The sequence below is a fragment of the Lolium perenne genome, chromosome 2, assembly GCF_019359855.2.
Source record: "Lolium perenne isolate Kyuss_39 chromosome 2, Kyuss_2.0, whole genome shotgun sequence".
NCBI classification, from domain to species: domain Eukaryota; kingdom Viridiplantae; phylum Streptophyta; class Magnoliopsida; order Poales; family Poaceae; genus Lolium; species Lolium perenne.
In genome coordinates, this window is record NC_067245.2 from 254568187 (window position 1) to 254640275 (window position 72089).

At 44.6% G+C, this 72089-nt stretch overlaps 2 protein-coding genes and 1 pseudogene across 3 annotated transcripts; all 3 read left to right on the top strand.

The window, feature by feature from the left end:
- The first annotated feature begins 24375 nt into the window (after window positions 1–24375).
- Window positions 24376–27367, top strand: LOC127335645 (protein RETICULATA, chloroplastic-like). 2 transcript variants are annotated; one of them, XM_071826637.1, is made up of 8 exons: window positions 24376–24881; window positions 24956–25054; window positions 25172–25392; window positions 25625–25694; window positions 25823–25902; window positions 26158–26222; window positions 26547–26742; window positions 27124–27367. In XM_071826637.1, exons 1-7 carry the CDS (start codon window positions 24420–24422, stop codon window positions 26738–26740), a joined length of 1191 nt encoding a protein of 396 aa, XP_071682738.1. In that variant the 5' UTR covers window positions 24376–24419; the 3' UTR covers window positions 26741–26742; window positions 27124–27367. The 2 variants fall into 2 exon arrangements, with proteins under 2 accessions (XP_071682738.1, XP_071682737.1); XM_071826636.1 differs by having other exon boundaries at window positions 27137–27367.
- Window positions 27368–27484: 117 nt separating this feature from the next.
- Window positions 27485–31725, top strand: LOC139830049 (wall-associated receptor kinase 4-like; annotated as a pseudogene).
- A 23451-nt stretch (window positions 31726–55176) lies between these two features.
- On the top strand, window positions 55177–56570 carry LOC139835312 (uncharacterized). The gene is made up of 2 exons (XM_071825186.1): window positions 55177–55618; window positions 56174–56570. The coding sequence occupies exons 1-2, from the start codon at window positions 55361–55363 to the stop codon at window positions 56546–56548; spliced, it is 633 nt and encodes a 210-aa protein (XP_071681287.1). The 5' UTR covers window positions 55177–55360; the 3' UTR covers window positions 56549–56570.
- Window positions 56571–72089: the final 15519 nt, after the last annotated feature.

A 72089-nucleotide genomic window follows, 5' to 3' on the forward strand; every position in this document is an offset into this window, starting at 1 on the left:
CGGCCGCATCATCGAGTTCGGCAGCCACCGCGTCTACCTCGGCACCGTCCCCGTGCGCCAGCGCCTCTCGCCGGTGCTGGTGGCACCGGACCCGCCAAGATGGCTTTGTGCTGGCCGCGCTGCCGGCAGCGTTGAGGTAATGATGACCGGTGTGGCTGGTGCAGGAAAGGAGGTTGCGGCTGAAGGTGCCGGTCGCGCGGTTTCGACCCGTGCGGCTAAGCCACCGCTGGAGCGTGGCGCAGGCGCAGCGGGAGCATCATCCGCGCCACCGGAAACACCGCTCCAGGCGGCGATGAACGTCCTCGCCACCCCCATCGCGCAGAACATCGACCCGGCAGCGGCTCAAGCGGAGCTGGAGGCGCAGCGCCAGAAGATGCTGGAGAGCGGCAAGGACATCGTCAGGGCGCAGCGCGAGCTGAACCTAACCGTACGTGAGTATAACGCTGCCCATGGCTTTGCTTCTGTTAGCGCGCATGCTGCTAGGATGCCGGAAAACCGGCTAAAAGCTCGCAACCTAGATCAAGATTTGCGCAAAGAGATTTTTGCCGGCAAGAGCGCCTCGCATCTGTTAGCATCGTGGAAAAGCCTAAGTATAGCAGCCCGGATAAAACTATAAAAGCTGCTAAGGCTGCAGTAGAGCTATGTGAGTCGCTTTCCGGAGAGGCTTTGGTAAAGCAGCAAGAGCGCGTCAGAGAGCTGCTGGAAACCATAGAGCAGCAAAACGCGAAGCGGCTGGCTAAGCTGAACAAGGCAGCGGCCTCAAAATCTGCGCGTTCGACAAAGAATGCCGGTAGCAAATCCCATGGGCAGGCTTCGTCCCCCCATCCGGATAGAAGGAGAGAAAAAGAAGTGAATGCGCAGCAGATGACTGTGTACGATCCGGTTCTTGCCGGAAAGCAACAAGCCGGGCAACATGATGCCGGTAGAAAAAGCCAAGGGGCAGAGCGAGGCTACGCCAGAGGCTATGCCGGAAACAATCATGCCGGTAGATATGAGACCGGGCAAAACTATCGAGCTGCAAGGGCAGCGCATTTACGAGGAGGAAATGGATCCCCCAAGGTACCGGCAGGCAAGGGCCGCGGTACCGGAATGTTACGATGAAGCCGATTCCACCAGACCGGCAGCATACCGGAACCCGTTGGGAGAACGCTTGGGAGAGAGATACTTACCGGAACGGGATGCGAGGCACCGTCTGGATAGAGTGTACTTGTCAGAAATGATCGAGGAGGAAGGTCCTCCAGGTCCAAAGTGTTTTGGCCCAAGGATCATGAAAGAAAAACCACCAGTTCGCAACTTTATGCTGCCCCGTGACACAAAAACGTATGACGGCACCACAAAGCCGGAAGATTGGCTCGCGGATTACGTGACCGCGGTATACGTTGCAGGCGGTGGAGGAACCGTAGCAGGAGGAGGAAACCGGCGTTGGGCCGTAAGGATCATACCATCGTTTTTGGTTGGACCGGCAAGAATCTGGCTAAACAACTTGCCGGCAGGAAGCATAAATGGCTGGCTGGATTTTGAGGAGGCCTTTGTGAGCAATTTCAGCAGCACCTATCAGAGGCCAAACAGGCCGCAGCAACTTGCTCTGTGTGTGCAGCGTCCGAACGAAACAGACCGGGATTATCTAGCCCGGTGGAACACCACAAGGAACTCTTGTGAAGGGGTAATCGAGGCACAAGCCATTGCTTGGTTTAGCGGTGGATGCAGAAGAGGTTCACCGTTGTGGCAAAAGTTGCAGCGCAACATGCCGACAACGTTGGCAGAAATGATACGTGTGGCGGATAGCTATGCGTTGGGAGACCCAACGCAACCGGCAGTGCAACCGGAGCCGGAACAGCTGCGCCACGAACAACACCGGGACAACCGGAATAACAAAAGAAGGGAAGATTTTCTGGATCGAAGGTACGGTCCGCAGCAAGTTGCTGCTGTGCAGGAAAATTTCGAGGCCAGCGACAGCCAGAGGCAAAAAACCGGATCGCAGCCATGGGCAGGTCCTAAGAAACAATGGGTGGAAAAGAAACCTTGGGTCCAGAAGAAGAACTGGCAAGAACCCGCAAAATACACCATGGAAGCTGCCATGGATCAACCTTGCCGGTGGCACACGCCGAATCCGGCACATCCGTCAAACCATCTGACAAAGGATTGTACCTGGACCAAGTACTTGATGCAAAAAGGAACAGTGAAAGATGCGCGGCCACCGCAAGACATGCCGCAGCAGCAACAACAGCTACCGCCACCACCACCACTTACCGGGGCAAACGCGTTACCGGTGCAGCCAAACCGGCAGCAGTACCAGCAAGTTAACCGGGTGGAGCAAAATGATAACCAGCCACCTCCACCGGCACCTTTAGGCCGGAATGTTTACGAAGATCCGCATCTGTGCTGTGTTGTCTTTGTCACTGAGCCAACAGACCGGCAAAGTGTACACCGGCGCTCCATGGAGGTCAATGCTGTGATGCCGGCAGTTCCCAAGTACATGATGTGGTCCAATCAGGAAATTACCTGGTCATCCAAGGATCACCCGAAGATCATGCCAAATCCGGGTGGATATGCTCTTGTTGTGGACCCGATCATGAAAGGGCCGCAAACTCGAGTGAAGTTCAGCAAGGTGCTGATAGACAATGGCAGTAGCATCAACATCATGTACAAGCACACCATGCAAACGCTAGGCATAACAGAAAACATGCTTCAACCAACGCGCACAACGTTCCATGGGATCGTTCCTGGCTTGTCCTGTGCCCCGATAGGAAAAGTTCGGGTGGACGTGGCATTTGGAGGACGTGACAATTGCCGGGTGGAAAATCTGGAGTTTGAGGTGGTGGATCTAGACAGTCCCTACCATGCATTGCTGGGGAGACCGGCATTGGCAGCCTTCATGGCCACCACTCATACGGCTTACCTCAAGATGAAGATGCCGGCACCTCGTGGGCCATTGACTGTGGTGGGAAACTATAAGATCTCACTGGAAACAAAGATTCGCCGGATCAAACCTAGCAGAATCGCTGGTGATCACGGAGGAAAAGAAAAGAATGCAGACAGCTGTTGCGCTGGCTCAATCCTCGCAAATGAGCTTAGCAGCAATGAGTGAAAACATGGGCACACCGGCATTCAAGCCAACCAATGAAACAAAGAACATTGTGCTGGATCCAGCTTACCCAGAGCGCACCGTTCGTATCGGTGCCGGCCTTGACCAAGCATAGGAAAGCGCGCTCGCCTTCCTCCGTGAGAATCGGAATATCTTTGCCTGGTCAACTGATGATTTGGTAGGTGTTCCGAGGGAGCTGGCTGAGCACTCTCTAAACGTCCGGAAAGATGCCAAGCCGGTGCGGCAACCACTGCGCCGGTTCGCTGAAGACAGAAGAAAGATCATAGGAGAAGAGGTAACCAAGCTGCTTGTTGCCGGATTCATTGTGGAGGTCACGCACACAGAGTGGCTGGCCAATCCGGTAATGGTTGAAAAGAAGAAAGATGAGAACCTGGAGGCAAAAGCTCCGAAGGTGTGGCGTATGTGCATCGACTACACCAACCTGAACAAGGCTTGCCCAAGAGATCCTTTTCCTTTGCCACGAATCGATCAAGTGATTGATTCAACTGCTGGGTGTGAGTTGTTGTCCTTCCTGGATGCTTATTCCGGTTTCCACCAGATTCCCTTGAAAAAGGAAGATCAAATAAAAACTGCGTTCATTACCCCGCACGGGGCTTATTGCTATGTCACTATGCCTTTTGGGTTGCGCAACGCTGGTGCAACGTACCAGCGCTGTATGCAAAAATGCTTGTTTGATCAAATTGGAAAAAATGTGCAAGTCTATGTGGATGACATCGTGATAAAAACTAAGGTAAAGAACACTTTAATCGATGACATCCGGCAAACATTCGATAACCTAAGGCGGTTCCGGATGAAACTCAATCCGGCAAAATGCACCTTTGGTGTCCCTGCCGGCAAGCTGCTCGGTTTCCTAGTATCAAGCCGGGGCATAGAGGTTAATCCGGTAAAGATCCGGGCAATAGAAAGAATGGCTATCCCTCGAGAGTTAAAAGATGTGCAGAAGTTTACCGGAAGCTTGGCATCGCTAAGCCGGTTTGTAAGCAGGTTGGGAGAAAAAGCTCTGCCACTCTATGCTCTCATGAAAAAATCCGACACGTTCGTCTGGACCCCTCAGGCAGACGCAGCGTTTAAAGAGCTAAAAACAATGCTAGCCACAGCACCTATACTGGCTTCACCTCTAGAAAGAGAGCCTATGCTGTTATACATAGCAGCAACAAACCGGGTTGTGAGTGTAGTGGTTGTAGTTGAAAGAGAAGAGGAAGAAAAAACCGTCCAGAGGCCGGTATACTACTTGAGCGAGGTGCTCTCCTCTCAAAACAAAACTACCCTCACTTCGAGAAAATGACTTATGGCGTGTACATGGCCGCCACCAAGCTCAAGCACTACTTTGAGGAGCACCCCATGAAAGTGGTGAGCGAAGCACCAATTTCCGACATCATGTGCAACAAAGATGCAGCCGTCGGATTGCGAAATGGGCAATCCAGATATCACCGTACGTACCGGTATATGAAAGAAGAGATGCCATAAAATCACAGGCTTTGGCTGATTTCCTTGTTGATTGGGCGGAGATGCGGACAAGCCGCCAGATCAGAGGATAGAATACTGGAAGATGCACTTTGATGGATCCAAGCTCAAGGAAGGTCTAGGTGCCGGTGTGGTGCTCACTTCCCCAAAAGGAGATCACCTCCGGTATGTTTTACAAGTGCATTTCAGGGCATCAAACAATGTCGCTGAATATGAAGCTTTGATCCATGGGCTTAAGGTCGCAAAAGAAATCGGTGCGCACCGGATCATTTGCTATGGAGATTCAGACCTTGTGGTACAAAGTTGTTCCGGAGATTGGGATGCAAAAGATGCCAACATGGCCTCGTACCGGTTTCACGTGCAAAAGATTGCCGGATTCTTCGAAGGATGTGAGTTTCACCATGTGCCGCGAGCAGAAAATGAGGCCGCGGATGCTTTGTCCAAGCTGGGCTCATCTAGGCAAGGAATCCCTCCCGGAATAGCTTTGGCTCACCTAAGAGTGCCATCGATCAAACCGAGCCCGGAGTCAGAATCAATTTTTGTACCAGAGTCACACGTAGTACCCATGGATATCGATGAAGGGAACCCGGGGACTGCTCCGGCAAGCTCGGGACCGCTCCGGTAGGCTCGGGACTGCTGTACCCATACCGGAAGAAACGATGCTGGTAGATAGCATGGAGATAGATGCACCGGTGTTTTTGGTTAGAGAAATACCATCATGGGTTAAACCTATTAAGGAATTCCTGATCAGCGGCACCTTGCCGGCTGACGAAAATGAATCAAGGAGGATACAAAGAAGGTCCAAAGCTTACACATTCATCAATGGTGAGGTGTACAAGAGAAGCGTTACCGGTGTCCTTCAAAGATGTGTGGAACCGGAGGAAGGAAAAGAAATGCTTGAGGAAATTCACCAAGGAGAATGTGGGCATCATGCTTCATCAAGGGCTTTGGTAGCAAAAGTTTTCCGGCATGGGTTCTATTGGCCCACTGCTTTGGAGAACGCTGAGGATTTGGTAAGAAAATGCAACGGCTGCCAGAGGTACGCCAAGCAAAACCATACCCCAGCATCGGTTTTAAAAACAATACCGCTAACATGGCCATTTGCTGTTTGGTGCCTGGACATGGTTGGCCCATTCAAAATCGCAAGAAGCAAAGCATGACTCACATCTTGGTCATGGTGGATAAGTTCACCAAATGGCTAGAAGTAAAACCTATCGCAAAGTGTGATGGGCATACAAATGTGAAATTCCTAAAAGATGTCATTTTGCGGTATGGATACCCGCACAAGATCATCACCGATAATGGAACCAACTTTGCTCAAGGTGAGTTCAAAAGGTTCGTGAAGACAACAACATCCTACTGGATTTGTGCTCAGTGGCACACCCACAAGGCAATGGCCAAGTGGAAAGAATGAATGCTTTGGTGCTTTCCGGTATCAAGCCTAGACTCATTGATGCGGTGGAAAAGTCACCGGGATGTTGGCTCGATGAGCTACCATCAGTACTGTGGAGTATAAGAACAACCCCAAACCGGTCTACCGGATACACTCCTTTCTTCATGGTCTATGGAGCAGAAGCGGTGATACCAACCGATATCATTCATGATTCACCAAGGGTACAGCTCTATACCGAGCAGGAGGTAAAATAGGCCAGAGAAAACGATGTGGACTTGCTAGAAGAAGCAAGAGAGCTGGCTTTGGCAAGAACAGCCATTTACCAAAGAAACCTAAGACGCTATCATAACCGGAAGGTTAACCCGAGAGTTTTCCGGGAAGGAGATCTTGTACTTCGCCTGGTGCAGCGCACTGAAGGCCGGCATAAGCTCTTGCCACCATGGGAAGGTCCCTTCATTGTAAGCAAGGTGCTTCACAATGATGCATACTACTTGATCGATGCACAGGAGTGGAAGAAAGGAAAGGCGGACAGGTCCGGAGAGGAGAGCAAGCGTCCATGGAACGTAGCTCTGTTGCGCCCTTTCTACTCTTGAAGTGGTGGTGTAAGAAGTTCCTTTTTGTACCTTATATGCTATGAATAAAAGATGCCGGAACCTTGAATGAATCTCGGGGACTACCCCAACTTAAGTTGCATGTAACTTGTTTATTTTTTCAAGTTTACCGGTTGCTTATTGAGTGTTTTTTCTTTCCGGTTTAGTAGTGTGCTAAATCCTACCGGAGTCTTCGACTGCTGCTGTCCGCAAACCGGCTTCATGGCAAGCAAGATAAACCGGTAGGAGATAAGCACATGAACTGCGAAAAGGGAGAGCAGGAAAGAACAATCCGGAAAGTTTAACTAACCCCGGTTAAACCGGTTTTTTGCAAAATTTCAAAGTTATTTCTAAGTTCAAGAAGATGCTTGTTTGGTGAAAGAACCTTGTGCTCATACGCCAAAGAACGCCCAGAGAAGGCAGGCAGAGCCAAGGCAAAAGAACCAAGTATGCATCAAATTGGATGCGGAAGCAATTGAGAAATCTTTGCAGCAAGGTGATAAAATCAAAACCAAAAGCAAATTATGCTAAGGCAAACTCATAAATACTTAGCTACCGGTATAACCTACCGGCAGGAAATGTTGTAGCACAACCACAGGCAAACTTAAGTCTTACATCATAAGCCCCGGCATTCCGGGGCAGAATTTAACAGATATTGTCTTAGAGCAACAGGACCAACAGATATAATGAGCAAACACTTCAAAGGAAATCATCATGCAGCAGGGGCTTCCGGAGGAGCAGCACCGGCATCAGCGTCATCCAGAAGCTCTTCTTCGGCTTCATCCTCCTCCTCGTCGAGATAGTCCGTGACGCCAGGAGGGGGAGGGATGAAGGTGCGCATGTCGGCATACTCCGCGATGCGGTACGCGCGATCCTGCCGCTTGGCGGAGAGGATCGGGTCCAGATCCGTTTCTGCGCCTTCGCGCACACCGGTAAGGGCGTCCAGATTGAGCTCCGGGTACCAGGAGCAGGCGACGCGGAGGGCGGAGTCCGCGCCAGCGCGGGCAGCAGAGCACTGCCACTCGCGGATCCTCTTGCCGGCACCTTTCAGACGGTCGCTGATGAGAGAGAAGGTGTCCGGCACCACCTCGCCAGGCCACAAAGTCCTGTATAGCTGGGTAGCTACATCAGGGATGTCCGAAAGATTGCGGTCTATGCAGCGCATATGGGACACCCGCGCGTTAAGCGCGACTGCATGGTCCTTGGGCGTCCATGGCACGGTAAGATCCGCTTGGCCCTTGTCCTTGCGCTGCGCGTCGACCTTCTTGACGGCATACCTCTGCGAGTCCGGAAAGAGGCCTGTGCAAAGAAAGAAAAAGCTTAAGAAAAAGAGACCGGAAGAAAAAGAGACCGGAAGAAAAAGAGACCGGAGAGAAAAGAATCCGGAAGAAGAGAGACCGGACGGAAAGATAGCGGAAAGAAAAATGGGGTTGAAGGAAAAAAGGCCCGTATGCAGTAGTCAAAGTGTAAAAGAAAACAACTTACGGAGGGCAAGAGTGTCGGTCTGCAGGATCAGCTGATCGCACTCCTTGTGCCCCTCCTCCAGCCGCGCGGCCTTCTCCTCGGCACCCTTCCGGCCTTGGCCATCTCCTTCAGCTCTGCCCGCAACACCACGGTGGCATTGCAAGCATCCTCCGTGAGCCTCGTCCAACTTGGCCGCTGCGGTCACTTCAGCGGCTTTGAGGACCTTGGCGTGGTCAAGCCCCAGCCTGAATCAGGGGCCCGAGACTTGAGCTCCTGGTAGCTGGTCTTGAGGGTGTTCAGCTCCTCCTGGTGCTGCCGGCTGAGCTCATCCTTCTCCCCTGTAACCGGAAAAATGAATGTTAGCAAGGTTACACTGGTAAAAATGAAAAGAAACCAAGTTCAAAGGAAGGAAAAATAATACGTTGGGCCTCGGCGAGCTGCTCTTTCAGAGCATCGATGGAAGCTTCCGGGATCATCGTTGAACAGAAATTGTGAATATCACAAGGAAAAAAGGCTTCCGGTAGCAAAGATGCCGGTGGAACAAAACTTACCTTGGCACTTGTCATGTGCCTCAGCGAGCTCCCGGTGCTCCCACAAAAGCTCCTCGAAAAGGGCCTTCCGAGTGTCAGCGGTGACCTGTTCAAGAAAAAGAAGAAATGAGTTAAGTTTTGCGCTAAGAACAAAGTTCTTAACCCGAAACTCGGGATCGCAGTGCGGTTTTGCGCGTTTCTAAGGTAAATTGTGTGTTAAGAAGAAGAGGTTTAACCCGAAACTCGGGATCGGGCAAAGCGGTTTCACGCTAAAATCTTAAGTTAAGTTTTGCGCTAAGAGCTGCGCTCTCACCACAAAACTCGGGGACTGGGAAGATAGACAAGAGAGAAACCGGCACGAACTAAGGAAAAGATAAGGCAGAACCGGAAACAAAGAAACCGGCAAAGGTTGAAAGTTAGTAGAACGTACCGTTAGATTGTTCGTGGAGTCATACCACGCGCTGTCAAGCTCTTTTACGGCAGCCCGGAGCCGCATGAAGTGCTCCTCAGAGCTCCGATCCCCGACAGATCAGGTGCCGGCAGCCGATCCTTGCCCATGCCGCGGGTCGCCGGAGTGATGTCCGCGGCGTTCCACTTTTGGGCATACGGCAGAGGTGCCCCAGTCCCGGCCTTGGCGCCGGAACTCCGTAATGCGGCCAAGGAGGCCGGTGGCCTTCATGCCGGCGCTTTGGCAGCCTTGGAGACGTGCAGCACCAAGGGCTGCTGGCCGCCCGAAGGGGCGCCGGAGGCCGTCGCCTTCCCCTTGATGAGCTTGGAGGGCTTGGGCGGCGGCGCGGTAGAAGAGGCCCCGGAAGTCTTGGCCGGCGGCGCGCCAGAGCGGCCTTGGAGGGCTGGGCGCGAGGAGCCTCGTGCGGAGGCATGAGGATGGTGCGTGGAGAAGGGGGAGCGCTAGGAGCGTCACCCGTCTTGGAGCCTTCCGGCGCGGAAGATTCCGGCGCGGAAGTTGTCTTTTCGAGGACGGGAGGAGCAAAAGGCTCCGCCCGCCCGGCAGCTTCTTCTTCTCCGGCGCCGGTGTTGCCGGGCGCCGGTGTCTTGGTGTTCGGGAGGAAGGAAAGATCCTCCTCCGTGCGGTGATCCGACGGTGAAGGGGCCGCACGCCCGACTTGTTGTGCCCCCGAAAGGGAGGCAGAGGTGTTGCCGGCACCAGATGGTGCCGGGCTTGAACGAGGAGGAGGGGTTGAGGTCCTGGCGGATCCCTCAGAGCCCGATGGCCTTGGACCAAGCTTGAGAGCGGGGCTGAGAAAAAGAGAAAAGACAAGTGGTTGAGAAAAAGCAACCGGAAAAGGAACTTAGCAAAAAAGGAGGCAAGCCGGAAAATGAAATTACCCGGAAGCGGTTGGCATCGCTTTGCGCCCGTAGCGGCGCACGCCCACTTCTTTCTCCCCCACGGGCTCCGTCCGGAAGCGCTTGGAGGGAGGAGCATGGCTGGAGCCGGCAGTAGATGCCGGCTGCTTGTTCTTCTGGCCCTGGGCCATGAGTTTGTCCACAAACTCAATGCCGGCCTCGGCGCGTAGGGGCGGCACGCGCTCGTGGATCTGTGAGTTGAATATGGCTAAGAAGCAATTCGCAAGAAAGCGATAATGGCAAAGTATAAGAAGCCGGAAAAGAAAATACCTCGAGCACAACCAGCTCCTCGGGGTTTCCGGTGGGCTCCGGCGGGTCCCGGCCAAGGCGCGCAGCCGGGGTCTTCCCCATCTTCAGGTCCTTCCAAAAGATGTAGGGATCCGGGTCGAAGGAGTCAAAGGCACGCTTCCGGAGAGGTCCTCGCGGCTCTGCCTGGATAGAGGGGAAGCGGTCCCTGGCCTGAAACAAGGTAAAAAAGAAGGTTAGCAAAAGCAGAAACTTACCGGCAAAGACAACCCCAAGTTGCGCAATCTCTTACTTCTTGGGTCGGACGGTTAGAGGAACTGAGGGGAAGGAGGCCCCATTCCCAAGTAAAAGGCATAGCAGTTTGACAAATTTGCTTAGCCTTGAGAACAACATCTTTCTTGCTGAGAGCACGGCCGGTGATCTTGGTAGGATCGCCTGGGCCATACATCTCGCTCATCCTATGTGCGCGGCGCTTAAGAGGAAGCACCCGGCGCGATATGAAAGTCCGGATGACATCGTCGGAACAGATGTTGGTCTCCTTCTTCAAAGAGGCCAAGAAGCGCACTACCCGATTGGTTTCGGCATGTTCTGTCCTCGGGTTGTAGCTCCAGTTGGCTCTGCTGGGGGGCCCCTCTTGGTATGGAGGAAGATTGATGCGATCGGCGCGGCCGGTGTTCTTCACGTAGAAGAAAGTTCCTTGCCAGGTGCGGCAAGACTCGAGGCCGGTAAACTTAAGAAAAGTGCTCCCTTGGCGGGAGCCGACGATGCAGGAGCCGCACTGCACGGGCGGCTTGGGCTTAGGAATTTCCTTGCCCTGGACGGAGTTGATCCGCAAGTTGAAGAAGCGGGCAAACGTCTCACAAGTGGGACGAATGCCGATGTAAGCCTCCATGAAGGTGGCATAACAAGAGAGATAGAAAATGGCGTTGCCAGGAAGGTGGTGAGGTTGGAGTTCGTAGAAATCTAGGAACTCCCGGAAAAAAGTAGAGGCAGGAAGGCCGAAGCCACGCTCGAAGTGAGCAAGAAAAACAACAAACTCGTCGTCTTCCGGATCCGGTTCGATCTCGTCATCCGGAATCCGACAGGAAACTCCTTCCGGAATCCTTCGAGACCGGTACAGCCAATCAATCTCGAACTCTGTAACGTTGGAGCCCATCCAGGCTCCGCGAGTGGGTGGGGAAGGCTCCTCGCCGGAAGATTGGCTGGAACTGCTAGAGGCTTGGCCAGAGCTGCTGGCCTCTTGACTACCGGAAGCTTGGCTAAAGCTACCGGATTCTAGGTTGCCGCCGGACTCTTGGGGGTTACCGGATTCCTGCTGGCTGCCGGAATCGGTTTCCATTGGATCTGAGGCCGTAGATTCACCGGGAGAAGGTCTACGGCGCTTAAGAGAAAGGGAAGAAGAGGATGCGGAGGAGGTTTCCTCGTCGGACATCGCGAGGGAAGGTGGAGAAACAGAAATCCCAGACTCGAACCCTGCGTGAAGATCTACGAGTAAGAGGAAAACCAAAGAAAAAGGAGCAAATAAGAACACCAAAGGCTCAAGATCTGGAAAGCAAGCGAACGGCGAGTAAAGAGAAATTAGTACCAACCTTGAGCGGCGCGGTCGCTGGGGAAAGAGTTTGCTGGCAGAGAAGCGGGTCTACGGCCGCCGGCGAGCACCGTCGACGGCGAGACGGAGAAGCTCGCGAAGAAGCACAAATGCGGCGGACGCGAAGAAGTTGCTGCCGAAGATCTCCGCACAGCGAAGTCCGGCGGCGGCACGGCGTGAGTTCGCCGGGCACCGGAGCTCGAACGAGCGACGGCGGACGGAGAACGGCGGAGGCGCAAAGGCGTGGAGCTCTGTGCGCGGAGGAGAAGAATGCGAAGAAGATGAAGAGGAACGGGCAGTTGCGTTTATATAAGAGAGAGAAAGTGAGCGTGGAACCGCTGGGCCGCGGCGGTTCGCCTCACGGCCCGCGACGGTTCGCGCCTTGGGCCACCACGTGGCGGAGGAATACACGCGCGAAAACAGAGGCCACACGGAGGCGCACGCGGGATCCCGAAGAGGTAGTGGGATCCGCTGCGGTGCATTAAATGCGTGCGCGGGAGTCGAAACGATGTGACAGCGGACACTGGCGCGTCAGTTACAGTGCGCATGTCACTGACAGGCGCGGGGCCCGATATATTCTCGACTTCGCCGAGGAAGGAGTAAAGACACATGGTGCCGGAAAAAAGAGGTGCCGGAACAAGCCTTGCAAAGAGAAGAAAAGGAACAAGGGTAAAGGTGCCGGAACTAAGCTCAAAAGATGAGTGACTAAACCGGTATCTTAAAAAGATGAAAACCTGGCATGGTCTGTAGGAAAGAATCCTCCAGACTATACCAGCTTCGGGGACTAATGTTGGGGGGATAACCCCCGGTATGCCAAAGGCATGCCAAACCGGATGGTTTGAGCCATCAAGATACCGGTTTAATGTTCTTACCGGAAGCCTAGTAGGAATCCGGGAGAGCAAGGCTAAGCCGGTATCCCCAAAGGGGTATGCCGGAACCCGGTATAGAAGATACCGGAAAGGAGAGCCTGTCGGCAGGTCTGGTCAAAGATTCTCTTCAGAGCAAGAAGACAAGGATGAGCCAAGCAAAGTAACTTTATTCAGAGCCCTGGCGCCAAAGAGAGAGGTGACGTCCAAAGAAGCCGGAGGACATCAGCAGCCCTGATAAAAGAAGGCCCCGGTGTCATCTATGATTAAAGTAGCTTTGTACAGTAGCCTGTTAAAGTAGCTTTGTACAGTAACTCTGTAAAGTAGTTTTGTCCAGTCAAAGATGCCATTAGGGTTTCTTGCAGTGTAAGCCACCCTCTCCCCTATATAAGGAGAGGGGGCAGCCCTTCTTCACGGGCAAGCAAGTATGTACGCGCGTGTGTAGGAAGGCAGAGCCTGTAACTTGTGAATCAATGAAAATGGTGATCTAGAGGGAGTTCTTCCTTGTGTCTTTCTTCTTCAACCTCTGGCCTTGGCCAAGTTCTTGAGGAAACCATCCGGAATCTCTTCCCACCTGATCGCAAACCCTCCCCCGAATCCTCTTGCGTCCATTCGGCCCCAATCTAAGCCATCCTATGGCATCTGCTCGTTCACCACGACGACACGGGGGCACTTCCCCGTCCCGGCGGCGTGCCGGAACAGAGACTCCTGTCCCCCAGATCTTGCTTCGCGATGGCGGCGGCTCTGGAAGGTTTCTCGTACCGTGACTTTTCCGTCAATCCGTGTCGATGTTTTAGGTCAGGAGGCATCTTATAGGCGAAGAGGCGGAGTCGGAGGGGCCACGGGGCCTCCTCACACTAGGGGGGCGCGCCCCCCTAGCCCGCGCCGCCCACACGTGTGGGGCCCCCAGGGCTCCCCTCTGGTCCCCCTTTGACTTTCTGGAAGGTTCCGGGAAAAATAAGATGTTGGGTCTTCGTTTCGTCGAATTCCGAGAATATTGCCCGAACAGCCTTTCTGGAACCAAAAACAACAGAAAACAGCAACTGGCCCTTCGGCATCTCGTCAATAGGTTAGTTCCGGAAAACGCATCAAAACGATATAAAGTGTGAACAAAACATGTAGGTATTGTCATAAAACAAGCATGGAACATCAGAAATTATAAATACGTTGGAGACGTATCAAGCATCCCCAAGCTTAGTTCCTACTCGTCCTCGAGTAGGTAAACGATAAAAAGAATAATTTCTGTAGTGACATGCTACTTACATAATCTTGATCATACTATTGTAAAGCATATGAGATGAATGCAGCGATTCGAAGCAATGATGAAGACAATGAGTAAACAAATGAATCATATAGCAAAGACTTTTCATGAATAATACTTCCAAGACAAGCATCAATATGACTTGCATAGGAGTTACTCATAAAGCAATAGATTAAAAGTACAAGGCATTGAAGCAACACAAAGGATGATTAAGTTTCAGCAATTGCTTTCAACTTGTAACATGTATATCTCATGGATAGTTGTCAACATAAAGCAATATAACAAGTGCAATAGGTAAACATGTAAGAATCAGTGCACAGTTGACACAAGTGTTTGCTTCTAAGATAGAAGGAATAGGTAAACTGACTCAACAATAAAGTAGAAGAATGGCCCTTCGCAGAGGGCAGCATGGATTACTATTTTTGTGCTAGAGCTTTTATTTTGAAAACATAGAAGCAATTTTGTCAACGGTAGTAATAAAGCATATGCGTTATGTATAAGATATCCTATAAGTTGCAAGCCTCATGCATAGATTACCAATAGTGCTCGCACCTTGTCCTAATTAGCTTGGATTAACATGGATTATCATTGCATACATATGTTTCAACCAAGTGTCACAAAGGGGTACCTCTATGCCGCCTGTACAGAGGTCTAAGGAGAAAGTTCGCATTGGATTTCTCGCTTTTGATTATTCTCAACTTAGACATCCATACCGGGACAACATAGACAACAGATAATGGACTCCTCTTTTAATGCTTAAGCATTCAACAACAGATAATATTCTCATAAGAGATTGAGGATTTGTGTCCAAACTGAAACTTCCACCATGATTCATGGCTTTAGTTAGCGGCCCAATGTTCTTCTCTAACAATATGCATACTCAAACCATTTGATCATGAAAATCGCCCTTACTTGAGACAAGACGAACATGCATAGCAACTCACATGATATTCAACAAAGGTAAAAGTTGATGGCGTCCCCAGAAACATGGTTACCGCTCAACAAGCAACTTATTAAGAAATAAGATACATCAGTACATATTCTTAACCACAATAGTTTTTAAGGCTATTTTCCCATGAGCTATGTATTGTAAAGGAAAAGAATAGAATTTTAAAGGTAGCACTCAAGTAATTTACTTTGGAATGGCAGAGAAATACCATGTAGTAGGTAGGTATGGTGGACACAAATGGCATGGTTTTTGGCTCAAGGATTTGGATGCACGAGAAGAATTCCTCTCAATACAAGGCTAGGCCAGCAAGGTTGTTTGAAGCAAACTCAAGTATAAACCGGTGCAGCAAGACTCACATATGAACATATTGTAAGTATTATAAGACTTTACATCGTCTCCTTGTTGTTCAAACACCTTAACCAGAAAATATCTAGACTTAGAGAGACCAATCATGCAAACCAAATTTTAACAAGCTCTATGTAGTTCTTCATTAATGGGTACAAAGTACATGATGCAAGAGCTTAAACATGATCCATATGAGCACAACAATTGCCAAGTATTAAATTATTCAAGACATTATACCAATTACCACATGCAGCATTTTTTGTTTCCAACCATATAGCAATTAATGAAGCGGTTTTCAACTCCGTCATGAACATTAAAGATAGAACTAAGAACACCAGTGTTCATATGAACAAGCGGAGTGTGTCTCTCTCCCACACAAGCATGAATTTATTCAGAGAAGGAAAATAACAAAACAAAAATAAAAACAAACAGACGCTCCAAGTAAAGTACATACGATGTGACCGAATAAAAATATAGTTTCAAGAGAGGAAACCTGATAAATTGTTGATGAAGAAGGGGATGCCTTGGGCATCCCCAAGCTTAGATGCTTGAGTCTTCTTGAAATTTGCAGGGATGAACCACGGGTGCATCCCCAAGCTTAGACTTTTCACTCTTCTTGATCATAGTATATCATCCTCCTCTCTTGACCCTTGAAAACTTCCTCCACACCAAACTTAAAACAAACTCATTAGAGGGTTACTGCATAATCAAAAATTCACATGTTCAGAGGTGACACAATCATTCTTAACACTTCTGGACATTGCCCAAAGCTACTGGAAGTCAATGGAACAAAGAAATCCATCCAACACAGCAAAAGAGGCAATGCAAAATAAAAGGCAGAATCTATCAAAACAGAACAGTCCGTAAAGACGAATTTTTTAGAGGCACTGTACTTGCTCAGATGAAAATGCTCAAATTGAATGAAAGTTGCGTACATATCTGAGGATCACGCACGTAAATTGGCAGATTTTTTCCGAGTTACCTACAGAGAACCCTGCCCAAATTCGTGACAGCAAGAAATCTCCCCGGCAGCGGCGCCAGAAAAAGTGCTTGATAACGCGTGAAGCACACGTCCGTTGGGAACCCAAGAGGAAGGTGTGATGCGTACAACAGCAAGTTTTCCCTCAGTAAGAAACCAAGGTTATCGAACCAGTAGGAGATGAAGGCCACGTGAAGGTTGTTGGTGGAGGAGTGTAGTGCGGCGCAACACTAGGGATTCTGGCGCCAACGTGGAACCTGCACAACACAATCAAAATACTTTTCCCAAACTTAACAGTGAGGTTGTCAATCTCACCGGCTTGCTGTAAACAAATGATTAAACGTATGGTGTGGAGAATGATGTTTGCTTGTGAAGAACAACAGAGAACAGAGTTCGCACCCCTTCTAGTATTAAGTTGCAAACAACAGACAATTGCATTAAGTACTGTGCGTAATGTAATCAACACAAATATCCTTAGACAAAGCATTGATGTTTTATCCCTAGTGGCAACAGCACATCCACAACCTTAGAACTTTCTATCACTGTCCCAGATTCAATGGAGGCATGAACCCACTATCGAGCATAAATACTCCCTCTTGGAGTCACAAGTATCAACTTGGCCAGAGCCTCTACTAGCAACGGAGAGCATGCAAGAACATAAACAACACATATATGATAGATTGATAATCAACTTGACATAGTATTCAATATTCATCAGATCCCAACAAACACAACATGTAGCATTACAAATAGATGATCTTGATCATGATAGGCAGCTCACAAGATCTAAACATGATAGCACAAGAGGAGAAGACAACCATCTAGCTACTGCTATGGACCCATAGTCCAAGGATGAAGTACTCACACATCAGTCCGGAGGCGGGCATGGTGATGTAGAGCCCTCCGGTGATGATTCCCCTCTCCGGCAGGGTGCCGGAGGCGATCTCCTGAATCCCCCGAGATGGGATTGGCGGCGGCGGCATCTCTGGAACTTTTTCCGTATCGTGGCTCTCGGTAATAGGGTTTTCGCGACAAATAGTTTAAGTAGGCGGAAGGGCAGAGTCGGGGGGCGCTCGAGGGGCCCACACCATAGGCGACGCGGGCCCCATGCTGTCCGCGTCGCCCTATGGTGTCGCCACCTCGTGGCCCCACTTCGTATCTCCTTCGGTCTTCTGGAAGCTCCGTGGAAAAATAAGACCCTGGGCGTTCGTTTCGTCCAATTCCGAGAATATTTCATGTGTAGGATTTCTGAAACCAAAAACAACACAAAACAGGAACTGGCGCTTCGGCATCTCGTTAATAGGTTAGTGCTGGAAAATGCATATAAATGATGTAAAGTGCATGTAAAACATGTGAGTATTGTCATAAAACTAGCATGGAACATAAGAAATTATAGATACGTTTGAGACGTATCAGTCCACTATAAAATATATCAAGTAGGTCATGCTTTTCCAAATCATGTCCAGGCCGAGCTCTGATAAGAGAGCAAAATCTTGCCCAAGCTTCAGGCAATTTCTCTCCATCTTCCTGGTCAAAACTATAAATTTTCTGCAAAGCAATATGTTGAGCACTAGCAGGAAAGTATTTCCGAAAGAAAACATCAAGCAAACCACTTGGACTATCAATAGAATCAGGAGGCAAACTATTATACCAAGTTTTAGCATCATCCTTTAATGAGAAAGGAAAAAATTTAGCAACAAAATAAGTACGCATCTTAATATCATCAGAAAACAAGCTACTCAAAGTAGAAAGCTCATTCATGTGCTCTACAGCGCTTTCTTTTTCAGTACCACAAAAAGGTTTTTTCTCAACAATAGATATATGAGATAAATCAAGAGAAAATTCATACTCCTTATCCTTAATGTTTATAGGAGATGTGGCAAATTTAGGATCATGAGACAATTTATATCTAACAGCACGTTGTGCAAGAAGCTTTTTAATATTACTTGCATCAGTAGTATCATTGCATTTATTAATAAAGTCATCATCAAGTTCCACATAATCTTCATCAAGATCATCACTAGAGTGTTCAACAGACTCAGGTGAATTAACAGGTGTAACAATATTTTCATTAGGAATTTCAGTATTTTCAATTTGTCTAGACCTAGCAATTGTAGCATCTAGAAAAGGACCTAATGAACCATTATCATCAAGCACAGTAGAAGCATCATCAAAATTATCAGAGGAATTTTCAGTTTCAACAGAAGTACCAATACGTGAAGCTTGTGTTGGTGAAACAAGTTGACTTATCATAGATGGTGAATCAAGAGCAGCAGAGGTACTCAGAGTTGTACCTTTCTTGTAGTGGATGGTAATATGGCTACTTTGGTATCGCGAGGTTTACCCATGATGGAGAATTTGTAGCGAACAATATCAATTCAGGTGAACTTGCAAATAAAGCTATGCTCCCCGGCAACGGCGCCAGAAAATAGTCTTGATGACCCTCAAGTATAGGGGATCGCAACAGTCTTCGAGGGAAGTAAAACCCAATTTATTGATTCGACACAAGGGGAGCCAAAGAATATTTGTAAGCCTTAACAGCGGAGTTGTCAATTCAGCTGCACCTGGAAACAGACTTGCTCGCAAGAGTTTATCAAGAGTAACAGCTTTTATAGCAGTAGCAGTAGTGAAATATCAGCAGCAGTGTAACAAAGACAGCAGTAGTGATTATAGTAAACAACAGGATTAAAATACTGTAGGCACAGGGATGGATGAACGGGCGCTGCATGGATAAGAGAACTCATGTAACAATCAAGGCAGGGCATTTGCAGATAGTAATAAAACAGTATCCAAATACTAAACAACCATAGGCATGTGTTCCATATATAGTCGTACGTGCTCGCAATGAGAAACTTGCACAACATCTTCTGTCCTACCAGCCGGTGGCAGCCGGTCCTCTAGGGAATCTACTGGTAATTAAGGTACTCCTTTTAATAGAGCACCGGAGCAAAGCATTAACACTCCGTGAACACATGTGATCCTCATATCACCGCCTTCCCCTCCGGTTGTCCCAATTTCTGTCACTTTGGGGCCTCGGGTTCCGGACAGCAATATGTGTATACAACTTGCAGGTAAGATCATAAAGCAATGAATATCATCATGAATTGATAACATGTTCAGATCTGAGATCATGGCACTCGGGCCCTAGTGACAAGCATTAAGCATAACAAGTTGCAACAATATCATAAAAGTACCAATAACGGATACTAGGCACTATGCCCTAACAATCTTATGACTATTACATGATCAATCTCATCCAATCCCTACCATCCCCTTCAGCCTACAGCGGGGGAATTACTCACACATGGATGGGGAAAGTATGGCTGGTTGATGGAGAGACGTCGGTGGTGATGATGGCGATGATCTCCTCCAATTCCCCGTCCCGGCGGAGTGCCAGAACGGAGTTTCTGGTCCCGAGACGGAGTTTCGCGATGGCGGCGGAGTTCTGGATGTCTTCTGGCAATTTCGTCTAACCCCCGTGCGTTTTTAGGTCGAAACCCTTAAGTAGTCGAAAGGGGGGGCGTCGGAGGCTGGTCGAGGCGCCGCCACCATAGGCCGGCGCGGCCCAGGGGCCCACCGTGCCGCCTTGTGGGGTGGGCGCCTCGTGGCCCCCCTCCTTCTGGTCTTCTGGCTCCGTCCATCTTTTGTGAAAATAGGCTCATTGGAATTAATCCCGGGGATTTTCCTGAAAGTTGAGTTTCTGCACAAAAACAAGACACCAGGGCAATTCTGCTGAAAACAGCGTTAGTCTGTGTTAGTTGTATCCAAAATACACAAATTAGAGGCAAAACAATAGCAAAAATGTTCGGGAAAGTAGATACGTTTTGGACGTATCAGCCGCGACGGAAGTTTTCGTGGATGGAGGATTGGGTATTTAGATTTTTCCCGATCAGACTAATAAATAGGCAGAAGGGCGAGGTCGGTGGGCGCCTGAGGGGCCCACACCACCCCTAGGCGCGGCCATGGGCTGGGCCGCACCTAAGCCAGGTGTGGCCGCCTCGTGGCTCGGCTCCGTCTCTCCTCTCGACTCCGTCTTCGCTACAGTAAAATAGGAACTTTGGCTTTTGTTTCGTCTAATTCCGAGAATATTTCCTGTACAGATTTTCTGAAATACAAAACAGTAGAAAATAGGGAACTGGCACTGTGACATCTTGTCAATAGGTTAGTTCCAGAAAATGCATAAAAGTGCAACAAAGTGTAAACAAAACATATGGAAATTGGTGTAAAACAAGCATGGAACATAAAAAATTATAGATACGTTTGCAACGTATCACTCTCCTCTCACAAACTCTTTGGGGCCATATATAGAATGATTTTTAGGTCGAAATACGTCGGCGGGCGAAAAACTCACGTGATTTGGACGATCGATGACCGAAAGAGTGTAGGTGGCGCGCCCTACATGTTTGGGCGCGCCACCTGGTCTCTTTTGGGCCATCCAGGTGTGCTTCCAGGTTCCAGGGTGCTTCTCCCGATGAAAAAATAACGCTCAAAAATCTCAGGTCAATTTGACTCGGTATAGGTCTCTAAAAGTGAAAATACACAAAATAGGGTTTTCCTGTTCCGCAGAGTTATAAACAAAATAAATGAGATCATTGGTAAATACCCACAAATCAATGTAAACACATGGTATTATCATTAAATACCCACAATATGTATCTATTTTACATGCATCAACATGTCGAATTAGGATTATACCAACCTTCAATAAGACCAGGTACCATCTGAACGAGTTCAGTGTACGGAACAGACAACGGAATCCAAAAAAATCAATCTCAAACACTCTAGGCTTAGAGTCATCATCGAGATGGAATTTTGTAATTTGAAGAATAGATTTAAGGTCCTTGACCAGAAACCGTTCCACACTTATGAGGTCCATGTCAAGCTGGCTCTTGCTTGGTACATTCTTCGCAAGTGAATCTTAGGTTTGGGCGAAGATGAGATATTCCTAGCAACTGTTGTGCCTGATGAATTTGAGTCAAGCCATGGCTAGAGCAAAGCGATAAAAGAACAAGATGATGTAGTGGGAAAACGCAATGTGACATGACAGAGGTAACGCCACCATCTGTGAAGAAGAATGTGAAGAAATCCCCCTTGACCCCCCTTTGGTGAACTCCACTTTGATTACCACTAGACTGTGATGATTAGCTGTCATTCATAGTAGCTAGAGATAGCTGAATTGATGAACTTCTAGCATGCTTGCGCATGGTGGTGGTGGTGTATGGTAAGGTCACAAGTAGAGAGAAGAGGTGACCGCTATCGTTGTCTGGATAGTACCAAATTGCTAACGTGTTTGGAATTTTGGCCTAGTATAGGCCTAGCCAATTTAACTTAGTCCACAATTTCTGAAAATTTCAAAGGCCTAGTTAGCCCATTCATGCATGTCAAGATGTGGGACAAAAGTTTAGTCTCATATTGCTAGTTTAGAGATAGTTGGACATCTTTATAAGGGGTTGTTATAGTTGTTTTATGAGCATTAGAATAAGACAACTACACGCGTGCTCCTCCGCCCGCTTCGCCTCATCACGACGCGCGCGACAGCTTGTGGGAATAAGATGAGCCAATGTCCATATTTTTTGCCACACACGACTGGAAAGCTGAAATGCTTTTGCTATAGTGAAAAATGAATACCAATGTTGCTCGGCTTCGGCCGCCACCTGTTTGGTCCACCTCCTAACTTCTCACTTCCTCTTTTGTGGTTGTCTCTTCGCCTCCCTCTTGTGTGCCTATAACATAGTGTTTACTCATCTCCAAAGACACACCACAATACCAAAACACCACAACCTTCTTTTGGGTCCAGAGCTTTGCGATGATTAAGGTCTTTCCCATCCCGTCTTGCGGTGTGTACCGCGAGTCGAGACATTAGGACTCCGAAATCTTGGTTGCACGGGGCAAAAGCGATAAGGCCGGTTTTTGGGAGCACTTATGCACGATTACTGACTTCATCACGTAAGTAGACGACTTCTTTCCCAATGTCGATTTCTTCCTCAACGTCAGTAGACTACGACGACATGGGTGACAACACCGACAACGCGAATGTGTCTTCTTCCATTGTCATGTATGTTATCTTATTTCTTCTAGTCGAGATCATGCTGCAATTTCTTGTTTCAGCATCATGCTTATAATTGTTTTTTAATCAAAATATGTGTTAGATGGCATGTCGAGTTTGTTTTCTATGGGTGGTATTATTAGAGATCATTTGGCTGCTGTGATCTGTTCCATGTCAGATCAACTAATGTCATGTGGTGATGCCGACAAAGCTGAGGCAAAAGATCTTTTAAACTGCTTGTTACACTGTGTAAAACAAGGCATACATCCTACATATGTTGAAACTGACTGTGCATGTGTGTACTCAGCCATCAAAGTTGAGTGTCAGAATTTCTCAAATCTATGTTTCGTATGCAGGGATATCGATCAGATTAGAAGGAATGTATTCTATTTTCTACATCTTTAGCTAAAAGAGATACTTTAGCACATGCATTGGCGAAAATTTATGTTTATGCTTGACCAGATCAGCTGCTCTGTCTGAAACGATTGTAACTAGATCTTGCATGAATGAAAACTCTTTTAATGGCAAAAGCGGAAATTCAATTCGGCTCCCGGGTGTATATGGATGACAATACTATAATTAACGTACTAATTGTGTGGATGAACAATATAGGTTTACTAGAAGATGGCACAAGATAGTTTGTTGCCCCTCACAAATGTTAAGGGTAAAGACGATGCTTCTGACCTTTTCATTTCATTTGAGTGGTAGAAAAACCGTACTATTAAGAGGGGCTCCAACGCAAAAGCCTTCTAAAAAATTGAGGAGATCACCATCTCTAAACCCGACAGCTACTCCCATGGCAGTACCGGGTAGCCAACGGTAGTACCACTGTCTCCCAAGAGCGGCACTATTGGTGCCTACCACCAGGAACGCTAGTACCAGTCTCGTTAATACCGCTTCTTCCAAGGAGCGCCACTAGCAGGCCGAGCAAATATCGGGCTACAACTGGCCAGGGTCCTCCAACCACTACTTTTAAGCAGTATATGAGGGGTACCACTCTAGATGCATAGAGAATTATTTTTCAAGGTTCGCCTCAAAAATAATAATTGGTACTACCGGTGGTAACCTCAGCATTACCGCACACAATGCTTGAAGTAAGAAACAGACAATGGCTATATGTGGACCGCGGTTGTGCCACTCCCCAAGCGATACTTCCTATTAGTGAAGTGGTTGTGTGTAAAAGTTGAAAAAGGAGGGCCATGTAAACATAAAGGCTTCTTCCCCAAGAAGACCCCTTTCACTCTCTACTCTCCATTAATACCCGAGCTTCAAATCCCTAGATCTCTCTTGCTAGCCACTTAATCTCCTCAATTTTCTAGGATTTGGGAGATAAGACCTAAATCTACAACTCCACCAAATTAGTTGATTCACCTTTCACTTCCTAGTGGATCTTATTCACTCTTGGTTGTTTGGGCACCCTAGATGGAAGAGATCACTGTGAAGCTAAATCACTGTGGTATAAAGCTTCATGTTGGTTTTAAGAGCATTTAATTGAGTTGTCGAGAATGTCCCAACATTGTTTATAGATGCTTGGTTGCCACCTTCAAGGGTGCCGCTTAGTGGATGATGAAATCTTGCATTGTGCGAGGGCACAAGTAGAATAAGGCGGTCCTTTGTGGCGCTTGATGGGCTTTGTGCAAGCTACAACGCCAAGCATGATGTCCTCTATGCGATCATGCACCGGAGATGATGCACCACATGAGTGCCCCTTCTCTCACTAGGTCTAGCACGGGGCCCTCTCCAAGCTGCGACTAACCTAACACCCATCCAAGAACGACGTGATGTTGGCCGACCGGTGGCACACTACTAGGCAAAGCACACCAAAGCCAATGCCGCAAGCTTTGCGTCTACAACCCTGGCCATCCCTTGGACGGGTTGAAAGCATGCAATGAATGCGTCTTCTATAAAGCTCATCCCTAGATCAGTGCCTTCACTGCTTGGTCGACAGGATCAAAGACAAGGCCACCCGCCGGAGCCCTAGGCCTCCGAGCCATCCTCGCGCTGATATGGGGTGCCACACTAACTTCATGTTGTTTGCCCTATAAAATGTATAAACCGCTTCTTAGGAGGATTGTACCCCCTTCCCTCCATCGCATCAAAAGTTAACTTTGTAAGAGAGTATTACCAAACCCTAGTTTTTTAACTTTGGCAAACAGAAAACCATAGCAACGATCCATCGGTCGAAACTAAAAGGGGAAAAGAGAAACTTAAACCCTTGCGACCACTCATGGCCTTCTCTGCTTCCCCTTCCCTCTCCTCCCTCGCTTCCTCCACCGCCGCCATCGCCGCCGCCGCCGCCACCCCCTCCCCTTCCCGCTGCCCCACTTCCAACCCCTTTCCCGATCCAAAACCTCTGCACCTTTCCGTCAAACTATTCTCCCCGCTCCCCAAGCTTCCTCGGCTCTCCTGCCCTGGGCCGCAAGCCCCCCGCGCCGCCACCGGCGATGGATCGGGTGCCGGGAACCACGGCAACGGCTCAGGTAGAAACGGCGGAAAGGATGGAGGTGGCGACGATGACGACGGCAGCGGCGAAGATTACGAGGAGGCCGAGTTCGGGCCGCTGCTCGGCTTCAGCGAGGTGCTGCGCCTCGCCGCGGCCCGCGGCGTCGCGCTCCCGGGCGACATGATGGAGGCGGCCAAGGACGTCGGCATACGGCAAGTCCTATTGCTCCGGTACTTCGATCTGCAGGTATACCGAGTTGAACAGAGTTTTTACTGAAGGACTTAAGCCGGCGGTTTCCTCACCCCTTTCAATCTGCGCAGGCCGGACCGTGGCCAATCAGCGCGATGATCCGGGCCTTCTCAGCGCTCCGCAACAGAATGCTTGCTGATCCTTCGTTCCTCTTCAAAGTTGGCACCGAGGTGTGTTCGATTGATCGATGACTGTTTTTCTTATCAGAACTCAGAGCTGGTATTTTTTTTATATAAATGTTTTAGTCCTAATGTTATTTCTAAGTTGGGGGTTTGGATTGAGTGCAGGTTGTGATTGACTCGTGCTGTGCAACGCTTGCGGAGGTGCAGAAGAGGGGGGAGGATTTCTGGTCAGAGTTCGAGTTGTATGCTGCTGATATTTTGATTGGGGTGGTTGTCGATATCGCACTCGTTGGGATGCTGGCTCCATATGTGAGATTCGGAAAGGCTTCTTCTTCAACAGGGCTGTTTGGAAGATTCAGCCGCATGGCTGGAGCTTTGCCAAGCAGGTCAAATTATACAACATTTCTCCATAAGTTGCCTCTAGAGATTGATAGATAATATTAGAACTGAAGTCAATAGGTTACTGGTTCGTAGTGTCACTCCTCATGACCATCAGACTTGGTCCAAGCAATCAATTTAAATGGATTATGGACATGCTGCTATTCAGTAGTAGTATCTATTTTGAATATGAAATATCATCGAGTCTGACACTCTGCCTTCATGTCTGTTGACCTGCAGTGTATTTGAAGCTGAAAGGCCAGGCTGCAGATTTACAGTTCAGCAAAGAATCGGAACATACTTTTATAAGGTAGCAAATGTTGCTTCATCGGAAGTATTCACTCTGGTTTTGAAGCATGATTATCTAATATTATGTTTCGAATTGCTGGAGCATCATTAATTCATTATGCTGTTTGAACTGGGTTGTTTGTGTTCCAGGGTGTTTTGTATGGCTCAGTTGGATTTGTCTGTGGTATAATTGGCCAGGGAATATGTAATATGATAATGACTGCAAAGAGGTAATTCTTATGTCTGTGCTTTTGACACATGTGATGTACAGTTTAATTTTCCAAATATAGTCAAACGATGCATAATCATTTTTTTTCTCATTTTTATTTTGGCTATCTTCTATTATGCTACCCTTTTCTATAGAAGTTATGTTATAGGTTTCTTTGTTGTTTGTTTGCATCCCAGTATTGTTAATAAATAGTATTCTCACATTATGTTTCTCCTATCTGATTTACTTCATGTTGCTTGCTTCTATTCATTTTCAGGAGTGTTAAGAAATCAGATGAAGATATCCCTGTTCCGCCACTTATTAAAAGTGCTGCTCTTTGGGGTACGTGTATTATGTGTTTCATTTTACCACTTCTGTTGCTTGGTCTTAGATACATTCTGAGTATAGCAAGCAGCAAGGACGAGTCAAACATTCATATGTAAATACGTTAATGTTTAATGGTTTGAGTTTTGCTTAGCTTCGACCAATTTTCTCGTGAACATTCATCTAACTATTTCAAAGTAGATAATCTCTGCCATTGGAAACATAAATTGTTCTAGTGTTATCATTTATGTTATCATTGAGCTTCCTATTCATGCCCCAAGCTATTACTAGCAAATAACATTTGTGCGTTTCATTCAACTGACAAGCAATACTGGTATGTAGGTGTATTTCTTGCTGTATCATCTAATACACGCTATCAGATCATCAATGGTCTGGAGCGAGTAGTTGAGGCATCACCAGTTGCAAAGGGTGTCCCCCCTGTTGCTATGGCTTTCACTGTTGGTGTTCGTTTTGCCAACAACATCTATGGTGGCATGCAGTTTATCGATTGGGCCCGATGGAGTGGTGTTCAGTAATGGTGAGTGATCTTGTTTCAGTTGTTCATCTTGCCATATTCTGGCCAGTAGTACTAGGTCATGACATTGATTGTCAGATAAGGGACTATGTCCTGAAACTCATATTGAAAGCTTAAAGCCAAGATAATATAGAGCTGTGGAAATATTTAATAGCGGTCCAGCCTCCTCACTGCACCTAATTGTAAATGACAAATGAAAAATATTTTAATAGCAGTCCAGCCTACTCACTGCACCTAATTGTAAATGACAAATGGACAATCAATTGTGTACACCTATTCAGCTACATCAGATTAGGTCCTGCCATTTTCTTGCATAGCTTGGAAGGCTGACTCATAGATATCTTGTACTATCAAATAATTGTTGATTTCTTTTTAATACCGCAGACTATTTTTTTAGGTGGAATTCAAGCAAGAGATCGTGATGGAGCTTCGTTTTTGTTTTTCACCTTTGCTGAGAGGCAGTAGCAGCTGCAGCCCTCTGGAAGTTGTGAAACTCTGATCGCTTGGAGAAAGGTTGGGATACATGAGCGAATCTGATTTCAGTTACTCATGTACGTTTATATTGAGACATTCAGTTTGTCGACTGCATCATTAATTTATCACATGAGTAATGAGTAATGTGACTTCACTGCCCCAGTTCCCCCCGATGTTTTCTTTCTGTTTATGTGTTCCGTGTGGGCTGAATTTAGCCAAATTGGATGCTAAAATAACGTTGAAAGTTGAAACATGATGCACATGGATCATCAAGCCTCACAAATTGCCATTATAATTTTGGCCAGATGGCATAGGTATAGTGGATGGCAATCCAGTCAGTCCAAATTGTCGGCTAACAGAACCCGATTGGCGACTGGGCAATGCCAAGGGAAGTCCATCTGCTGAAAGGGACAGGACTACTACGTGTTATCCCGTACTACACCTAAATGGTACGTCGTCTAATGAAGTCCTATAGCTTGACAAATCACAAATGACGACGTCTTGCACTGCAATTGCGACACTATTGCTAGACGACCCAATTTGAACACGCAATGGCTACACTCGTATGCTATAACCGCGCGAAACAGAGGCGAGGCGTGATGGTCCTGATCATGGCGGCTCTGTTGTCGATGGTGGTGACCCTTCTAGCCGCACCAGCTGCGGCGGCAGCCGATTGCCGGACGAGCTGCGGGCTGAACGATTTCTCCTACCCCTTCGGCATAGGCCCTGGGTGCTCCCTGCAGGGGTTCAATCTCACCTGCGACGCCAAGAAGCGCCTCCTGCTCGGCAGCCCGAACGTCACGGTGGATTACACAATCTTGTCGAGCGGCTCCGTCTCTGCGCTCGCCGTCTATGTCGCGCGCACGGTGCAGATGGGATCCGGCGCCGGCACCTTCTCCACCTCGTGGGAAGGCCCCGGCACACCCTTCGCCATCTCCGGCGCGGCAAACTTGTCGCTGTTTGTCCTCGGCTGCGGCGTCACGGCCACCCTGCTCGACCGTGGCGGCACGGGAGCTGTGGTAGGCAACTGCTCCGTGGTCTGCGCCGGCGATGAGGTCATGCGGAAGCTGCCGGATGGGCTCTGCGTCGGCCTGGGTTGCTGCCGCATCGACCTGAGCGTACACCTCCGGGCGTTCACCCTCAACATATCGCGCGCCGGCGACGGTGTCAGCCGGGACAAACTGAGCTTCTTAGTCGCTGGCCGGGACAAGTACACGTTCAGGCCCAGCGATCTGGAGCATGACATTGATGTGGAGATGGTTCCTCCAGCTCGGCTGGATTGGGCCATCCCCGACCAGCCAGACTGCGGGCGTGCCATGGACGACAGGGTGACGTATGCCTGTGTCAGTAACCAGAGTGAGTGCCGGAACTCGCCGATCGGAGGCTACACCTGCCACTGCTCCAGAGGCTTCTCCGGCAATCCCTATGTCGTCGATGGCTGTACACCAGACCAAGGTAATCCCCTCCATCTCTGTACCGACAAGTGAATAACAATTTATAGATATTTCGTGTACAAATTTGGCACGATCATTTTTCTATCCAACAACAGTTTACGGCTCCAGCCAACCCAAGGACAATTGCCCGACCATGTGCGGGAACGTGAGCGTTCCATTCCCCTTCGGCACAGAGCTGGGCTGCTTCGCAAGGATCAATCTTTACCTGACATGCAACCCAGGGTCTTCTCCTGCCATCCTCCAAATGACCGAGCACTTGGTAGTCACTGACATTTCTATCAACGAAGGCGTCTTGAGGATTCAGAAGCTGTCCGATCCAGGTGATTTCCTAGGAGACCGGAGCACCAAGCTCTACTCATTCTCTGAGGAATCTGGCATGTTGAAGTGGGCTGTTGATAACTCCACGTGCAAGGAGGCGATGCTGAACAAGAACGAGTACAGATGCGTCAGCGCTCGTAGCGATTGCGTAGATGTCACCGACGACAGAACAAGTAATCATATGGGCTACAGGTGCAAATGCTCTTCCGGTTTCCAAGGAAATCCTTACCTCCAAGATGGATGTACAGGCAAGTTCTTGGTATATGTGTACTTAATGATTCGCAAGAAGTATACTCTGTTTCCTTTCTCATGGACTTGGTGCAATTTGCAGATATCAACGAGTGCTTGCAACCAGATATATACACTTGCAATGGCATCTGTCAGAATAGCCTGGGAAGTTTTACTTGCTCTAGATGTCCGCATGGAACAGATTTTGACAGAACTGCAAGGAAATGCAAAACATCCGACGTTATCTTAGGTACGACACTTTGAGATAATTCAGGTTGTTGCGGTTTGCTAGTTCATCTGGGTCCCCTTTTTAAGTAGAGGGTTGCTAACACGGTAGAACAAATGCCAATTTGATGCAGGTGTTACCATTGGATTAAGCTCTGGCGCAGGAGTTCTATTTCTTGCCGCGATTGTGGTCATTATCATCCATAGATGGAAGAAAGATGCCCAAAAACAGCTCAGGAGGAGGTACTTCCGTAAGAACAAAGGCATCCTCCTTGAACAACTCTTCTCTTCTGACTCAAGTGCTAGTGACAGCACCAAGATATTCTCCCTGGAAGAGCTAGAGAAGGCAACCAATAACTTCAACCTCTCACGTGCGGTTGGCCGCGGCGGCCACGGGACAGTGTACAAGGGCATCCTGACGGACCAGCGCGTCGTCGCAATCAAGAGGGCAGAGCTCGTGGCAAGCAGCGAGATCGACCAGTTCATCAACGAGGTTGCCATCCTATCACAGATCAACCACCGGAATGTGGTAAAGCTCCATGGATGCTGCCTGGAAGCCGAGGTCCCCCTGCTTGTGTACGAGTTTATCTCCAACGGCACTCTTTACGACATGTTGCACTGCGAGCAAGATGGTGATCTGTTACCGCTGCCTTGGGAGGAGCGCCTAAGGATCGCCTCTGAGATCGCCGGAGCACTCACGTACCTGCACTCTGCAGCTTCGGTCTCAATCCTTCATAGAGACATCAAGTCCATGAATGTACTCCTGAACGACAGCCACATGGCAAAGGTTGCAGACTTCGGTGCGTCGAGGTCAATAGCGATTGACCAGACACATTTGGTCACCGCCGTGCAGGGTACCTTCGGCTACTTGGATCCTGAGTACTACCACACGGGCATATTAACTGAGAAGAGTGATGTTTACAGTTTCGGGGTTATACTTGTTGAGTTGCTGATGAGAAAGAAGCCCCTCATTGAGAACGAGCATGGTGAGAAGCAAAACCTGTCGAATTATTTCCTCTGGGCTATGGGGGAGACGCCCCTGAAGGAGATTGTGGATGATCATGCTCTGGAGGAAGGAAATAAGGAGGTGATCAAACACATGGCTAGCTTAGCGAGAGAGTTGCCTGAATCTGAGGCGACATCACAGGCCTAGCATGAAGGACGTGGAGATGAGGCTGCAGTCTCTGAGGGCACAGAAGGTTGCTCCGAGAAAGGATGATGTGGTTCGGCATCCTTACGGTAGAGAAGGAAGGTATGATGGGCTTCAAGGCGATGTTCCATTGGCTGGTCAAGATGGCACACGCCAGTACAGTCTAGAGCAAGAGTTCGGGTCGTCCTTGAGCATACCGCGATAAGTTTTGGGGGTATTTGTAGCCATTTTTCGATAAGTTATAGTTCTTGTGTCTCAAAATATAAAGTTAAATCCTACTACCTTTAACCAAAAATTAGGAAAAAATATCCATATTTACAATATTAAATGGATAATTTGAAATATATACTTTATAGTAAATCTATTGATATTGATTTAGTATTGTAGATGTTTATATTTTCTGTCTAAATTTGGTCAAAGTTAGACGTTAACTTTTAACTAGGCGCTTTATATTTTAAAACGGTGGGAGTATTAATTTAAAAAACCACAGCTAGAGGAGAGAACCACACCTCACAAATTAATGAGAAAGACAAACGTCAACAAATTAAAGCTGTTGGAGACAGAGTACCGATCTGAATACCAAACTGCCATCCGTGTGGGAAAGATCTCTTTAAATACTCGTTCCAACTAAGGATCACACTTTTTTTAACAGAGGGAGGCGCCAGAGACGCTAAATTTTCATTCAGCTCCAATACAATTTACAGCGCGCATTACAAATCCCTGAAGAGATTTTTTTTGAAGAGCTAGAGCTATAGGGAAATTGTCTTGATGAGCTGAACTAGAGCTGATAAAGATAGGTACATTATTTGATTGCCTGATGTGCACAATTGTGAGCAACTCTATTAATATCTCTTTTGATATAATAGACCTGTGTTTGCAGCTCCCTGGAAGCCTGTTTGTAATTTGCTATGTGCTCCCTATAAGCTTGAGGATCTGTAGTTTTTACTGCTGCAACTGATTTTGATAAAGTGAGATTGTCTATGAGGAAAGTAACCTGAATGGTTTGCAAACGGTCTGCCATAGTCGCTTCCAAGAGTAGAGCCAGGGCTTCAGCATGCAATGGCGACGAGGCCTTGGCTGTTGAGGCTTGAATAAGAATTGTTGCCCTCAGCTGGCTTTACTGAATCTGGCAATAAACTCCAAGTGCGCTCTTCCTAAAATCTGGAACATTTTTCTGTCTTCCATGCCGCGTCCGAAAATATTTTGTTCCCCTTTATTGCCAGATCTATCTTGATCGTTTCCCCCTGCTTGATCATCACAGATTGAGCTTCATCTTCACATGCATTGCTTGAAGTCCTGCTTTGGTTGGCGCAAGGGAAGAGAATTGCATCGAGCCATCAACTTGCGACCTGTTTGGCAAAACCTACAATACATTCACCATCTCCATGTTCTGATTAATAGCATTTGCCATATGATGGACCTGTTTTGGGTGGCTTTCTTTTCTATTAAATAAACAATCATTCCTCGTTTTCCAATTGGACCACATAAAAGTCAAGATGTTTCGAAGATTGGCATAAGGATGGTTCATGTTTAGCATTTTTAGAATCCGTTGAATGAGAGAATTAGTGTTAGCAATAAGCATATCAGATCTTATATGCCATGGCTCAGCGAACCAAGCAGCTCGAGCAAAGCTGCAAGTGAAGAACATATGTGTTTCGTTCTCCTCCACTCTGCACCTGCAGCAAAGTTTGCTAATATGTTGGCTGCACTTACCTGCCCTTGTACCAGTTGGCATCGCCTTTCGCAGTATTCTCCACCCAAATGCTTGGACTCTCGGAGTTATTTGCTTATTCTTCCAAATTTGGAGTAGAATATACTTAGTGGAAGGGTGTACCTATTGTGGTTTTGGCTCTCCTTGGTCCTGCAAATTTTGAACGCAAGCACAATATGCATTTTTTTAATTGCATTTTCCTGTAGGCGTTAGTTTCCAACGCAAAAAATCATCATCTTGTGAGCATATGATTGGAGTATTTTGATAATGGTATCCATGGGAGCTTGGAAGAGAGAGTCAATGAGATGGTGGTTCCAGGTTTGTTGGTTTGGATTCCAAAGGTCTTTCACTTGGGTTGGGTAAGTGTAGTTACCGGGATGTACAATTAAAGTATCATAGACGTGAGCCTAGTCGTTGAACCAAGGAGTGCTCCACACAGAGATAAAAAGGAATGATACTTTAGAATTGGAAGGGTTTTGACAATGGAGGCCCATAAATCAGTTTGGGAGTGTTTGAATTTGGGCACCAAATGGAAGAGTCGGGAAAATATTTGGATTTCAACACAACATGGAGGAAATCACGTGACTGATTTGCAATTATCCAAGCCGCCATCAGAATGAGACCTTGTTTCATTGCTTGCAAATTTCTGATTCGCAGACCTCGTTCATTTCTTGGTGAATCAAATATCTTTCCAAGCTCTCAAGACTCCTCAAATTCGTTTCCTCCCTAATCTCCGTCCACCAAAAGTTTCTAGTGAATGTTGTAAGTTCTGTAATAAATTTTTTTGGTGAACAATATATTAGACATGTAATAGACAGGGATATAAGAGAAAAGAAATTTTATAATCTCTAGTCTAGCAAGATGTGAGAGTTGGTCAGCCTTGCAAGTTGAGAGTTTGGATTTAAATTTATCAAAAAAAAAGTTGTAATCAACTTTTCTGTCTTTACCAGGAATAATGAGTGGATGTTCAAGATGAATGAAATTATTATCATTGTCCGGGACATGTAAACTTTGCTTGATGGTCTGGCAAGTTCTTACCGAGACGTGCTTGCTGAATATAATTCCAAATTTCCTCCAGTTTGGTGCTTGCCCGGATTGGAGGCAGAATTCATGCAATATTTGCTTCCTTCTCAAGGCTTGTTGTTCCGTAGCCTAGCAAGGACCTTATGGCATCGACGTATACATGAATCTGTAATGGGAAATATTTCTCTCTTGTAAAACACAATATAATTTCTGCATATCCAAATAGCCCAATATAAGATCATCGTCCACACTAGGATATGGGAATAAAGTTCTAATGGAAACCTCAGAAGTCATAATCAAGCACCAAACGAACATGCCAATAAGAGGTGGGTACAAATTGGAAACTACCGGGACAATAGACCATACTTTTTGAGCAAATTTAAACGAAATAGTGGACTATGATAGTGCAGCCGATGTATTTTGTTGCTACTTTGAAAATTATGATTTGCAAGGTTGCCTCTTGTCAATATTAATTATGTACAAAGGCACCACACAAAAATCTTAATCTTGAGAGGGACTTTTAGCTTCCACAATTTCTTATTATTCATGAGAGTGTGTCAGATTCTGTAGATTTAGGTCTCACGAGGGTAGGTTTAGAACTTTTGTAGTTGCATTCATGCATCTGAAAATGTGGGATTTTTAAACTTTAATTTAAAAGAGCAAAGTGATTGAGGTTTGACTTGATGATCTATGGTTAGTTCAGCAAGCAAAGTGCTATGAACTTCAACATGACATTAGGTAATGTTAATGAATGATTTATGCACCTCTTCTTCAAATGTGATTTCCGTCAATGTTTCTGGTGGGGTTTAAAGGCCTTAAAGGAATGGAACACGGATATGGGTAGTATGGATATGCTGCTAGATGGTATTAATGCTGTAAAGAGATAGTATTATTTTGATGGCCTTAGGTAATCATCAGAATAGGCATTATTTTGATGGCCAAGACATTAGGTATCTAGAAAGAGATTTTTGAAGGAAGACTTTAATTTAGATATGCATACAAGGCTAAGCCTAGTTTGTAAGAAGGCATGCAACAATGGCTATTTTGTAAACATCTATGTGCGACAAGTGCGCTATGACGAGGTGGGTGGCAGAGGAGGAGGAGTGCGCACGAATACTGCTACGTTGAAGATTTTTTTGCATAGAGACTTAGATGAAAGAAAATAGAGTTATTCCCCGCCCCCTCAAACATTCATAGTTTATCCTCCCCTAGCCACGGCACTGATTTCTTTAACGTGCATTTTATGTTTACTACCATGATACATGAGAGGTGCACAATATATATGAAAAATGTCCTAAACACATGTTTTTGGCTAATCCATAGTTGGTAAAACAAATTTTTTGGTCATGCAATAAAACCATGGTTCTAACGAATATATCCAAATATTACTAGTGGTTCTATACAAGAAAATATGCATCTATGTTAGTCATAAAACTAATCTAATGTTCTACCCATTTTATCCGTGTATTCTAACTTTGAGCTCTTATACCACTTTAACTGTCGCGTCTCGAAACCGACCCCGAGCGGGACAGTAGCCGCACGCGTATAGACTAGGAAGTCTATATACATGGAAGGCTTAGAAAAGCAGGCATAAATCATTATAGTGCCCGAGATCGGAAATTTAATTCGACTTCCGGGTGTGTATGCTCCCTCTAACCAATTTTTTTTCTTCAAAATATCTAAAATATCTGACAAAAAATTCTACATGTACATCTCCACAGTATAAGTGTTGGAGATATGCCCAAGAGGCAATAATAAAGTAGTTATTATATATCTTTGTGTTTATGATAAATGTTTATATACCATGCTATAATTGTATTAACCGAAACATTAATACATGTGTGTTATGTAAACAACAAGGAGTCCCTAGTAAGCCTCTTGTATAACTAGCTTGTTGATTTATAGATGATCATAATTTCATGATCATGAACATTGGATGTTATTAATAACAAGGTTATGTCATTATGTGAATGATGTAATGGACACACCCAATTAAGCGTAGCATAAGATCAAGTTATTAAGTTATTTGCTATAAGCTTTCGATACATAGTTACCTAGTCCTTTCGACCATGAGATCATGTAAATCACTTATACCGTAAGGGTACTGTGGTGACCCAGCGTACCACTGCATGGTGTAGTACACAAGTCGTTGACATAACACAAGTGAAACACCGTTCCACTCATATTACATCTCTCAGAGTGGTACAACAGAAACATATGCGAGTCCAAGGTATGTCTATAGAAGTACACATGAACTGTTTACATAAGATCAACACAACCTCCTACTTTACAGTGAGGTAAAACTTCAAATAAAGCTCCAGAAGAACGACTCGTAGTCTATCTTATTGCTAACTCAAGTTCAAGAGCTACTTGGCTTGCTATAGAAATCTAGCTACTTAGGTGCTAGGATTAGGGAAAGATTCCCTTCTATCACTAGTCTAGGTTTCCATTATAGCTGATGCAGAAGTTGACTCCATTGACTTCTTTGATTGGATTCTTCATCTTGTTGCAGTTGACTCCTCTATCTTCGAGTTCCACGGTAGTTTCTCCTTCGGTGCCTTGATCTAAGAAGGGGGTTCAAATGGGATAGAATGAGTACGAGCGTACTCAACAAGTTCATATTAGGAAATATGTGTATCATGCACTAGCTACAGCCATAGACCAGAAAGTCATAGGCCAATGCAAGTTTTTGTAATCATTTCTTCAAAAGGTTTATTTTATTCTGAAAACTATGCCCGTCAGTCTTCACAGGTTGACTAGAACTTCGTGGAGTTCCTTTCCTGCCGCGTTCGCAGTTCCCTTCCCGGAACAGGGAGTGACAGTCACAATTCTTGATACCCTCTGCAGAGGTGCGTTACTTTACCCCACAAGAGATCTTAACTTTGTTGCCGGCCGAGAGTATGTCCTCGTCCACACTTCCTTTGGTGTGAGGCCCAGTATAAGAACCAAGCCAATCACTGCCTTCTCCGCGACCCTGCAAACCCACCCTTTTGTCCAACCGTACACCTCCAGTAGACTTCTCCCGATAATACGGCTTTACTCATGGTGTACTCCGGACAATCCATCATAGATCGTAGAGCCATCATCACTAATGGATGGGGATTTAAAAGGCTATCCCAACCTACGGCAGTGCCTCCAACACCCCGCCGGCTCTACCAATCCGTTGGCGTGCAGAAGGGAAAAGATACAGCTGACTTCCCCAGAGCAATTATAGATCTTATGGATAACGCGATATGTACGGCGCTAGAATCACTGGACGGCATTGGTAATTAATCCTAGGGTGATATAACCCATGCAATGGAACCTCCACCATATCAACAGATACCATGGTTCCATTGCCCACCACAGTCATATTCATAATTGTAAAATAATACTTTGCTTTTCAATGCATGAGTGATAAGTATAGTACTTTGCATATAGTTTGATACAAATAATCAAATGACATGAGCAAGCGATGAACTTGCCTTTCTTGACTGCAAGATTATGCAGGCAAAAGCTTCAATACGTGAGAACTCCAAATGCTGAAATACCATCATCGTCCGGTAAGGACAATGTTTAAAGAGCTGGCAAAGATGCTATAATGCATAGTATGAGATGCAATCATCCCAAGCGTAACCTAACCTCGATGATTTAGGATGTATGAGTTGTAAAGATTTCTTTAGGGTTGGTTGCACTTTTAGAATGGTTCTCAAACAAGGTTCTTATTAGGGTTTGGTTATATTCGCATCATAACCAAGTGATATTAGACATCATAACAATCATACACATACAGAATAGTGATGGAACAATATGTAAAGAACAATTGTCAATTTTAAGTTCTACAGAACATGGTTGATGATTACTTATACTATACTTCAAAAGAATAACTTTTGAAGAACATGTTGTTTAAGAATTAAGAAGTATTTCAAATAAGAATTATGGCTTCTATGGTTTGATTGACATTTGTACTTCAAAAGAATAACTTTTGAAGAACAGGTTAAATAAGAATATGAACTACTATGCATAGGAGCTATGTAACTCTAGGGTTTACTATTGAGTTCATTTAGTTGCACTAATAGGAACTAGTTGGTTCTTAACTTGGAATGGTTTCTATATAGCAAGTATTGGTAGGTTTATTGCTATGGTTTCTCATATACATCATATCAAAGGATGGTTATTTAAGATGGTTCCATAGGTTTGCTATTAAGTTTACTATGGCTTCACATTTGCTTTACTAAATAATCTCTAATGGTTTATAAGCTAAGTGGCTTATCATTTCCTAAGTAGGGTTTAGTGGACTAGGAGCATCTGATGTGTATTACTACATAAGGTTGATACTAGGGTTCATTATTATAGTTCTACTAGGGTTGGATGATTGAGGTTGATCTTAATGGTATGGTATATAAGAGTGGTCATCAATGGTACTAATCCAATTAACAAGTTAGGGTTTATACCTAAGTGATCTTAGTGAATCATATAGGTTTTTAATTAAGAATAGGAACATGAAATGATAATCTTATGTGACTTGGTCCTATGCTAGTGGATCCTAAGCATGCATTCAATTGTGGCTTATTAGGGTTCTATATGTCAAGTGAATCTCACATGATCACATGTGACACATAATTAGGGTTTTAGAGTTGCTTCTAAGTTGGTATGATCACATGAAATAATGGGATTAAGGTTTTACTCAAATTGAAACTAGAGTTTCTAAATTATAGTACAACTCCTAAAATGATGATTGGTAATAAAGTTGTGGTTACTAATTACTTTGAATCAAAATCAATAATGGTTTAACATTTTATTAATCTCCTCAAGATTTAATAATTAGAGTAGCTCCTATTTTGGTTTAATTAAGAATCAGGGTTTAATAATTGTTATTAGGTTTTAAAATAATTAACTTGTTACTCAAATATGTTTAAGTAAACAATTGTTGGGCTACCAAAATAATATTGACTTTTAATATTTTCTTGAGTTATTACTATTTAAAGAAAATGGTAAATGGTAATTTGCAAATTAGGGTTTATGAATTACCACTAATAATTAAGTTAATGCAAATATGATAAATAAAATTAATCTTAACATTTTACTTAGTTACTGAATAGTTAAAATTTAATTTCGAAATTTCACTAATTTTTGATTTCAAATTGTATCTTAAATAATTGAAATGACATAATTAATAAGGTTAAAAATAAGTGACTTTTTATTTTGACACACATTTTTGTTTTATATTTTATTTGAATAGAGTTTATTTTTGTGAGCATTTTGATATATTATTTATATTTTTCTGAGTTGAAATGAATTTTATATGATTTTGCAAAGTTTCAGTATTATTCTGGAATTTGAAATAACTAACAAATACTAAATGTACCGAGACAGTTATAGCTCTAGACACTGACTGGTGGGGCTTGTCTCCACGTCGGCTGCCACGCAAGCGAGGACCGGTCAAAGTTGACCAGGACCCTTGACCTTACCGACGTTTAAACGCCGGCGGCCAGAGCACGGTGGCGCCGCCGATTTAGGGTTCCCCGGGACGCGTGGTTGGTACCAATCGAACGAGAACGACGAAACAAAGCTACTGGTGGTGATGGTTTAGCGAGGGGATCACCGGAGCGTCGCCGACGATGGGTACTGCGGCGGTGCTACTCCGGCAAGAATTGAATCAGAGGCTACAGGCGATGCTATGAAGCGAGAGTAGGTGTTATAGATGCGTATTCTCACCCTGAAGCTCAAGGTGTGGTCGGCTCCGACGATGGTTGACGGAGACGACGGCGATTGGAGATTTCCCGGCGATATGCTGCAGAAGGGAACGCCGAGATTGAGCCGATTCCTGGCTCCCCTTGATGCTTTGCTCCTCCAGTGTGCTCCTGGAGTCCAGGCGCTTCTCCTGGACCACACGCCGGAGGCTGGGGTGGCCTCCTCCGTCGGCTTCATCTTCAACTCCGGCGACAGAGAACGGATGGGTGTGAGAGATAGAGAGTGTCTGAGCAGCAATGGAGTGGTGGAGGTGAACAAGGAGTGCACGGCGATGTCTTCCTCCTATTTATAGGCCAAGGGAAGCCCTGTGGCCTCGACACGGTGACGGCCATGGTCGGAGAGGTGGCGGTCTCTGGAAGCTTCTAGCTGGCAAGGATCTCCTCGTCCGCGGATAAGCTCGGACGCGAGAGAGATTGGGCGTGGTTCTGAGTGTCTGGCAACGTCCGGCGGCATCCTTATCATCGACGAGGTCGTGGCCTACTGGCTTCGCCGCGCTGTCGTGCTCGGAGACGACGACGACGAGTATTTTCTCTTCGCACGAATATTAAAGCGACCGAAACGGTATTTGGTTCGGGCTGGGCTTGTCCTGGGCTAGCACCTGGACTGCTGAGGCCTGCTTCGGTGGAAAGGTAAGCCAGGTAAGGCCTCTCTCTCTCTTTACTGTTTTCTTTTCAATTTTCTGTTTTTATTATTCTGTTTTGTATTTGATGTTTGAATTCAAATTTGATTTCTGTTTTGTTTTGCAGGTTCTAAAATATTTTAATATCCAAACAATTTGATAATGCTACCTGCTGTATTGTTTTGTTTATAAACAACCATTTTATAAATAATTAGTTTGGGGTTCTTATGAGGCACAAGTTAAAAATCCATATAATTCTAGAGTTCATCTCAATTTTCTAATTAATTTAGGAATCAAATCTGTTTAAATGATTTGGAATGTAGAACATGTGCATGGTGAACATATTCTATTTTTCTAGTGCTTAACCATAGTGATTACTCACATATTATTTAATTATGGCTAGGGTTTCACAAATGGTAAAGGAAATGGGATTGGTTCATGATTTTATGTGAATGATGGTTCTTAGAGTTTAAGAAGAGTGGTGATATAACCTCTATAATCATCAATCAAGCTTTGACTTAAATTATTTAGGATGAATCCTATAATCCTCATAGTTAATTAAATTGCTCTTGTGGTGATTCTATTTTATAAAAATACTATTTCATTTGGTTCCCAAAGCAAGTACTTGGAAAACCAAATAGAATTGAATGTTTGTTTCACTCTACTCACCAAATGGCATTTAGTTTATAAGTGTATATGGATTGGTTTATACTTGGGATCCATGATACACAAGTTAGGACATAATATTCTATGTGGTGTGAATTCTACTTGAAAGGTTTAGGGTTTTGCATAAGCTTCACTAAATTGAAGTATAACTAGGCATGAGGTATGGCAGGGTTCTAATTATAATCCAAGTTAATCCATGGGTTGGAATTCAAATGTAGTTTAGGGTTTAAGTAGTGATCACCAATGTGATACACAACTAGGATTAGAATATGAGCATAAGCTTTGGTTATGTTTCACTAATGAAACATGGCTCTCATCTACAAGATTAAAGGTTGGTTTAAACAAGTAAGATGTAATACTACTCTAAAATTCTCTAGGATAGACATGGCTATGGTTAGCATCTATAATCTCTCTCACTTCTAAATGTCTTGTAATAGCCTAAGGTCCTACTCAAGATATGATGATATGATCCTCTAAATATATGGTTTGCCTAGGGATTCTACCTTGGTATCTTCTGAAGCTTGTTCTTCAGGAAATCTGATAAACCTACATCTTGTGGTATGCCTCCACCTCCTAGCTTCTTCATCTTGATCCTAGCTAATTCACATGGAGTGGCTCTATGTATTTGTTCCCATGTATCATGCTACAAGATGAGCAAAGGAATGAAGGGTGTGGCTCTATTTATAGGCTTGGGCAGGCTCTAGCATCATGACACATAGGTGGTGACTCTTGTGTTGGTTAGATGACTAAGGTGCTTGGGTGTCATGTCCTCATCCATAGCAATCGTTTGAGCATGAGGTGGCATAGCTTGGAAAGCAAGTCATGTAGATATTTTCATCCTATGTGGCAAGATCATTATCCTCTCATATGATTTATTTTTGGATAGCCAAGTGGCATTTGTTACTAAATATCTTGTGGATGGTTTTATTATTGTGGATGAGTCACTATATCATATTGGATTGGATTTATATTATAATATTGATCAAAAGATCAAGGTTGAAGGTTATTCCTCAAATTTGGATAGTTGGGTTTGATTTCACGAAGGCATGATCATATGAGTTTCAAAATACTCATAGTTAGTTTTATTCAAATAGTGTGGACTATAATTTGTAATGTAAATGGATTTAGTTTTATGATATTCCATGTATTTAATAAGTTATGATTTAAATAAGAATGTGTGGCTTTTATGCACTTTAGACCCTGTGGTGTACCTTATTTGGTAATAAGTTTAGAAGGGAATTAATTTACACCCAAAGGTAGTTGCTAACTTTTAAGTGTTAATAAGTTAGGCTTCGATTCTTAAAGAATGTGTTGATATAAATCTAATTCTATTTGATCTAATCCATAGATCAAATCATCTCTACCCAAAACAAGGTTTTAGCAAAGATCACAGTGAAGTTTATAGCGCTTGACTTGATGATCTATTTCAATTCCAGCAAGTCAAGTGAAACTTCAGTTACTGTGGTAAGTTTTATTTGAAGCGCGAAAATTCCCCGGATTTTCTATGCATGAATGCAATGCACACTTTGGTGTTCTCTCATTTTGTAGCCTCTAAACCTGGGATATTACAGGTACTTTGATTACATCAAACGCCACTGCGTAAATGGGTGGTTATAAAGGTGGGATTAAGTATCCGGAAAGTATGAGTTGAGGCATATGGATGAACAGTGGGATTTGTCCATCCCGATGATGGGTAGATATACTCTGGCCCCTCTCGGTGGAATGTCGTCTAATTAGCTTGCAAGCATATGAATGGTTCATAAGAGACCACATACCACGGTACGAGTAAAGAGTACTTGTCAGGAGACGAGGTTGAACAAGGTATAGAGATACCGATGATCAAACCTCGGACAAGTAAAATATCGCGTGACAAAGGGAATCGGTATCGTATGTGAATGGTTCATTCGATCACTAAGCCATCGTTGAATATGTAGGAGCCATTATGGATCTCCAGATCCCGCTATTGGTTATTGGTCGGAGAGAGGTCTCAACCATGTCTACATAGTTCGCGAACCGTAGGGTGACACACTTAAGGTTTGATGTCGTTTAAGTAGATATGGAATATGGAATGGAGTTCGAAGTTTTGTTCGGAGTCTCGGATGGGATCCAGGACATCACGAGGAGTTCCGGAATGGTCCGGAGAATAAGATTCATATATAGGAAGTCATTTTATAAGTTTGAAAATGATCTGGTGCTTTTATGGAAGGTTCTAAAAGGTTATAGAAAAGTCCGGAAGAAATCACTATGGAAGGCGGAGTCCCGAAGGGACTCCACCTGGCATGGCCGGCCAACCCTAAGGGGTGGAGTCCCAGGTGGACTCCACCATAGGCGGCCGGCGACCCCACCTCAAGGAAAGGTGGGAGTCCCACCTTGGGTAGGACTCCCTCCTTGAGTAGGTTTCCCACTTTTGGGAGGTTTTGTTGTTGGGGTCTTATTCGAAGACTTGGACTACAACTCTTGGGGTCTTCCACCTATATGATGAGGAGCCAAGGGGAGGGGCCGGCCACACCAAAGCCATCTAGGCCGCAGCCCCCAAGTGGACGGCGCCCTACACCCCCTCTCTCCCCAAACCCTAGCGCCCCTCCTCCACATACAACTCCCGCAGCGCATAGGCGAAGCCCTGTCGGAGTTCTCCACCACCACCGCCACCACGCCGTCGTGCTGCCGAGATTCCGAGGAGGATCTATTACTTCCGCTGCCCGCTGGAACGGGGAAAAGGATGTCGTCTTCATCAACACCGAACGTGTGACCGAGTACGGAGGTGCTGCCCGATTGTGGCACCGTCAAGATCTTCTACGCGCTTTTGAAAGCGGCAAGTGGTCATCTTCTGCAATAACGAGATCTAATCTCGTAGGCTTTGGAAATCTTCAAGGGTTAGTCTCGTTCATCCCCTCGTTGCTACCGTCTTCTAGATTGCATCTTGGCTTGGATTGCGTTCTCGCGGTAGGAAATTTTTTGTTTTCTATGCTACGAATCCCTATAGTGGTATCAGAGCCGTGTCTATGCATAGATTGGTTGCACAAGTAGAACACAATTGTTTTGTGGGCGTTGATGCTTTTTTGTCTTTAGTTTGAGTACTTTGCATCTTTGTGGCATAGTGGGATGAAGCGGCTCGGGCTAACTTTACATGACCGCGTTCATGAGATTTGCTCCACGCTCGACATGCAACTAGTATTGCATAAGTGGCTTTGCGGGTGTCTGTCTCTCCTACTATAGTGAAGATTCAATTTACTCTTCTATTGACAACACTAGTATCACCGTTGTGGTTCATGTTCGTAGGTAGATTAGATCTTACTCGAAAACCCTAAACCACGTAAAATATGCAAACCAAATTAGAGACGTCTAACTTGTTTTTGCAGGGTTTGGTGATGTGATATGGCCATAATGTGATGATGAATATGTATGAGATGATCATTATTGTATTGTGGCAACCGGCAGGAGCCTTATGGTTGTTTTTAAATTTCATGTTGAGTAGTATTTCAAAGAAGTTGTAATAGTTGCTACATGGGAGAACAATCATGAAGACGGCGCCATTGACCTTGACGCTACGCCGACGATGATGGAGATCATGCCCGTTGATGATGGAGATCATGTCCGTGCGTTGGAGATGAAGATCAAAGGCGCAAAGACAAAGGGGCCATATCATATCACATATGAATTGCATGTGATGTTAATCCTTTTATGCATCTTATTTTGCTTAGATCGCGACGGTAGCATTATAAGATGATCCCTCTCACTAAAATATCAAGATAATAAAGTGTTCATCCTTAGTAGCACCGTTGCCAAGACTTGTCGTTTCGAAGCATCACGTGATGATCGGGTGTGATAGATTCAACATGTGCATACAACGGGTGCAAGCCAGTTTGCACACGCGGATACTAAGGTTGCCTTGACGAGCCTAGCATGTACAGACATGGTCTCGGAACACGGGATACCGAAAGGTAGAGCATGAATCATATGATTGATATGATGAACACTTTGAGTGTTCGCCATTGAAGTTACATCTTGTCTCGTGATGATCGGACTTGGTGTGGTGGATTTGGTTCGTGTGATCACTAAGACAATTCGAGGGATATTGTTTTGAGTGGGAGTTCACCTAGATTTTTAATTTTGTTGAATTAAAATTTGAACTCAATTTGTCATAAACTTAGTCTAAACTATTGCACATATATGTTGTAGATTATGGCGTCCCCATCAATCAATTTTAACCAGTTCCTAGAGAAAGAAAAGCTTAAGAGCAATGGTAGCAACTTCACCGACTGGTTCCATCATGTGAGGATTTTCCTCGCTGGTGGAAACCTGCAATATGTGCTCGAAGCACCGCTAGGTGACCCTCCTGCAGAAACTGAAACCGATGAAGTAAAGAATGTTTACGAGACTTGGAAAACTCGGTACTCTCAAGTTCAGTGTGCCATCCTATGCAGTCTGGAAGCCGATCTTCAAAAATGTTTTGAGCACCACGATCCTCATGAGTTGGTCAATGAGCTGAAAGCTATCTTTGAAACTCATGCGACCGTGGAATGCTATGAAGCATCGAAACACTTCTTCAGTTGCATGATGGAAGAGGGCAGCTCCGTTAGTGAGCACATGCTCATCATGACTGGGCATGCGAAGAAACTCAGTGACTTAGGAATAGTGATTCCTGACAGACTGGGGATTAATCATGTCCTTCAATCACTGCCACCTAGTTACAAGAACTTTGTGATGAACTACAATATGCAGAACATGAACAAAGAGTTACCTGAACTCTTCGCCATGCTGAAATCTGCTGAGATTGATAAAGAAAGAGCACCAAGTGTTGATGGTCAACAAGACCACCAGTTTCAAGAAACAGGGCAAGTCTAAGGGAAAATTCAAGAAGGGAGGCAAGAAAGCTGTCACGCCTCCTGTGAAGCCTAAGACTGGCCCCAAGCCTGATGCTGAGTGCTATTGCTGCAAGGAGAAGGGACACTGGAAGCGTAATTGCTCCAAGTATTTGGCTGATCTGAAGAGCGGCCTTGTCAAGAATAAGAAAGGTATATCTGATATACATGTTATAGATGTTTGTCTTACTGGTTCTCGTTCTAGTGCCTGGGTATTTGATACTGGTTCGGTTGCTCATATTTGTAACTCGAAACAGGAACCACGGAATAGACGAAACCTATCAAGGGATGAAGTGACGATGCGCGTTGGAAATGGATCCAAGGTCGATGTGATCGCTGTCGGCACGTTCCCTCTACATCTACCTTCGGGATTAGTTTTAAACCTCAATAATTGTTATTTTGTGCCTGCGTTGAGCATGAACATTATATCTGGATCTTGTTTAATGCAAGACGGTTATTCATTCAAGTCTGAGAATAATGGTTGTTCTATTTTTATGAATAATATCTTTTATGGTCACGCGCCTGAGAAGAATGGTTTATTTATATTAAGTCTCGATAGTAGTGATACACATGTTCATAACATTGATGCTAAGCAAATTAAATTGAATGATAATTCTACTTATATGTGGCACTGTCGTCTTGGTCATATTGGAGTGAAAAGCATGAAGAAACTCCATTCCGATGGATTACTTGAATCACTTGACTTTGAGTCACTTGATAGATGCGAAGCATGTCTAATGGGAAAAATTACTAAGACTCCATTCTCTGGTATTATGGAGCGAGCTACAGACTTATTGGAAATCATACATACCGATGTGTGCGGACCAATGAGTGTAGCCTCGCGCGGTGGTTATCGTTATGTTCTAACCTTCACAGATGATCTGAGTAGATATGGGTTGATGACCCACAAGTATAGGGGATCGCAACAGTCTTCGAGGGAAGTAAAACCCAAATTTATTGATTCGATACAAGGGGAGGTAAAGAATACTTATAAGCCTTAACAACTGAGTTGTCAATTCAGCTGCACCTGGAAAAGCACTAGTAACATGGGTGATGTGAAAGCAGCAATAATATGAGAGCAATAGTAATAGTAACACAGCAGCAGTAGCAGTAACACAGAGGCAATGGCACCAGAAAATAGTTGATACTACTTCCAATGTCATATAGAATGAGTATATGATGATGAGAGATGGACCGGGGTTCCCAGCGATCTACACTAGTGGTAACTCTCCAATAACAAGTGACAAGTGTTGGGTGAACAAATTACAGTTGGGCAATTGATAGGATTGAAATAGCATTAAGACAGAACATCAATTCATTAATAATGTAGGCATGTTTTCCATATATAGTCATACGTGCTCGCAATGAGAAACTTGCATAACATCTTTTGTCCTACCAGCCGGTGGCAGCCGGGCCTCAAGGGAATCTACTGGCGATTAAGGTACTCCTTTTAATAGAGCACCGGAGCAAAGCATTAACACTCGGTGAAAACATGTGATCCTCATATCACAGCCTTCCCCTCCGGTTGTCCCAATTTCTGTCACTTTGGGGCCTCGGGTTCCAAACAGCAATATGTGCAAACAACTTGTAGATACAATCTATTTTCTTCATGTGTTCTCTGGATATTCCTCCTGGCATTATTAAGCAACTCAACAGAATCATCAGGCATTGTCTATGGAGTGATAGAAAATCTGATTCGAAAGGTAAATCACTAGCAGCATGGGACATGATCTGTAAACCCAAACAGAAGGGAGGTTTGGGAATTTTGGATTTTAAGAAGCAGAATGAGGCTTTGTTAATGAAGCATCTACACAAGTTCTATAACAAGGAAGATCTACCATGGGTGAAATTAGTATGGAGTTATTATCCCAATGGGGTTCCTCAAGCTACAAATCTGTGTGGGTCTTTTTGGTGGAGGGACATTATGAAATTAGTGGATAAATACAGAGCAGTGTGTACTGCAACAGCTGTGGCAGGTGATTCTATTCTTTTTTGGAATGATAAATGGAATGGGATTCTTTTCTCAGAGAAATACCCAAGACTGCACTCCTTTGCTTTGGACACTCTGCTTTCTGTCAAGGAAGTAATTCAATGTCAAGACAGATCATCTCTCTTCTATCTTCCTTTGTCCCAACAGGCTTATGAGGAATTCAATAACCTGCAGCTTTTCCTTGACACCATTAGTCTGAACAGTTCTGGTACTGATGTTTGGGTAACAATTTGGAAGCAGGGTATTTTCTCATCTCAACTTTTCTATAATCACTGCTTTTCACATCTGCCAAATAGTAGACTGCATTCTTGGATATGGAAGTGTAAAGTGGTCTTGAGAATCAAGGTTTTTGCATGGCTCTTGGTCAGTGATAGGTTGAATACTAGGGATATGTTGCGCAGAAGAAACTGGAATGTCACTTCAGATTTTACCTGTGTGTTATGCCCCACTCATACTACTGAAGATTGGATACATCTTTTCTTTGATTGTAACTTCAGCAGGAGGATATGGAATTATTTACAAATTGAGTGGACTCAGCATGACACAATTGAGGAGATGTTTATTGCAGCCAGGAAGGTGTTCTCCAAGCCTTTTTTCACAGAAGTTGTTATTTTAGCCTGCTGGCACATTTGGAAACAGAGAAATGGAGCAATCTTTGAGAATATCAGACCCTCCTTTGTTTCCTGGAAGAGACAGTTTGTGCATGAAGCCTCTTTGCATGTGCATAGAGTGAAAGACAAACATTATGACATGTTTAAATTATGGATTGACAATCTCTTGTAACTTTTTTCTTTTTCTTTCTTCTTTGTATATATCTTTCTGTACAGTTGGTTGAGTTTAAATAAAATGCTGTGGGGGTTTTGCCCCACAGTTTCATGGTAAAAAAAACAATAACTTCACAAACTTTATAGATAGACTAAACATAATGTAACAATCCATCGGATCCCAACAAACACAACACCGATTACATCAGATGGATCTCAATCATGTAAGGCAGCTCATGAGATCATTGTATTGAAGTACATGGGATAGAGAGTACCAACTAGCTACTGCTAGAACCCGTAGTCCATGGGGGAACTACTCACGGAGCATGATGGAGGCGGTGGCGTCGATGGAGATGGCTTCCGGGGGCACTTCCCCGTCCCGGCGGCGTGCCAGAACAGAGATTCTATCCCCCGAATTGGAGTTTCGCGATGGCGGCGGCGCCCCTGGAGTCTTTTTGGAGTTTCGTCAATTCGTATCGCGTTTTTAGGTCGCAAGGGACTTTATAGGCGAAGAGGCAGAGTCGGAGGGGCCACGGGTCCCCCTCCCCATGGGCTGGCGCGGCCAGGGGGCCACCCGCGCCGCCATATGGTGTGGGCCCCCTGCTGCTCGCCTCCGACTCTCCTTCGGTGTTCTGGAACCTTCCGGGGAAAATAAGATATTTGGTCTTTGTTTCGTCGAATTCCGAGAATATTGCCTGAACAGCCTTTCTGGAACCAAAAACAGCAGAAAACAGGAACTGACACTTCGGCATCTTGTTAATAGGTTAGTTCCGGAAAATGCATAAAATCATTATAAAGTGCGAGCAAAACATGTAGGTATTGTCATAAAACTATCATGGAACATCAGAAATTATAGATACGTTGGAGACGTATCAAGCATCCCCAAGCTTAGTTCCTACTCGCCCTCGAGTAGGTAAACGATAAAAAGAATAATTTCTGTAGTGACATGCTACTTACATAATCTTGATCATACTATTGTAAAGCATATGAGATGAATGAAGTGACTCAAGGCAACGATCTATATTTGCTAATCAAATAGATAACATATAGCAAAACTTTTCATGAATAGTACTTTCAAGACAAGCATCAAACAGTCTTGCATAAGAGTTAACTCATAAAACAATAAATTCAAAGTAAAAGCATCGAAGCAACACAAAGAAAGATATAAGTTTCAGCAGTTGCTTTCAACTTTCAACATGCATATCTCATGGATAATTGTCAACACAAAGTAATATGATGTATGCAAATAAGTAAGTATGTAAGAATCAATGCACAGTTGACACAAGTGTTTGCTTCTAAGATAGAAAGGAGTAGGTAAACTGACTCAACATAAAGTAAAAGAAAGGCCCTTCACAGAGGGAAGCAGGGATTAAATCATGTGCTAGAGCCTTTTAAGTTTTGAAATATTATAGAGAGCATAAAAGTAAAGTTTTGAGAGGTGTTTGTTGTTGTCAACGAATGGTAGTGGGCACTCTAACCCCCTCATCCAATAGACTTTCAAAGAGCGGCTCCCATGAAGGACGTTATTTCTACCAGCAAGGTAGATCATCCCTGTTCTCTTTTGTTTACACATGTACTTTAGTTTTATTTATGGTTGACACTCCTCCCAACCTTTTGCTTTCACAAGCCATGGCTAACCGAATCCTCGGGTGCCTTCCAACATTCACATACCATGAAGGAATGTCTATTTGCAAAATTAAGTTGCTTACTTATGAATCAGGGCAAAACATGTGAAGAGAATTATTAATGAAAGTTAATTAATTGCGGCTGGGAACCCCATTGCCAGCTCTTTTTGCAAAATTATTGGATAAGCGGATGAAGCCACTAGTCCATTGGTGATAGTCTGCCCAACAAGATTGAAAGATAAAACACCACATACTTCCTCATGAGTTATAAAACATTGACACAAATAAGAGATAATAAATTTTTGAATTGTTTAAAGGTAGCACATGAAGTATTTACTTGGAATGGCAGAGAAATACCACATAGTAGGTAGTTATGGTGGACTGATACGTCTCCGACGTATCGATAATTTCTTATGTTCCATGCCACATTATTGATGATATCTACATGTTTTATGCATACTTTATGTCATATTTATGCATTTTCCGGCACTAACCTATTAACGAGATGCCGAAGAGCCGATTCTGTTTTCTGCTGTTTTTGGTTTCAGAAATCCTAGTAAGGAAATATTCTCGGAATTGGACGAAATCAACGCCCAGGGGCCTATTTTCACACGAAGCTTCCAGAAGACCGAAGGAGAGACGAAGTGGGGCCACGGGGCGCCGCCACACTAGGGCGGCGCGGCCCAAGGGGGGCCCGCGTGGCCCTAGCGTGTGGGGCCCCCGTGACGCCTTCTGACCTGCCCTTCCGCCTACATATAGTCTTCGTCGTGAAACCCCCAGTACCGAGAGCCACGATACGGAAAACCTTCCAGAGACGCCGCCGCCGCCAATCCCATCTCGGGGGATTCAGGAGATCGCCTCCGGCACCCTGCCGGAGAGGGGAATCATCTCCCGGAGGACTCTTCACCGCCATGGTCGCCTCCGGAGTGATGAGTGAGTAGTTCACCCCTGGACTATGGGTCCATAGCAGTAGCTAGATGGTCGTCTTCTCCTAATAGTGCTTCATTGTCGGGTCTTGTGAGCTGCCTAACATGATCAAGATCATCTATCTGTAATGCTATATGTTGTGTTTGTTGGGATCCGATGGATAGAGAATACTAGGTTATGTTGATTATCAATCTATTATCTATGTGTTGTTTATGATCTTGCATGCTCTCCGTTATTAGTAGAGGCTCTGGCCAAGTTTTTACTCTTAACTCCAAGAGGGAGTATTTATGCTCGATAGTGGGTTCATGCCTCCATTAAATCTGGGACAGTGACAGAAAGTTCTAAGGTTGTGGATGTGCTGTTGCCACTAGGGATAAAACATCGATGCTATGTCCGAGGATGTAGTTGTTGATTACATTACGCACCATACTTAATGCAATTGTCTGTTGTTTGCAACTTAATACTGGAAGGGGTTCGGATGATAACCTGAAGGTGGACTTTTTAGGCATAGATGCATGCTGGATAGCGGTCTATGTACTTTGTCGTAATGCCCAATTAAATCTCACTATACTCATCATATCATGTATGTGCATTGTCATGCCCTCTCTATTTGTCAATTGCCCAACTGTAATTTGTTCACCCAACATGCTATTTATCTTATGGGAGAGACACCACTAGTGAACTGTGGACCCCGGTCCATTCTTTTACATCGAATACAATCTACTGCAATACTTGTTCTACTGTTTTCTGCAAACAATCATCATCCACACTATACATCTAATCCTTTGTTACAGCAAGCCGGTGAGATTGACAACCTAACTGTTTCGTTGGGGCAAAGTACTTTGGTTGTGTTGTGCAGGTTCCACGTTGGCGCCGGAATTCCTGGTGTTGCGCCACACTACATCTCGCCGCCATCAATCTTCAACTTGCTTCTTGGCTCCTACTGGTTCGATAAACCTTGGTTTCTTACTGAGGGAAAACTTGCCGCTGTACGCATCACACCTTCTTCTTGGGGTTCCCAATGGACGCGTGCTGTATGTGTATCAAGCAGATTTTCTGGCGCCGTTGCCGGGGAGATCAAGACACGCTGCAAGGGGAGTCTCCACATTCCAATCTCTTTACTTTGTTTTTGTCTTGCTTTGTTTTATTTACTACTTTGTTTGCTGCATTATATCAAAATACAAAAAAAATAGTTGCTAGCTTTACTTTATTTACTGTCTCGTTTGCATACTCTATATTAAAAACACAAAAAAATTAGTTACTTGCATTTACTTTATCTAGTTTGCTTTATTTACTGTTGCTAGAATGGGTACTCCTGAAAATACTGAGTTGTGTGACTTCACAACCACAAATAATAATGATTTCTTATGCACACCTATTGCTCCACCTGCTACTACAGCGGAATTCTTTGAAATTAAACCTGCTTTACTGAATCTTGTTATGAGAGAGCAATTTTCTGGTGTTAGTTCTGATGATGCTGCTGCTCATCTCAATAATTTTGTTGAATTGTGTGAAATGCAAAAGTATAAAGATGTAGATGGTGACATTATAAAATTAAAATTGTTCCCTTTCTCATTAAGAGGAAGAGCTAAAGATTGGTTGCTATCTCTGCCTAAGAATAGTATTGATTCATGGACTAAATGCAAGGATGCTTTTATTGGTAGATATTATCCCCCTGCTAAAATTATATCTTTGAGAAGTAGCATAATGAATTTTAAACAATTGGATAATGAGCATGTTGCGCAAGCTTGGGAAAGAATGAAATCTTTGGTTAAAAATTGCCCAACCCATGGACTGACTACTTGGATGATCATCCAAACCTTTTAGGGATTTCTATTTTCGTGCCCTCGGTTCCTTAGTTGTGCTCAGTTTTCCCCAGCTCCTTAGTTTTTCCTCAGTTTTCCCCAAGACCTTGTCTGAAACCATCACACGTGATGTAACGCCCGGTTGCCCGACGGTTGACCGTTATCTTCTGACTAGTGGGGCCACGTAGAGCCTGCAAAGACACGTTAGACCATCCATCTTTGTTTGACCGTAAGCATCGCTGTATCCCTGACCAAAACGCGAACGAGTGGGGCTTCGCTATATCAAATGACAAGTGGGGCCATGGCGCTGATACAAGGGGCAATACACGGGTAGGATTAGATTTTTAAACGGAGCTCTACAGCGATGGCACGGAGGAGGTGGCCTGCGGAGTGCCGAGATGAGATCGACGTCCACAAAGAACTGCATGAGGCGAGACCAGACGCATTAGATAGATATGAACTAGACGCGTTTAACCATGCAAAGAAGAGAAGAAATGGTCAACGACATCGACGACTACCTCAAAACTTTGACTGACCGTGTCCGACACGAACGCGAGCAATGTAGAGAAAACTAGTGTCTCTCCTTTCTGGCGTGTATAGATGGGTGCTAGAAGAGTGTGGTGGCGAAGGGAAAGACCTCGCGGTGGTCTGTGGCGTCCAACATAGCGGGGCGGCGTGGCCGTGCCCACATCGGCGTGGATGCATGTTCGGCATTGGCATCAGCATGTACGTTCGGCATTGGCCTCGGTGGTATCTCTGGTGTGTCAGTGATCGAATGAGGGGACGGGATTGAGGGTGCATCCCGACGGTGACCTAGCAGTGGCGTCGAGCATAGCCGTTCTGACCATGCCGATATCGGCATCGGCAAAGTTTGGAGGCTGTGGTGCTCGAATCAAAGAGGGATTTGTTTCTTGTACGCCAAAAGTGATTTGAAACAAGTTTCGTGTTGAAGGTTAGGTAACGAAAGTTTGTAACTAAGCCCAAAATTATACTAGCGCCATGGTGAGGTTCTTTTTGATAGAGCTATACGGTTGGGCAAACTTTTTTGACACTTTTTAGATAGGGTTCCTTGTTGTTACACGTATGGCATCATGTATGGCAAATTTGGGATCATTTGGAGATGTTCGAAAAAATCACTTTGCTTAAACGCATGCCGTTTCGTCTCACTGAAACCAGCTTTTCTAACAAGGTGATTTATTCTACCTCCTCTAAATGACCTCAAATTTCATACAGCTGATCTTCTATACATAGATAGATAGATTGTTTCGTTTTTATATTTTTCGAACTTTTTATTTCCCTTTATAATATCCAATTGATTTTCAGGTCAAAACCTCGAAAAACAACATCATGTATGGCATCATTTTCGCCATAAATTTCAAATTTTGTGAAACTTTCCCTTTTAGATATTCCTTGTTGTTATAGATATGGCATAATGTATGCCAAATTTGGTTAGGTCTCACTGAAACCAGCTTTTGTAACAAGTTAGGTTTTTTCGACCTTCTCAAAAGGGATTTTTTTCTACCTTCTCTAAATGACCTCAAAAATCATACAGACGATCTTCTATACAAAGATAGGTAGATTGTTTCGTTTTTATATTTTTTGAACTTTTATTTCCCTTTATAATACCCATTTGTTTTCAGATCAAAACCTCGAAAGTTAACATAACTAGATGGTGAACCCTTCCAAACTTCAAATACAGAGATAGATAGATTGGTTCGTTTATCATTTTTACCGTGAATAGTAATGGCTACAAGAAATCGGTGATGGTCTATCATTTTTTGCGTGAAAAGTAATGGCTACAACAAATCGGTGATGGTTTATCATTTGGGATTTTCGTGAAAATTAATGGCTACAACAAATCGGTGACGGTTTATCATTTTTTGCGTGAAAATTTATGGCTACAACAAATCGGTGATGGTTTATCATTTTTTGCGTGAAAAGTAATGCCTAAAAGAGTTTATAATTTTTAGCGCGTGAAAATAAATACGTAAAACCGCCATTTAGCAAACTTAGAGAGTGGAAGGTAACCGCCGACAGAGAGAGAGGGGGGTTATCCTGCCCGTTAGATCATACGATCAACGGTCGGCGGGCACGATCCGCGTGACATGGGCTAGACCAATCAGGGCAATGTTGCACGTGTGAGAGAATTTGTGGAGGGAGAGGGCAAAACTGAGTAGTATCAAGAAACCAAGGGCACCTATGTAATAAACAGACTAAGGGATTCAAATATGAGATTTAAAAAATGAAAAATGCGTGTTTTGTAGAATAAAACCCATCTTGGCCTATCTCAAACTATTTGCAATACAAATATACATGAGTGTGAGAATTGTGGCCTCATTTAGACAAAGTATGTTTTGGGGAAAGCTGTTTTGGGAAGGGCTTATTGTGGAAAACCATGCACCTTCATAGCTACTAGGTGATTTGAGAAGGCCTTTGAGAAGTGGCAATTTGTGGTAAAACTTGATTTATCTATGACTTATCTATGTTTTGAGAACTGACAATTTGTGGTAAAGACTCCATGAGTATGTGCCACTATTTTTCGGAATTTTTTGCACATTAAATGACTCATTTAACTAGTTAATCCCATTTGTTGACTGTCTGTTGACCAGCTACTTGAGGGTAAAACTGAGCATATTGCACTAGCCAGTACTAGCACTCAAGGGGAAAACTGAGCACACAAAAAATGCTAGTATAATGCTCGAGGTTATAACTGAGTATATCTAAATTTTCAGGGTTAGACTCGAGGACGCGTGTTGCGGTGCGTAAATGAAAGACGTGCAATATTTGACGCGTAGACGCCGGTCACGGTGCAAGTCGAAGATGTGCAATCGTGGACGCGTGGCGCATTGCATAAGTCCAAGACGTGCAGACGTGCAGCGGTGGACGCGTAGGACGCGGGTCGCATTAACCACCACTAGCCTTTATAGACGCCTCCTCCCACTATCTCTGTCACTCTCACTCGCCTACGCAACGCCGCCTCTCTCACGTCCCATCATCTTCTCCAAAGCAAAAAAACCCTCTCCCTCTCCCTCTCCTCTGCCGGCGAGATGGACAAGGAGAATGCCAATCCCATCGTCCACGGCGCCGTCGGCTCCAAGCGCGACGCCTCCCTCTTCGACGCCGTCCCCTCAACGGACGTCGCCGCCGTCCCCTCAACGGACGTCGCCGCCGCCTCCGCCGGTGCATCGGAGGCTGCTGCCGCCGGTCGCGGTCAGATCCCACCGGGATGGGACCCCTACGAGCCGGTGCCGTACGTCCCGCCCCCGAACCGCTACGACACCTCCATAGAGGACCCATGGAACGAGGTAATAACTACGGTTTGCTTCCTTTTTGTTCCCCATTCCTTTTTGAACCCTATTTGTGCTGGTGTAGATGGATCTGTGGATGGATGAGTATTGGGCTAATATTTGCGCCGATTTTATTCCATTTTGCTTTGATCCCTCCTTGATTTCGTTCAAGATTTGGGTTTCGGCCGTTCGGTTAATTTATGCAAGTAATAATGGGATCTCAATCAGTTAATTTATGCAAGTAATCATAGGATCTCAATCAGTTATTTTATGCACGAATCAAAAGATATCAACCGTTTAATTTTGCAAATAATCTGGAATGTGTTCAAGTTCAGATCTGGAATCTGTTTCTTTGCCTATGATGAATCGGTGGGCACAGATTTTTACAGGGAGGGTTCAGCGAACCATTTCTGTGTACAAATCTGTTGTGCATGAGCTTTGGTTCGCTTACACCGTCCCTGTAGACATATAATCGTGTCCACTCTAACTGAGGCTGCCTCTGTTTTTCCTAACTTTGTTATCATGCACGTTTGCAACTCATTCACTAATAAATTCCCGTTTGATATGGATCAGCTGTCTGGCAGCGACGTCGGCAGCGACGACGAGCACCATGACGTCAAGACTCGCCAGGTGCTGCGGAGGCTGCAGGTCGGCCAGTATGTCTCCTACCTCGACGTCGCCAAGGGTGTCTACAGGTGCCCCTTCTGCACTAGGAGGCTCGGCGGCACTGACTTCAACTGCGTCCTCACGCATGCCGAGAACATCGGCCACACCAACCCCAAGGTCGGCGCGTCGGTGAACCCCAACTCCTTCCGCGCCAAGCACTTGGCGCTCGGCATGCACCTCCGCAGCATCCAGCGGGTGGAGATCTCCGGCGGGCGCATGCCTCCGCTCAAGCCCAAGGCTCCCAAGGGGAGCAACAAGTGGAGGCAGAGGCAGATGGGGTAGGCGGAGTCCTGGACGTGTGCTGCTGCCTCCTCCATTTTGTTGTTGGGATCCCTTTGTTGTTAGTTAGGGATCCCTCGTTGTTATGTTGTTAGTATGATGGTGCTGTACTGCTGTGAAGAACCTCGAACCCTACTATGTTTGGCTGCTGAATGCAGCTTATTATCTATATTATCTATCCCTATTCTACTATATGACCTTGTGAATTTATCGTACATTCCCTGTAGATTTGCTTCTAGATTTAACTACATACATATGGACCAGATGGAGTACTAGATTGGGCTCCCTACTAGATTTGCTGCCATATTGGGAAAACAACCAGGGCCAAAAGGCACAAATAATAATTGAAGAAAGACAGAAATGCAAGCTTCTCTAGATTTGATACTAATTATGTGAAAAAAGGCAGAGAGAAGGAGGCAGAAAAGGTACTCTTAAAAGGGAAATGCCAATGGCCGAGAGAGACAAAACCCAGCTCCTGCTCACGTGCAACCAAACGCAATCTCGTCCTGTCCCACGCGGTCCCTTTCTACCAGCCCCACGCGACGCGGGCCCACACGACGCGGCCCCACACGTCAGAACGGAGCGGTCAACTTAACGGGAATCCTGCCGTCTGAGCTGCCTTCTGCGGGTTTCAAACAAGGACTTGGGGAAAAGTGAGGAAAAACTAAGGGGCTGGGGAAAACTGAGTACAACTAAGGAACCGAGGGCACGAAAATAGAAATCCCAACCTTTTATGCAGGACTGAATTTTTCTTCGCGGAACCTATTGGATTCAGCTGCTGGAGGTACCTTTATGTCCATCACTCTAGGCGAAGCAACAAAGCTTCTTGATAATATGATGATTAATTACTCTGAATGGCACACGGAAAGAGCTCCACAAGGTAAGAAGGTAAATTCTGTCGAAGAAACCTCTTCCTTGAGTGATAAGATTGATGCTATTATGTCTATGCTTGTGAATGGTAGGACAAATATTGATCCTAATAATATTCCGTTAGCTTCATTGGTTGCTCAAGAAGAACATGTTGATGTAAACTACATTAAAAATAATAATTTCAACAACAATGCTTACCGGAACAATTCTAGTAACAACTATAGGCCATATCCTTATAATAATGGCAACGGCTATGGTAATTCTTATGGAAATTCTTACAACAATAATAGGAACACACCCCCTGGACTTGAAGCTATGCTTAAAGAATTTATTAGTACACAAACTGCTTTTAACAAATCTGTTGAAGAAAAGCTTGGGAAAATTGATATACTTGCTTCTAAAGTCGATAGTCTTGCTGCTGATGTTGATCTTTTGAAATCGAAAGTTATGCCTAATGAAAATCATAATAATAAAATTGCTACTACAGCAAACGCCATCCAAGTTAGAATTAATGAGAATATAAGATTGATGGCCGAATTGCGTGCTAGGTGGGAAAAAGAAGAAAATGCTAAAGAAGATAATATAGCTAAAGTTTGGCCTATTACCACCACTAGCAATGCTAATGCTCCACATGTTGCTGCACCTCCTACTATTAATGGTAAAATAATTGGTGTTGGCAATGTTTCCACTTCTAATGCAAAGCGCGAAAAACTGCACAAATCGCTAAAAGCTGAAATCGCTTGTGATAAAACCGCTGAAATTTTTTCCAACATTGGGGATAATGATCCCATTGCTTTAGATTATAATGGTTTGGATTTTGATGATTGTCATATCTCTGAAGTTATAAAGTTCTTACAAAAACTTGCTAAGAGTCCTAATGCTAGTGCTATAAACTTGGCTTTCACAAAACATATTACAAATGCTCTCATAAAAGCTAGAGAAGAGAAACTAGAACGCAAAACTTCTATTTCTAGGAAGCTAGAGGATGGTTGGGAGCCCATAATTAAGATGAAGGTCAATGAATTTGATTGTAATGCTTTATGTGATCTTGGTGCAAGTATTTCCGTTATGCCTAAGAAAATCTATAATATGATTGACTTGCCACCATTGAAAAATTGTTATTTGGATGTTAATCTTGCTGATAATTCTACAAAGAAACCTTTGGGGAGAGTTGATAACGTTCGCATTACCGTTAACAATAACCTTGTCCCCGTTGATTTTGTTGTCTTGGATATTGAATGCAATGCATCTTGTCCCATTATATTGGGAAGACCTTTTCTTCGAACTGTTGGTGCTATCATTGATATGAAGGATGGTAATATTAAATATCAATTTCCTCTCAAGAAAGGTATGGAACACTTCCCTATAAAGAGAATGAAGTTACCTTTTGATTCTATTATCAGAACAAATTATGATGTTGATACTTCGTCTCTTGATAATACTTGATACACACTTTCTGCGCCTAGCTGAAAGGCGTTAAAGAAAAGCGCTTATGGGAGACAACCCATGTTTTTACTAAAGTACTTTTATTTTATATTTGAGTCTTGGAAGTTCTTACTACTGTAGCAAATTCTCCGTATCTTAGTTTTGTGCATTGTTGTGCCAAGTAAAGTCGTTGATAGTAAGGTTCATACTAGATTTGGATTACTGCGCAGAAACATGTTTCTTTGCTGTCACGAATCTGGGCCTAATTCTCTGTAGGTAACTCAGAAAATTATGAAAATTTATGTGAGTGATCCTCAGATAGGTACGCAACTTTCATTAAATTTGAGCATTTTCATTTGAGCAACTCTGGTGCCTCTTTAAAATTCGTCTTTACGAACTGTTCTGTTTTGACAGATTCTGCCTTTTATTTCGCATTGCCTATTTTGCTATGCTTGATGGATTTTTCGATTCCATTAACTTTCGGTAGCTTTATGTAATGTCCAGAAGTGTTAAGAATGATTATGTCACCTCTGAACATGTGAATTTTGATTATGCACTAACCCTCTAATGAGTTGTTTTGAGTTTGGTGTGGAGGAAGTTTTCAAGGATCAAGAGAGGGAGATGATACAATATGATCAAGGAGAGTGAAAGCTCTAAGCTTGGGGATGCCCCGGTGGTTCACCCCTGCATATTTCAAGAAGACTCAAGCGTCTAAGCTTGGGGATGCCCAAGGCATCCCCTTCTTCATCGACAACATTATCAGGTTCCTCTAGTGAAACTATATTTTTATTCCATCACATCTTATGTACTTTGCTTGGAGCGTCGATTTGTTTTTGTTTTTGTTTTGTTTGAATAAAGATGGATCCTAGCATTCTTTGTGTGGGAGAGAGACACGCTCCGCTGTTGCATATGGACAAATATGTCCTTAGGCTTTACTCATAATATTCATGGCGAAGGTTGAATCTTCTTCTTTTAATTGTTATATGGTTGGAAACGGGAAAGGGCCACACTGAGCGTCCCCCGGGGGATCAAAACTTTCGATCCCCCGCATGGACAGCGCGACACGTGTCCTTTCCGTCGGTCAAAGGTGGAAACGCACATGCTGACCAGTCCTCCCGATCTGCAAAGCAGTAGCCTCCGCCCCCAGCTCACCTCTTCCTGGCATCCACTCTCCTCTTCTCCGCCACACCTCACGCTATGAGAGTCACGTCGCCATTGCTGCAAAAATATTCTCCGGCGAGGTCCTCTCAGGCGGCTCCCTTGGAAACACCTGGCCCCAAACAACTCCCAGCTAGCACCTCCACCCTCCATGGCAGCATCATCTCCCACCCCTGGAAGCACTCCGTTCACAAAATACACAAGCATGGCCGCTTGTAGCAATGCTGATGGTCGATTGTAGCAACACCGACGGCCGTTTGTAGCAACGGCGGACGACGGCCAGGTACGGCGGCCTCTCACAGCAACGCCGGTGGCCAGCGACGGCGGCCTCGCAGCAACGCTGGTGGCCGATTGTAGCAGCGGCGATGACCGATTGCAGCAACGCCGGTGGCTAGCGGCGGCGGCCTCGCAGCAGCGGCGTTGGGTGATTGTAGCAGCAGCGATCGGCAATTGTAGCAACGCCGATGGTCGCCTGTAGCAGCGGCCGCGGCGGCTGCTTTGCAGCACCGAAGGCCAACCATTGTAGCGCCGGCGGCCACCATTGGTAGCGCTCGTAGCCGCCATTGGTAGCACCGCTTCCTCCCCCTTGTAGCATTGGCATCCTGGCCTCGAAGCAGAGTGCCAGTGGCAGCACCTCCGGCCCGGCGCCCGCAGTAGCGCCGCCCCGACGCTCACAGCACCACTGCGTGCCACTTTGCTTGGCAGAGTTTTAGGGGATCCCTGGATGGGAGAGAGAGGAGATGCCCCCGGTGTTTTGAGAGATGTCGGACACCCTCGTGGCGGTCGAGCATGGCTGACGGAGCAGCGCTCGAGACGGGACAGCGGAGGCGCATGGCCGTGGCGGCGCAAGCTAGCGCCGGGCGATAGTGGGGGTGCTAGTTTGGCTAGAGAAAAAAAGAGGAAAAGGGAGAGACGGGTGGAGGAGATGGTGCCGGTAGATGATAAGATGAGGTGGGACCCCAGCTGTCGACCGCGTGGAGGGACACGCGTCGAGCGTACGAGCCGGAGGAAGAAACAAGCGCTATCCCCCGGGGGTTCCGAAGCGTTTTCGAACGGGAAATGATACATGTAGTAATTGATAAAATGTCTTGGATAATGTGATACTTGGCAATTGTTGTGCTCATTTTTAAGCTCTTGCATCATATACTTTGCACCTATTAATGAAGAAATACATAGAGCTTGCTAAAATTTGGTTTGCATAATTGGTCTCTCTAAGGTCTAGATAATTTCTAGTAAAGAGTTTGAACAACAAGGAAGACGGTGTAGAGTCTTATAATGTTTACAATATGTCTTTTATGTGAGTTTTGCTGCACCGGTTCATCCTTGTGTTTGTTTCAAATAACCTTGCTAGCCTAAACCTTGTATCGAGAGGGAATACTTCTCATGCATCCAAAATCCTTGAGCCAACCACTATGCCATTTGTGTCCACCATACCTACCTACTACATGGTATTTCTCCGCCATTCCAAAGTAAATTGCTTGAGTGCTACCTTTAAATTTCTAATCCTCCACCTTTGCAATATATAGCTCATGGGACAAATAGCCTAAAAACTATTGTGGTATTGAATATGTACTTATGCACTTTATCTCTTATTAAGTTGCTTATTGAGCGATAACCATGTTCCTGGGGACGCCATCAACTACTCTTTGTTGAATATCATGTGAGTTGCTATGCATGTCCGTCTTGTCTGAAGTAAGGGAGATTTACCACTAGAATGGTTAGAGCATGCATAATGTTAGAGAAGAACATTGGGCCGCTAACTAAAGCCATGATCCATGGTGGAAGTTTCAGTTTTGGACAAATATCCTCAATCTCATATGAGAAAATTAATAATTGTTGAATGCTTATGCATATAAGAGGAGTCCATTATCTGTTGTCTATGTTGTCCCGGTATGGATGTCTAAGTTGAGAATAATCAATAGCGAGAAATCCGATGCGAGCTTTCTCCTTAGACCTTTGTACAGGCGGCATAGAGGTACCCCTTTGTGACACTTGGTTAAAACATATGCATTGCGATGATAATCCAGGTAATCCGAGCTAATTAGGACAAGGTGCGGGCACTATTAGTATACTATGCATGAGGCTTGCAACTTGTAGGATATAATTTACATAACACATATGCTTTATTAGTACCGTTGACAAAATTGATTCTTGTTTTCAAAACCAAAGCTCTAGCACAAATATAGCAATCAATGCTTCCCTCTACGAAGGGCCTTTCTTTTACTTTTATGTTGAGTCAGTTCACCTATTTCTCTCCACCTCAAGAAGCAAACACTTGTGTGAACTGTGCATTGATTCCTACATACTTGCATATTGCACTTGTTATATTACTTTGCATTGACAACTATCTATGAGATATAGTCTTCGTCGCGAAACCCCCAGTACCGAGAGCCACGATACGGAAAACCTTCCAGAGACGCCGCCGCCGCCAATCCCATCTCGGGGGATTCAGGAGATCGCCTCCGGCACCCTGCCGGAGAGGGGAATCATCTCCCGAAGGACTCTTCACCGCCATGGTCGCCTCCGGAGTGATGAGTGAGTAGTTCACCCCTGCACTATGGGTCCATAGCAGTAGCTAGATGGTCGTCTTCTCCTAATAGTGCTTCATTGTCGGGTCTTGTGAGCTGCCTAACATGATCAAGATCATCTATCTGTAATGCTATATGTTGTGTTTGTTGGGATCTGATGGATAGAGAATACTATGTTATGTTGATTATCAATCTATTATCTATGTGTTGTTTATGATCTTGCATGCTCTCCGTTATTAGTAGAGGCTCTGGCCAAGTTTTTACTCTTAACTCCAAGAGGGAGTATTTATGCTCGATAGTGGGTTCATGCCTCCATTAAATCTGGGACAGTGACAGAAAGTTCTAAGGTTGTGGATGTGTTGTTGCCACTAGGGATAAAACATCGATGCTATGTCCGAGGATGTAGTTGTTGATTACATTACGCACCATACTTAATGCAATTGTCTGTTGTTTGCAACTTAATACTGGAAGGGGTTCGGATGATAACCTGAAGGTGGACTTTTTAGGCATAGATGCATGCTGGATAGCGGTCTATGTACTTTATCGTAATTCCCAATTAAATCTCACTATACTCATCATATCATGTATGTGCATTGTCATGCCCTCTCTATTTGTCAATTGCCCAACTGTAATTTGTTCACCCAACATGCTATTTATCTTATGGGAGAGACACCACTAGTGAACTGTGGACCCCGGTCCATTCTTTTACATCGAATACAATCTACTGCAATACTTGTTCTACTGTTTTCTGCAAACAATCATCATCCACACTATACATCTAATCCTTTGTTACAGCAAGCCGTTGAGATTGACAACCCCACTGTTTCGTTGGGGCAAAGTACTTTGGTTGTGTTGTGCAGGTTCCACGTTGGCGCCGGAATCCCTGGTGTTGCGTCGCACTACATCTCACCGCCATCAACCTTCAACGTGCTTCTTGGCTCCTACTGGTTCGATAAACCTTGGTTTCTTACTGAGGGAAAACTTGCCGCTGTACGCATCACACCTTCCTCTTGGGGTTCCCAACGGACGCGTGTTGTACGCGTATCATGGACACACATGGCATAGGTTTTGGCTCAAGGTTTTGGATGCACGAGAAGCATTCCCTCTCAGTACAAGACTTTGGCTAGCAAGGTTGCTTGAAGCAAACACAAGTATGAACCGGTACATCAAAACTCACATAAGAACATATTGCAAGCATTATAAGACTCTAAACTGTCTTCCTTGTTTCTCGAACACTTTTACCAGAAAATATCTAGACCTTAGAAAGATCAATCATGCAAACCAATTTCAACAAGCTCTACGGTAGTTCTCCACTAATAGGTTTAAACTACATGATGCAAGAGCTTAAACTTGATCTACTTGAGAGCTCAAAACAATTGCCAAGTATCAAATTATCCAAGACAATATGAGGCATTTTCTGTTTCCAACCAAATAACAATAAGTGTTGTAGCTTCCAACTTTTGTCATGAACATTAAAAGTAAACGAAGAACACCAGTGTTCATATGAAAAAGCGGAGCGTGTCTCTCTCCCACACAAGGATTGCTAGGATCCGATCTTATTCAAACAAAAACAAAAATAAAAACACACAGACGCTCCAAGTAAAGCACATAAGATGTGACCGAATAAAAATATAGTTTCACTAGAGGTGACCTGATAAGTTGTCGATCAAGAAGGGGATGCCTTGGGCATCCCCAAGCTTAGACGCTTGAGTTTTCTTGAAATATGCAGGGATGAACCACGGGGGCATCCCCAAGATTAGACTTTTCACTCTTCTTGATCATATATCATCCTCCTCTCTTGACCCTTGAAAACTTCCTTCACACCAAACTTCTCATAAACTTCATTAGAGGGGTTAGTACTCAAAAAAACTTTAATCCACTTTAGTCCTGTAGTGACACATTTCAAGAACTCAATAAAACATTAGCTACAGCTCTCCACGTCTAGAAAGCCTTGCTTAAAGTCCACAAGAGACAATGCAAAAAACAGAGACAAAATCTGTCAAAACAGAACAGCCAGTAAAGATGAATTTTTAAGAGGTACTTACGTTGCTCAAATCAGAAAACTCAAAACTAATTAAAGTTGTGTACATATCTGAGGAACACGCATGAAAATTGGCAGATTTTTCTGAGTTTCCTACAGAGAGACCTACTCAAATTCGTGACAGATAGAAATCTGTTTCTGCGCAGAAATCCAAATCTAGTATCATCCTTCTATTAGAGACTTTACTTGACACAACAATGCAATAAAATAAAGATAAGAAGAGGTTGCTACAGTAGTAACAACTTCCAAGACACAACAAAACAGTAGCAAAATAAAGACATGGGTTATCTCCCAAGAAGTTCTTTCTTTATAGCCATTAAGATGGGCTCAATAATTTTAATGATGCTCACATGAAAATAGAGAATGAAGCAAAAGAGAGCATCAAGAAGCAAATTCAAAACACATTTAAGTCTAACCCACTTCCTATGCATAGGAATCTTGTACACAAATAAATTCGTGAAGAACAAAGTGACAAGCATAGGAAGATAAAACAAGAGTAACTTCAAAAGTTTCAGCATATAGAGAGGTGTTTTAGTACAATGCAAATTTCTACCACCATGTTTTACTCTCTCATAATAATTTTAAGTAGCTTCATGAATAAACTCAACAATATAACTATCACATAAAACATGTTTTCCATGATCCACAAACACATAATTTTTATCAAGCTCAAAAATAGTGGGATTAAAACTTTCAAACCCACTTTTATCAATAATATAACAAGATGATTGATCAATCTTAAAAGATATGGGACTCCTACATAAAGTCAAGAACTCTCTAATCCCATTTTCATTAGTAGTACAATTAATATTATCAAGTAACATAGGACCATCATCTAGAGCTTTATCATAAACATTTGCCAAGCAAAACTCTTTAATACCATGCATTTCAATATCAGGCACAAACAAAGCATTATCATAAGATTTATCAAAGTAGCATGGATTATCATATATAATAGTAGCATAATTATTCTCACAAGTTTTACTCATAGGTACTATTTCAAGAGAATCCACAGGAACATAACATTCATCTTCCTTTGGTAAGCATGGAGGACAATTAAATAGTGTAAGAGATAAAGAGTTACTCTCATTAGAAGGTTGGCATGGGTAGCTAATCCATTCTTCCTCATTTTGTTCATCACTCTCCTCTTCTTTTTCATCCAATGAGCTTTCAGGTTCATCAATTTCTTCTTTCACAAAGTTCCTCGCAACCGTGAATGCATTCTTGTGCATTAATGAGTCTCTCTTTATAATCAATGATATAAGGATTATCACTGTAACTTTCTATGCAAAAATTAAGGATAGAAGAGACATAATCTTTAAGGTCCTTACAAGCAACACAAGTTTCATAATTTTTAGCCATGAAGGATTCGATCTCAGAAGCTCCCATAAATAAAATTAACTGTTCTACTTCTTCGAACCCAAGATGAATATAGTTATTCCAATTATAGTTCATAATTAAAACTTCTTCACTAAAGCCACATTGGAATTTAAGATGTTTAGTATCCTATTGAGAGCAACAGTTTATATCATGGCGTTTAAGCAATATTTTAGCAATTGTATTCAATTTTTCTATCACAGCACTCATAACTTTACCCGTTCTTGATTCTCTATAATTATTATATAATTATATAAGCTCCAAATAGGTTGTGGGTTCTCCCATAACAACAGTTTTTAATTTTTTAGTTTTTTCAAATTTTTATGGATTTTTGGGTATATGAGAAAAATAAAACAAGACAAAAACAAACTAGATAAAAGTAAACTAAGCAAAATAATACTAGACAGAAATAAACTAAGCACAAATAAACTAGACAAAAGTAAACTAAGGAAAACAAAATAAAATAAAAACAGAGAGAGAGGTAGAGTGTACTCCCCAGGTGAACTTATGAGTAGAGCTATGCCTCCCCGGCAACGGCACCAGAAAATAGTCTTGATGACCCACAAGTATAGGGGATCGCAACAGTCTTCGAGGGAAGTAAAACCCAAATTTATTGATTCGACACAAGGGGAGGTAAAGAATACTTATAAGCCTTAACAACTGAGTTGTCAATTCAGAAAAGCACTAGTAACAGGGGTGATGTGAAAGCAGCAGTAATATGAGAGCAATAGTAATAGTAACACAGCAGCAGTAGCAGTAACACAGAGGCAATGGCACCAGAAAATAGTTGATACTACTTCCAATGTCATATAGAATGAGTATATGATGATGAGAGATGGACCGGGGTTCCCAGCGATCTACACTAGTGGTAACTCTCCAATAACAAGTGACAAGTGTTGGGTGAACAAATTACAGTTGGGCAATTGATAGGATTGAAATAGCATTAAGACAGAACATCAATTCATTAATAATGTAGGCATGTTTTCCATATATAGTCATACGTGCTCGCAATGAGAAACTTGCATAACATCTTTTGTCCTACCAGCCGGTGGCAGCCGGGCCTCAAGGGAATCTACTGGCGATTAAGGTACTCCTTGTAATAGAGCACCGGAGCAAAGCATTAACACTCGGTGAAAACATGTGATCCTCATATCACAGCCTTCCCCTCCGGTTGTCCCAATTTTTGTCACTTTGGGGCCTCGGGTTCCGGACAGCAACATGTGCAAACAACTTGTAGATACAATCTAAGCAATAAGTATAGAGCTTAAATCTAAGATCATGCCACTCGTGCACTAGTGACAAGCATTAAACACAACAAGATTGCAGCAACAATAACTTCACAAACTTTATAGATAGACTAATCATAATGTAACAATCCATCGGATCCCAACAAACACAACACCGATTACATCAGATGGATCTCAATCATGTAAGGCATCTCATGAGATCATTGTATTGAAGTACATGGGATAGAGAGTACCAACTAGATACTGCTAGAACCCGTAGTCCATGGGGGAACTACTCACGGAGCATAATGGAGGCGGTGGCGTCGATGGAGATGGCTTCCGGGGGCACTTCCCCGTCCCGGCGGCATGCCGGAACAGAGATTCTGTCCCCCGAATTGGAGTTTCGCAATGGCGGCGGCACCCCTGGAGTCTTTCTGGAGTTTCGTCAATTCGTATCGCGTTTTTAGGTCGCAAGGGACTTTATAGGCGAAGAGGCGAAGTCGGAGGGGCCACGGGGCCCCCTCCCCAAGGGCTGGCGCGGCCAGGGGGCCACCCGCGCCGCCATATGGTGTGGGCCCCCTGCTGCTCGCCTCCGACTCTCCTTCGGTGTTCTAGAACCTTCCGGGGAAAATAAGATATTTGGTCTTTGTTTCGTCGAATTCCGAGAATATTGCCCGAACAGCCTTTCTGGAACCAAAAACAGCAGAAAACAGGAACTGACACTTCGGCATCTTGTTAATAGGTTAGTTCCAGAAAATGCATAAAATCATTATAAAGTGCGAGCAAAACATGTAGGTATTGTCATAAAACTAGCATGGAACATCAGAAATTATAGATACGTTGGAGACGTATCATGGGTATATCTATTTCATGAAACATAAATCCGAAAATTTCGAGAAGTTTAAGGAATTTCAAAGTGAAGTAGAAAATCAACGTAACAAGAAGATTAAATTTCTGCGATCTGATCGCGGAGGCGAATATCTGAGTTATGAGTTTAGCATGCATTTAAAGAAATGCGGAATACTTTCACAATTGACACCGCCGGGAACACCAACGAAATGGTGTGTCCGAACGTCGTAATCGAACTCTCTTAGATATGGTTCGTTCTATGATGTCTCTTACTGATTTGCCGTTATCGTTTTGGAGTTATGCATTAGAGACAGCTGCATTCACTTTAAATAGGGCACCATCTAAATCCGTTGAAACGACACCGTATGAATTATGGTTTAATAAGAAACCTAAGCTGTCATTCCATAAAGTTTGAGGTTGCGAAGCCTGTGTAAAAAAGTTACAACCGGACAAGCTAGAACCCAAAGCGGAGAAATGCGTCTTCATAGGATACCCTAAGGAAACTATAGGGTATACTTTCTATCACAGATCCGAAGGCAAAATCTTTGTTGCTAAGAACGGAACCTTTCTTGAGAAAGAATTTCTCACTAAAGAAGTGACTGGAAGAAAAGTAGAACTCGACGAGGTTACTGAACCTTCTCTCGTTGATCAGAGTAGCGCAGTACCGGAAGATGTTCCTGTGCCGCCTGCACCGGTGACAGAGGAAGCTAATGATAATGATAATGAAACTTCAAACGAGATAGCTACTAAACCTCGCATATCGACAAGGGAACGTACCACTCCTGATTGGTTTGATCCTTGTCTAAATGTCATGATGGTGGACAACAATGATGAAGACCCAGCGACGTATGAAGAAGCGATGATGAGCCCAGATTCCAACAAATGGCAAGAAGCCATGAAATCCGAAATGGGATCCATGTATGATAACAAAGTGTGGACTTTGGTAGACTTACCTGATAGCCGCAAGGCTGTCGAGAATAAATGGATCTTCAAAAGAAAAACAGATGCTGATGGTAATATTACTGTCTATAAAGCTCGACTTGTCGCAAAGGGTTTCCGACAAATTCAAGGTGTTGACTACGATGAGACTTTCTCACCTGTAGCGAAGCTAAAGTCCGTGAGGATTTTGTTAGCAATAGCTGCATTTTTCGATTATGAGATTTGGCAGATGGATGTCAAAACGGTGTTCCTTAATGGAGACATTGAGGAAGAGTTGTATATGGTACAACCCAAAGGTTTTGTCGATTCTAAAAATGCTGACAAGGTGTGCAAACTTCAGCGTTCAATTTATGGACTGAAGCAAGCATCCAGAAGTTGGAACCGACGCTTTGATAAGGTGATCAAAGACTTCGGGTTTATACAGTGTCATGGAGAGGCCTGTATTTACAAGAAAGTGAGTGGGAGCTCTGTAGCATTCTTGATATTATATGTAGATGACATATTATTGATTGGGAATTATATAGAACTATTAAGCAGTGTAAAAGGTTATTTGAATAAGTGTTTTTCAATGAAAGACCTTGGTGAAGCATCGTACATTTTAGGCATCAAGATTTATAGATATAGATCAAGACGCCTGATACGTCTCCAACGTATCGATAATTTCTTATGTTCCATGCCACTTTATTGATGATACCTAGATGTTTTATGCATACTTTATGTCATATTTATGCATTTTCCGGCACTAACCTATTAACAAGATGCCGAAGAGCCAGTTGCTGTTTTCTGCTGTTTTTGGTTTTAGAAATCCTAGTAAGGAAATATTCTCGGAATTGGACGAAATCAACGCCCATGATCTTATTTTTCCACGAAGCTTCCAGAAGTCCGGAGAGGAAATGAAGTGGGGCGACGAGGCGGCGACACGCCAGGGCGGCGCGGCCCACCCCCTGGTCGCGCGGCCCTGCTGTGTGGGCCCCTCGCGTCGCCCCTAAACCTATCTCCTCCGCCTACTTAAGCCTTCGTCGATAATAACTCCAGTACCGAGAGCCACGATACGGAAAACCTTCCAGAGACGTCGCCGCCGCCAATTCCATCTAGGGGGATTCAGGAGATCGCCTCCGGCACCCTGCCGGAGAGGGGAATCATCTCCCGGAGGACTCTTCACCGCCATGGTCGCCTCCGGAGTGATGTGTGAGTAGTCTACCCCTGGACTATGGGTCCATAGCAGTAGCTAGATGGTCGTCTTCTCCTAATTGTGCTTCATTGTTGGATCTTGTGAGCTGCCTAATATGATCAAGATCATCTATCTATAATGCTACATGTTGTGTTTGTTGGGATCCGATGAATAGTGAATGCTATGTTATGTTGATTATCAATCTATTATCTATGTGTTGTTTATGATCTTGCATGCTCTCCGTTGCTAGTAGAGGCTCTGGCCAAGTTTTTGCTTGTAACTCCAAGAGGGAGTATTTATGCTCGATAGTGGGTTCATGCCTCCATTAAATCTGGGACAGTGACAGAAAGTTCTAAGGTTGTGGATGTGTGATGCGTGTAGTTGACACGTCCGTTGGGAACCCCAAGAGGAAGGTGTGATGCGCACAGCGGCAAGTTTCCCTCAGTAAGAAACCAAGGTTTAATCGAACCAGTAGGAGTCAAGAAGCACGTTGAAGGTTGATGGCGGCGGGATGTAGTGCGGCGCAACACCAGAGATTCCGGCGCCAACGTGGAACCTGCACAACACAACCAAAGTACTTTGCCCCAACGAAACAGTGAGGTTGTCAATCTCACCGGCTTGCTGTAACAAAGGATTAACCGTATTGTGTGGAAGATGATTGTTTGCGTAAAACAAGAAAACAAAGATTGCAAGAGATTGTATGCGATGTAAAGAATAGGACCGGGGTCCACAATTCACTAGAGGTGTCTCTCCCATAAGATAAACAGCATGTTTGGTGAACAAATTACAGTTGGGCAATTGACAAATAAAGAGGGCATGACCATGCACATACATATTATGATGAGTACTGTGATATTTAATTCGGCATTACGACAAAGTACATAGACCGCTATCCAGCATGCATCTATGCCTAAAAGTCCACCTTCAGGTTATCATCCGAACCCCCTCCAGTATTAAGTTGCTAACAACAGACAATTGCATTAAGTATTGCGCGTAATGTAATCAGTAACTACATCCTCGAACATAGCACCAATGTTTTATCCCTAGTGGCAACAGCACATCCATAATCTTAGAGATTTCTGTCACTTCCCCAGATTCAGGGAGACATGAACCCACTATCGAGCATAAATACTCCCTCTTGGAGTAACAAGCATCTACTTGGCCAGAGCATCTACTAGTAACGGAGAGCATGCAAGATCATAAACAACACATAGATATAAATTGATAATCAACATAACATAGTATTCTCTATTCATCGGATCCCAACAAACACAACATATAGAATTACAGATAGATGATCTTGATCATGTTCGGCAGCTCACAAGACCCGACAATTAAGCACAATGGGGAGAAGACAACCATCTAGCTACTGCTATGGACCCATAGTCCAGGGGTAGACTACTCACTCATCACTCCGGAGGCGACCATGGCGGTGAAGAGTCCTCCGGGAGATGAATCCCCTCTCCGGCAGGGTGCCGGAGGCGATCTCCTGAATCCCCCGAGATGGGATTGGTGGCGGCGGCGTCTCTGGAAGGTTTTCCGTATCGTGGCTCTCGGTACTGGGGGTTTCGCGACGGAGGCTTTAAGTAGGCGGAAGGGCAGGTCAGGGGGCCACACGAGGGCCCCACACTACAGGTCGGCGCGGCCAGGGCTTGGGCCGCGCCGCCCTAGGGTGTGGCCACCTCGTGGCCCCACTTCGTCTCCTCTTCGGTCTTCTGGAAGCTTCGTGGCAAAATAGGACCCTGGGCGTTGATTTCGTCCAATTCCGAGAATATTTCGTTACTAGGATTTCTGAAACCAAAAATAGCAGAAAACAGCAACTGGCACTTCGGCATCTTGTTAATAGGTTAGTTCCAGAAAATGCATGAATATGACATAAAGTGTGCATAAAACATGTAGATATCATCAATAATGTGGCATGGAACACAAGAAATTATCGATACGTCGGAGACGTATCAGC

Bases quoted from the DNA above. Each gene is read 5' to 3' on its own strand.
- LOC127335645 (XM_071826637.1), top strand. From the start codon at position 24,420: ATGGCCTTCTCTGCTTCCCCTTCCCTCTCCTCCCTCGCTTCCTCCACC. The intron at 25,055-25,171 runs GTGTGTTCGATT...GATTGAGTGCAG, and splicing joins TCTTCAAAGTTGGCACCGAG to GTTGTGATTGACTCGTGCTG. The intron at 26,223-26,546 runs GTACGTGTATTA...ACTGGTATGTAG, and splicing joins TAAAAGTGCTGCTCTTTGGG to GTGTATTTCTTGCTGTATCA.
- LOC139835312 (XM_071825186.1), top strand. From the start codon at position 55,361: ATGGACAAGGAGAATGCCAATCCCATCGTCCACGGCGCCGTCGGCTCC. The intron at 55,619-56,173 runs GTAATAACTACG...GATATGGATCAG, and splicing joins TAGAGGACCCATGGAACGAG to CTGTCTGGCAGCGACGTCGG.